General features: G+C 48.2%; 2 protein-coding genes and 1 non-coding gene across 6 annotated transcripts in view; 2 read left to right on the top strand and 1 right to left on the bottom strand.

Moving 5' to 3' along the window:
* Nucleotides 1-23,314: 23,314 nt before the first annotated feature.
* Nucleotides 23,315-32,142, top strand: LOC135576315 (uncharacterized). 4 transcript variants are annotated; one of them, XM_065040713.1, is made up of 6 exons: nt 23,315-23,677; nt 26,343-26,988; nt 28,121-28,292; nt 29,007-29,084; nt 29,221-29,516; nt 30,090-32,142. In XM_065040713.1, the coding sequence occupies exons 3-6, from the start codon at nt 28,174-28,176 to the stop codon at nt 30,443-30,445; spliced, it is 849 nt and encodes a 282-aa protein (XP_064896785.1). In that variant the 5' UTR covers nt 23,315-23,677; nt 26,343-26,988; nt 28,121-28,173; the 3' UTR covers nt 30,446-32,142. The 4 variants fall into 4 exon arrangements, with proteins under 4 accessions (XP_064896785.1, XP_064896787.1, XP_064896786.1 ...); XM_065040715.1 differs by having other exon boundaries at nt 23,317-23,677; nt 28,121-28,244; XM_065040714.1 differs by having other exon boundaries at nt 23,323-23,677; nt 26,460-26,988.
* An 18,099-nt stretch (nt 32,143-50,241) lies between these two features.
* LOC135576397 (small nucleolar RNA SNORD45) lies at nt 50,242-50,326 on the top strand. Its single transcript, XR_010468094.1, has one exon. It is a non-coding gene; the product is annotated as a small nucleolar RNA SNORD45 (small nucleolar RNA).
* An 8,092-nt stretch (nt 50,327-58,418) lies between these two features.
* The window catches only part of LOC102092446 (maltase-glucoamylase), a 23,748-nt gene continuing 11,365 nt past the window's right edge, over nt 58,419-70,801 (bottom strand). The window contains exons 16-22 of the mRNA XM_065041232.1: nt 67,274-67,358; nt 67,086-67,142; nt 66,466-66,590; nt 62,555-62,643; nt 61,811-61,860; nt 59,457-59,627; nt 58,419-58,952 (exon numbers count right to left, since the gene is read on the bottom strand). Coding sequence (XP_064897304.1) covers nt 58,890-58,952; nt 59,457-59,627; nt 61,811-61,860; nt 62,555-62,643; nt 66,466-66,590; nt 67,086-67,142; nt 67,274-67,358 — 640 coding nt within the window. The 3' untranslated portion in view covers nt 58,419-58,889. The remainder of the gene's footprint in view (nt 58,953-59,456; nt 59,628-61,810; nt 61,861-62,554; nt 62,644-66,465; nt 66,591-67,085; nt 67,143-67,273; nt 67,359-70,801) is intronic.

Raw genomic sequence — 70,801 nt, 5'->3', positions numbered from 1 at the left:
AATAAAACAACAACAATAAAGTGCACGTTTCCAGGCAGACATCAGTCATCAGCTGTCTCACCATAAACAGCCAGGGCCATTTTAGGGCCCCAGTGTAGCTGAGGTGCTGGCCTGGGATTGGCATCTGTCACACAGGACCTGGGGAGACCAGAGCACCTTGCAGTGCAGGTGGAGCCTGGGCAGGGGTTCCCGGGGCATCTACACTGGCACCAGGTGTTTGTGTCCCTGGAGTTGAAGACATTTGTGTCCTAAACCCATGCCCAGTTCTGGAAAACTCTTTTATTTTTAAAGAAAAGAAACCCCACTAAAGACTTATTTTAATTTTCATTGACATTAACTGACATCTGATTGGCCTGCAGGAATGAAGCCAAGATCATGTTGTGTCTTGCACAGCGCCCCATGCCCTCTGAACTTTCCCTGCCCAGGACTCCTCACACGTTGCCCAGAGAGAGTCACACTGAGGTGTTGGCTGGTTCACTGGCTGAGATGTTGGTTTAGATGGTCACCTACAGCACAGGTGGATCCTGCCCCATCATCGCCTGCTCTGCTCCAGTCTGAAACAGAGCCCAACATCACAATGGGATCATAAGAGAACTGAGTTTGAAGGGGCCTCATGAGTCTGCAGTCCAACCTGTCACCAACTGGGTCACACCAAGGTGTTCAAGCCTTGATTCAATCAGAGCTTTAGCAGGACTAGAGAAGTGATCATCCCTTTGTACTGGGCACTGGTGAGGCTGCACCTTGAATCCTGGGGTCAGTTTTAGGCCCCTCATGGCAAGGAAGACATTGAGGTGCTGGAGAGAGTTCAGAGGAGGGTGACAAGGCTGGTGAAGGGTCTGGAGCACCAGTCTTATGAGGAGCGGTTGAGGGAGCTGGGGCTGTTCAGCCTTGAGAACAAGAGGCTGAGGAGAGACCTTATTACTCTCCACAGCTGCCTGAAAGGAGATTTTATCATGGAGGGTGTTGTCTCTTCTCCCGAGTAGCAAGTGATAGGACAGGAGGAAATGGCCTCAAGTTGCACATGAGAAGGTTTAGATTGGATATGAGGAAGAAATTCTTCAGGGAAAGGGTTTTGAAGCAATGGAGCACACTGCCCAGTGAGGTTGTGGAGTCACCATCCCTGAAAGGTGTTCAAAAGAAATACAGATGAGGCTCTAGGAACATGGTTTAGTGCCAGAATTAGGTTATGTTTGGACTCAATGATCCTAAGGGTCTCTTCCAGCCACAATTATTCTATGATTCCATTGTTAGCAATCAGGACACATAACCACGGGCGTAGTTATATGCGGTGCTTTATTTCAGCGCTGGGAAACCAGGGGTTCGCACCCAAAGCTGGCTTGCAGGTCAGTTTAAGTTACACAGTATTTATATAGTCCATTCACATACATATTCATATATTCATTAAGATACGTTAACGGTTACTCAGTATTGATTACAACATTGATTGCAACATCTTGGAACTATTTTGATCACGTGCAGTGTCCTCACTCTATGCGTATTTAGGCTAAGATAAAAGCTAGGTTGTTAAGATAAGAGTATGCTCGAACACGATATGCTTGAACATCCTCTCAGGGACAGTTTACAAAACTGATTCATCCTTTCAGGAACATTTTGTAAAATTGGTTCGGTTACTAACATTTCCCCCCTTTGAAAATGCTTTTCTATTCTTAGACAATGCATTTTCACCTCAATCAATTTCTTTGATTATTGATTGGTAATTCCCTTCAGGTGTGATAGTTCTAGTCGTGCCTCTTCATAAGCTGGAGGGTTATCCAATATAGGATTAGCATAATTCCTACTCAGGATACTGAAAATGTGATTATTCCTAGCATTTGTTTGACTAATAATTTGTTTGCGCTTAATACCTACATACAACAAACAAAGAAGAACAATCACAATTGCAAGTACAACTACACTTCCCATCCTCCCAAGTTTAAATCGAATTTATTCAACAGAGCTTCTATCCAGCTCTGTTCTGCATCTTGTCTTTCCTTTTGCAGCTCCACTTGTCTTTGGGTCAGCTCGGAAATGTCTTTCTCAACCTCTGAAGTTACGTCTGGAATATGGATGCAGCAGTGATCGATTCTGTCTTTCAAATATCCACAGACGCCATTTTCTTTTAACAACATTATGTCGAGTGCCATTCTATTCTGCAAGGTCGTTTTAGTCAAAGCTTGTAATTGTATATTGAGATCCCGAAAACCTTTTTTAGTTATTCTAGCCAATCGATCCATTTGCCCGATCAATTTATCAATCATTTCTCTATTCCTATAGGCTGCAATTGGTGCAAAGAAAGATTCTAGTGCCCGGCTAAATTTAACATTGCTTGATGGTTCATGCCACACATCATCCTCGTTTATTTCCCGTTTATGTCTGACCTGTAAAAGTTCTTGCCTATTTTTCAAAGGTGACCTTTTCCAAATGGGACATAGTGTTGGCAACCCCAAAGTAATTTCTCTAATTGGTCCTCGCATTGGCAAATGTGTAGTCCAGGTCCCATCACTTAAGGCCCAAACTAAATGTCCCATACTGCCTATAACTCCTTTACAGTCAATTTTGTCTTTTTCGATGCCAATTTTAAAGGCTGCCTGTGAGTCTAATTGTTTCTGACAAATGCAGCCTGTAATCACTGCTACTTTGACACTGGACAAAGGTATCTCTTTAATGTCTGTTTGACAAGTTATCAGCCGTGAGCAATTCCACCATGGTACTGTCATTCCTTCTGTTACATCGGACCACCATATGCACCACGGAATTGCTTCACTGTATTGGTATTGTTGTACAATACTTAATGTCCACATATTGTTCCATAATTCAGTTATGTTTTTGTTATCCTGATCTTTACATTCCCAGTAGGTCTGTTCAACCTTTTGATTCACTATTTTAGTGGTCCACTTGTCATAGAAGCACCATCCTACATTGTGGAATCGTCCTATTGTAATATACCTTGCTTTAGGTAATTTTAAACAATCTGCCCTGTGTCCTGGCGTTTTCCCTTTTTGTCGTTCTCTTCTCCTTTGTTCAGTTGGGACTTCTTCTATTCTAGTGTGGGATTCACATGCTATTTTACTAGTTCTGTTTATTTCTGGTAAGGTAGTAGCGATTATTCCCCACTGTACTGGGTCCTCAGCTGATTTTGGTATGGGAAGGCAGGCAGTGATGCTACTGATATTTTGTGTTCGCCAAAGTCTCGGATTAATCCTATTGTTAGGTTCTCTGACTGATTTTGTACACTTTGTACTACCTGTGGTATCTGGGTACTTTCATTACTATCTACTGCTCTTCGTGGCCTAATTTGCAATTCCATTCGAATAGTCTCATTTTTGCATTTATAAATTTTCCATGCATCGGGCGAGCTTTCCCACTGTTTATCAGGGGCCTTGTGGAATAGAGTGGCACTTCCCTCTCCAATTTTCAAAAGCACAAAAACTTGGGGTATAACCAAAACCAAAGCTTGGTAATGCAAACCAGGCATTATTGCGATGTAATCTTGAGTGTGGTTGGACCTAGGATATGTGATGACCACGCTCTTGGAACCTTCTTCACATGGGTGTAATGTGTCCAGGAGTCTACTCCGGCAACTTTAACTGCGGTAAACGTGGTCAAGAGTACTTGGTAGGGTCCATCCCAACGTTCTCTCAGAGGCTCTTCATTCCAGTTTTTCACATATACAGTGTCCCCAGGTTCTATATTATGTACTGGATTTTCAAGTGCCAGTGGTCAATTCCACACTAATGCAGATAAGAGTCGATTCAGTGCCCTGCCAAGAGACAGCACATAATTGTACAAGTCCTGATTACCCTTTATGCGGACCTCTGGATTCGGGTTGGGTGCTTCACAGGGTTTGCCATACAGAATTTCGTACGGACTTACTGACATTCTGCTCTTAGGTTTTATCCTGATACACAACAATGCTATTGGTAAGGCCTGCGGCCATTGAATCTTTGCCTCCTGACAGACCTTACTTAGTTGTCTTTTTAAAGTTTGGTTCATTTTCTCTACCCTGGACTGGGGCCTCCAGGGAGTATGCAGATCCCACTGGATCCCTAAACATCTGCTAACCTCCTTTACTAGTTGTGCCACAAAATGGGGCCCCCTATCGGATTATATTCCTATTGGTACCCCAAATCTAGGGATCATTTCTTTTAATAACCATTTCACAGTTTCCTTTGCTTGGTTGGTGCGATAAGGGAAAGCTTCTGGCCATCCAGAAAAGGTATCCACCACAACGAGTAGATATCTATATCCACGAGTTCTGGGGAGTTCCGCGTAATCTATTTGCCAATAATCCCTGGGTTGCGTGCCTGTCTTAATTTTCCCCATTTCTATTTTTCTTTTTACTAGAGGATTATTTTTCAAGCAACTTTCACACTTAGCTGTAATGGACTTTGCCATTGTTAACATCTGGACCGACATAATTTGTTTTCTTAGATAAGTTACCAATGCTTCTGCACCCCAGTGACACTTCTGGTGTTCCGTCTGAAGTATTCCTCTCATAATAGTGGTTGGCACCACAACTTGCCCATTGGTGGTTACGTACCACCCAGAATTATTCTTGCTGGCTCTTACTAGACTTGCCAGTTTTTCATCTTCTATGGAATATTTAGGTGGCTCTGAAGGTAATAAATCAATTGCTCTTACTTTCTGGGAGACAAGACCCACCATTGTTCTCACTTGCCGTGCCACCGACCAAGCTGTTTGATCAGCAAGCCGATTTCCCCCAATAATTTTCGATGTTCCACTTTGATGAGCTTTACAGTGCATTATAGCAACTTGTGATGGTTTCTAAATGGCATTAATCAAGTTCAGTATTTCCTTCTGGTATTTAATGTTTGTTCCTTGTGAAGAGAGCAGTCCCCGCTCTTTCCAAAGGGCTCCATGCACATGAACAACTCTGAAAGCATATTTTGAGTCAGTCCATATGTTAACTTCCTTGTTCTCGCTGAGTTCCAATGCCCTGGTTAAGGCGATTAGTTCCGCTTTTTGTGCTGAGGTGTTTGGTGGTAAGGGTTTGGCCTCAATTACTGTCTTGACAGTAGTGATCGCATATCCTGCACACCGTACTCCACTTTCCACAAAGCTACTTCCATCAGAGTTCCCAGTCAGTTTCTGCCAGCGGGGTGTCTCTCAAATCAGGGCGACTTGCATGGGTGTACTCGATGACTTCCACACAATCATGTTCCAGATATCCTTCTTCAGTACCTGCACCCAAAAACTCAGCAGGATTCATTAGGTTAGTAGTTTTTAGAACAACATCATCTTGTTCTGTCAGAATTATCTGGTATTTCATCATTCTGCTTGGGGAAAGCCAATGGCCCCCCTTTTGTTCCAATACTGTTGTCACCATATGGGATACAAACACTTCTATCCTTTTTCCCATAGTTAATTTTCGGACCTCCTGGATCAGCATTACTGTAGCAGCTACCGCCCGTAAGCATGCCAGCCACCCGGCACTTACTGGATCTAGCTGTTTGGAAAAATAGCCAACAGGTCTTTTCCAGGATCCTAGTCGTTTGGTTAATACTCCCAAGGCAAGTCTTTGTCGGTCGTGTACAAACAACTGGAAGTCTTTGCTCAAGTCCAGCAGGCCCAAAGCAGGTGCCTGCATCAAAGCCTGTTTTAGCTTTTGGAAGGCCTCATGTTGTGGCTTTCCCCACTTGAACGTTTTATTCCCTTGTGCTTCATACAAAGGTTTGGCGATCAACTCATAGTCCATAATCCAGAGTCTGCACCATCCTGTCATTCCTAAAAAAGATCCCAACTCACGTAAGTTTTGTGGTTCTGGAATAGCACAAATAGCATGTATCCTGTTCAGGCTTAGCCTCCGCTGTCCTTGAGAGAGCTCGCATCCTAAATAGATCACAGTCTCGGATGCAATCTGAGCTTTATTTTTCGATACTTTGTACCCATTCATTCCCAATTGGTTCAATATTTCAGTTGTTACCTGGATGCAGAGTTCTCGTGTCTCAGTCGCAATCAGAATATCATCTACATATTGTAGCAACTAACACCATTGTCGAGGGATCATGATACGACCTTTTGTAGTCCATTCCTCGAGTTCCTTGGCTAGTTCCTTGGCTAGTTCCTTGGCTAGTTCCTTGGCTAGAAAGATGGTTGAGCTGTTCTTGAACCCTTGTGGAAGGCGTGTCCAGGTTAATTGAGTTTTCCTCCCATTGTGTGGATTTTCCCATTCGAAGGCAAATAGCTTTTTGCTTTCATGGTCAAGGGGTATGCAGAAGAAGGCATCTTTTAAATCAAGTACAGTGAACCATTTATATTTCTCTTTCACAGATGTTAACAAGGTATATGGATTTGCAACTACCAGATAAATGTCCTTAGTGATCTGGTTTACAGCCCGCAAATCTTGGACTAATCGATAACTACCATCAGGTTTCTTTACTGGAAAAATTGGAGTATTATATTCGGATTCACATTCCTCTAGAATACCATATTTCAAGAACTTTTCAATTAGAGGTACTATTCCTAACCTAGCTTCTAGTTTCAGTGGGTACTGCCTCAACTGTACTGCCTTGGCATCTTCCTTCAGTTCCACTTTTACGGGCTGGGCTGTTTTTGATTTCCCAGGTATGTCAGTCTCCCATACCATAGGAATCACAGCCTCCTCCACTGCTTGCGGTATTTTCACTACCAGGTTTTCTTTTAATAACAGAATTTGTCCTACCTTAGATTCTGGAATTCTCACTACCAGGTTTCCATCCTCAAATATTATTACGGCATCCAATTTGGTCAATAAATCCCGTCCTAAAAGGGAAACTGGACAGTCTGGAACATATAAGAACTTGTGGGTTAGTTCCTTTTCTCCAAAACACAAATCCAAGGGTTGTAGGAATGGCCGTACTTCCTCCTTCCCTGTGGCACCAACAATTGTTGTAGCTCTGTGACCTACCACCTCCTGTAAGGAATTCAGTACAGACTAAGTAGCCCCTGTGTCTACTAAAAAATTTTACATCCCGGTTTTGGCAGCTTCTTTTAATCTTTCTAAAAAGGCCGAGGGAGACTCATTCTTTTCCTGCACCACATTATACAATTTTGACCGATTCATTTGCTTCGGCATAGCAGTTTGAATGCCAATCAATAAACAATCCTGATACCTCCGGAGACGGCATAACCCGCCTCCTGTATTATAATTCCATCGGGGATCTTCTTTTGGAAAGTTCTCATCAACGTTAGCCTCTACTTTCCCATTCCGAATATCTTCTCTCACTTTATCCCTCGCAACCTGTATAACCATATCTTTTTGTGTAGGGTCCATTAATGTATCCAAAATCACTTGTAAATCATCCCAATCAGGATTCTGCATTTTAATTATCATCTTAATTATTGCAACCTTATGTGGATTTTCCCAATAAGGACCAGCCGATTGCTTCCAGATTACTAAATCCCATGGCGAAAACGGAACTTTTACATAGACTGGTTCCCCCACACACCTACTGCCTGCCGAAGGGGTGCTATTACGTTTGATGATCCCCCCCCGCTTCATCCCCCGCGGGCGGCGAGCCTGGAGGAGATGATCTGCAGCTCCAGCTCTAGCAGCTGCCGCTCCCCCCGCCTTTTTCACCGCTTTAGCAGACAGTCAGCTTTTCACCTTTTTTTTTTTTCTCCGCAATTTATCAAGGAGAAGCTGCCGGGCACAGGTTTGGACTCCTTTTGCCCTTTTTCTCTCTTCATTTAATTCCTGAGATTATAAACTTTATATGTAATTCCAGTTAGCTGAACAACAGTTACATCCCTCAGCTCCTACCTTTTGTAACTTCTTACAAATGTCAATAAACAGCATATTAAGCATCAATCCCTGACATTAATTTTAGATCCAAATCAGTCTATCCACAGAACAACACTAACTGCAATACAGCTAACTCAATTTACTTTCATGTGTACAGATGCATCTGAAGGGGGAGCAAGGTGGCACTTTAGTAACGGAACCGGTTCTTATTTTGTAATTATTTCCCCAAACAAATTCTTCTGGTACCAAATATAAACATACAAACTAAAATACTGAGCTCAGACACGCAAACCAAATACCGAGTTCAAATATGCAAACAGATCACAATTGCACTTCTTTTTATGCATAAACTGTCCAAACCCCACCTCTTTCTAATGTTTCAGTAAGCAATTTGACGGCGATACGTTTGAATTGAACATATCAGCACAGAAGGATACAGATAACTAACACGGAAAGATAACACAGGTACCAGAACAACAGTAAACACGGATCAAATCACTGGTTTCAACAGTAAATACAGATTAAATCACCAGAACTACAGACCGGGTGCTCAGCAGCACAAATAACCAGACCAGGTACGCACAAATTACCAAACCAGACCAGGTGCCGAGCCTGCGGCACAAATAACCAGACCAGACCAGATGCCGAGCCCGCAGAGGTTTCCCTCTGTCTAACGGTCGGCTGCCTAGGCAATACCCCGGGAGCTCCCTGCCCAACCGAGCATGGCTTTCGCCGCGTCTGACCGGCAGGCTACCAGATGCCTGACCAGCAGGCTACCAGACTAAAACCAGACCAGGTGGGTACCCAATAATCCAGATAAAGCACCTTCTTACCAGTCAGAGGTCTGTCGTGAACAGCAGAGGGTCGGTCGCGTCCGATGCACTCCCCAAGAATACCTCGGTGCTAGCTGGAGCAGGATCGAGATGCGATCCGCCTCAGCAGCCCACGAAGTCCCACCTGGGTCGCCAAAATGTTAGCAATCAGGACATATAACCATGGGCGTAGTTATATGCGGTGCTTTATTTCAGCGTTGGGAAACCAGGGGTTCGCACCCAAAGCTGGCTTCGCTGGTCAGTTTAAGTTACAGAGTATTTATACAGTCCGTTCACATACATATTCATATATTCATTAAGATACGTAACGGTTACTCAACATTGACTGCAACCTCGACTGCAACATCTTGGAACTATTTTGAAAATGTGCAGTGTCCTCTGGTGGTCTTTCAGGGGGTCTTCAGGATGAAGTAAGTAGTCTTCATCACTTCTGTCCCTTCGACCTTTGGGTACTGCACAGGCGTACTACTTCTATAGCTAGATAACTGCTGACTTGCTCAACCTCCGGAGATACTGCATGTACTTCTCCTCACTCTGTGCGTATTTAGGCTAAGATAAAAGCTAGGTTGTTAAGATAAGAGTATACTTGAACACGATATGCTTGAACATCCTTTCAGGGACAGTTTACAAAACTGATTCATCCTTTCAGGAACATTTTGTAAAACTGGTTCTGTTACTAACAGCAGTAGCTGTCTGTTGGAATGATACCTAGAATGGCACTGCTTAGAAAAATGTCCCTTTTTTCCACATTTGAAGCAAGTTACTGAGGCTGTATCATAGACAGGTGTGTGTACAGCTTTTGAAGCCTGTTTGTTTTTACATGGACTGATGAGTCTTACATGACCATTCTGACCGCGTTCATAGCACTTTTGATATTGTGTTTTAGCTGCTGCCATAGCAGCAGCAAGTGCAGTCATTTTATGTTCCACTGAACCGACCTTGGCACAAGCAGTTGGATCCCCTGGCAAAGTTTCAATCACTTTTTGGCAATCTATATTAGCATTATCACGAGCTAGATGTTTTACTAGCAGTCCCCGGACATTCGCATCGAATACCTGATGTTCAACAGACGCTAGTAATTTTTCAACGGAGGAAAGAAACGGCTCTTTAGGACTCTGCTTGATATCAGTATATCTCTGTTTTGGTTCTGCTAGCTCTGCTGTTATAATTATAGCCTGGATCCCTATGGCCTTCACTTGCTCAAGCACTAGAGGATGCCATTGCGCTTGAAGTTGCGGATCAATAAACTGCCCCGAACCCATCAATACATCCACATCAGTAGAAGAACGGGGATCAGTTTCTGGGAAGCGTGCGTTTACCACTGCTTGTGCCTCAGCCCTTTGCTGCCAAATACTTCGAAACACTGAGAGCTGTACGGGTTGAAAAACAACCTGAGCTAACTGAGAAACATCGTAGGGAGTCATAGCTTCCATAGATAACAAACGTAACAGCTGCATAACCGCAGGGGAGTTAGGCCCGTACTGAGCAGTGGCTTTTTGCAAACCTCGAATTACTTTCCAGGAATAAGAAACGTGCTCATGGGGCCCTCCCCCTGCAGGGTTATGGTATATGACGGGAAACGCCATACAGTCAACAAGTTCAATGAGTGGCGCCTCAATAACAGGGGTAGGAACTGATATACTTTCAGATCAGTCCCAGTCCCCCACCTCCATAGCTTTTTCCTTCACCCTTTTCCAGAAACACACAGGGTCCCGTGGTCTAACTGTAATCGAAGCTGGGGGTAAATCCCAACTTTTTGGTAAGTTCGGTTTACGCTCCGAAACTCTACCCCCACCCTCAGGAATTTGCTCTGCAGCAGCGTGGGAGGGGGGCGGGGGCAGGCTGGGGGGACCCAAATTTACAGGAATTACGTTATTTGGCTCGGTCTGGCTCACCACAGGGGGGTCCTCCCCACCCAAATCTTCAGATAAGGGGGGATAGGAAAAAAAATGTCCATTTTTTTCTTCCGCGACTGATAGCGGAGGGGCAGAGGGTTGGACTGTGATTAATGGCGGTGACACAGACGGCGGAACCGCGGTTGATGATGGTAGAGGAGAGGTTCAAGCCGTGACTGACGACAGCGGAGCAGTTGGTTGAACACACTGCTCTAAGCGGTGCTCCAAGGGCCCCTCCCAAGATCACACATAACCCAACGCTGTTTTTTCATGTGAGTCTTTCACAGCTTTTATCTGATCTTGGGGCCACACACATGTATACGACTCTTTCATAATTTTTTTCAGATCTTGGGGCCACACATACGTATGCTCCTCCTTTACTCCTTTTAACTTTCCAAGAAAGTGCCGCGGATCCTTATCCGTGTCAGATAATATGGATTTGGGTGGTTTTGACGAATCTTTAGTAACAGGGGGGGTCGGAGTAGTACTTAATCTTGCCTTTTCCTCCGAATCTGGCCCAGGAGAGCCAGGAAGACCATCCCCCTCCGCCGCCTCTGCCTGTTGCTGTTTTAACTCTTTCAGAGTATCTAAAAACAAGCGCCACGTCGTTAACAGCTCAGTTGCTTCCTTGGACCCTTAGGTAGCACTATCAAACAGTTTATCTCCCAAGTCCATCCATTGTGACACACTAAATGCTGTCACAGGATTAACCTCTAAACCTTGTGCTTTGCCCCATAGTAACATTTTTGTTAAAGTCAGTTCCAGAAGGCTAACACCCTGCTTCTTCAGAAGCAGCTTCCATGTGGATAATATAGTACCCTCTTCTTTAGATAAGTTTCCCCCCATGTTCCCGGTAGCTCACCTACTCCTTAGCGAGGTCTCTTTTCAACGATACGGATCTTCGGCAGCTCTCCTCGGCTGCTCTTATCAGCTGTACCGGGCTCCGTCTCCACAGCTCTTCTTCGGCTGTTCACAGCTTCACGCTGTCACCTTGTCATGTGAGATCCTCTTCAGGCAGGATCACGTCGGGGTCACCAGATATCACGGTTGAGACAGACAAACGACATGGACCAAATTCTTTCAAGATGAAAGTGATAGGTAATAGGTGCCATTTATTGCTACAAGTGCATTTTTATACAATTCTACCAGTTCATGTGTCTTTTCACTATTGGTTACAAGTTACAGCACTAACATCTCATTGGTTAATTTTTCTGTCATCCATGTTATTCTTCTATCCCCTTCTCTCTCACGGGTACAACTCCATATCTTCGGATACTCCTTTACTCCCATCCTTCTCAAGGGTAAAACTTAATATCTTCAAGGCTGATCTCTACTCCCATATTTTCTGTCAAGGATTCCACGGACCCGCTGCAGTTTCCCACAGCCACCTCCTCCCTCTTACAAAGGCTGATGAAGAGAAGCATGTGCAGAGGCTCACAGAGGGTCTTGAGGTCACCCAACGGACCAGAAAGAGACCCCTGAATGTGAGGCCACGCAGGCACAGATGACTTCTAGCAGGTGAAGCGGAGATACTTCAAGCCTGTGCGGTTAAGCCTGGATTGCGAAACAAAGGTGGAGATTGGCCTCAAACAATGGGAGCGAGGTGGGGTGAAGAAGCATAAAGATGGTTCCTGACTGGACATCACTGAGATCTCCCCACCAAAGGATCACGGATCATGACGGAGGACCGGCAGGATGCAGTTCGGAACCTGGGACCATAGGGACGCCTTTGGACCCGTGGTGGTAACCAACCCTCTTTTTCCCTCTTTTTTTTTCTTTCCCTTTTTCTCTACTCACGCTATCATGTGCTACTTTATGGACAAAATAATAAAGTAACACTCTTTGATTGAATTATAATACCTTGGCATTTTGGTTGTCTTAATTTTGCACTTTGAGATCAAGCTGAATGAACGATCACAAGTCCATCACCAAATGGACCATGACAAGGAGCCAACGAGGAGAGGCGTGCTGCTGGACCTTGTCCTAACAAACCAAGAAGATCTGGTTTGGAGATGTCATAGTTGGGGGCAGTCTCGGCTGCAGCAACCACGAGATGGTGGAGTCCAAGATCCTGTGTGGAAGAAGCAGGACAAGAAGTAGGACTAAAACCATAGACTTCAGCAGGGTGAAATTTGGCCTCTTCAAGGTCCTCCTTGGAAGAATCCCATGGGACAGGGCTCCAGAAGGTAGGAGGGTCCAAGAGAGCTGGCTAATATTCAAACATCACTTCCTCCAAGTGCAACACCAATGCATCCCTATAAGGAAGAAATCAAGTATAGGAGTAAGAGGCCAGTAAAGGTGAGTAAGAAGCTCCTGTCAAAACTCAGGTGGAGGAAGGAGGTTTATGTAATGTGGAAAAAAGGACAGACCACCTGGGAGGAATACAAGCAGGCTGTTAGAGTGTTCAGGGATGCGGTGAGTAAGACCAAGCTCCAACTAGAAGTAAATCTGGCGGGTTACGCTCTTCACACCCACTGCACTGGAAACAAATGGGAAGGCAGAGAATTATCTCCTCCAAGAGTCTGGCTTTGAAAGCCCTGGGCATAATTTTCCTTGATGGGAATACATCAAGGAGTCCAAAGGGCTCCGGAAGGCTGGAAAGACAATTTACTTGTGCTTACTTGCTGTTTCCACTCAGACAAGATCTCTGCATGGCATCCACAGTGCAAAGAACTCATGGGCATCCTCCTGCCTGCCATGCTGGAAATTTCTAAGAAAGAAGAAGTTACTAGTTCTCTCCTACAGGAATGGCAAAAAACATATCACAGTATCACAGTATCACAGTATGTTTGGGATTGGAAGGGACCTCAAAAGATCATCTAGTCCAATCCCCCTGCTGGAGCAGGAACGCCCAGGTGAGGTCGCACAGAAACATGTCCAGGTGGGTTTTGAATGTCTCCAGAGAAGGAGACTCCACAACCTCCCTGGGCAGCCTGTTCCAGTGTCTGTCACCCTCACTGAGAAGAAGTTTTTTCTCAAATTTAAGCGGAACCTCTTGTGTTCCAGCTTGATCCCATTACCCCTTGTCCTATCATTGTTTGCCACCGAGAAGAGCCTGGCTCCATCCTCATGGCACTCACCCTTTAGATATTTATAAACATTAATGAGGTCCCCCCTTAGTCTCCTCTTCTCCAAACTAAAGAGCCCCAGCTCCCTCAGCCTTTCTTCATAAGGGAGATGCTCCACTCCCTTCAGCATCTTCGTTGCCCTACGCTGGACCCTCTCCAGCAGTTCCCTGTCCTTCTTGAACTGAGGGGCCCAGAACTGGACACAATATTCCAGATGTGGTCTCACCACGGCGGAGTAGAGGGGAAGGAGAACCTCTCTCGATCTACTAGCCATCCCCCTTCTAATACACCCCAGGATGCCATTGGCCTTCCTGGCCACAAGGGCACAGTGCTGGCTCATGGTCATCCTGTTGTCCACCAGGACCCCCAGGTCCCTTTCCCCTACACTGCTCTCTAATATGTAATTTCCCACCCTATACTGGAACCTGGGGTTGTTCCTGCCCAGATGCAGGACTCTACACTTTCCCTTGTTAAATTTCATCAGGTTATTCCCCACCCAACTCTCCAGCCTGTCCAGGTCCCGCTGGATGGCAGCACAGCCTTCTGGTGTGTCAGACACACCTCCCAGCTTAGTGTCATCAGCAAACTTGCTGATAGTACACTCTATTCCCTCGTCTAAATTGTTAATGAATATATTGAATAATATTGGCCCCAGCACTGACCCCTGAGGCACTCCACTAGATACTGGCCTCCAACTAGACTCCGCACCACTGACTACCACTCTCTGGCTTCTCTCCTTAAGCCAGTTTGCAACCCACCTCACTCGTCTATTGTCTAGACCACACCTCCTCAACTTAGCTGTGAGGATGCTGTGGGAGACTGTGTCAAAGGCTTTACTGAAGTCAAGGTAGACCACATCCACCGCTCTGCCATCATCCATCCACCTTGTTACATTCTCATAAAAGGCTATGAGGTTGGTCAAGCATGACTTACCCTTGGTAAAGCCATGCTGACTGCCCCTAATAACCCTCTTATCCTTGATATGCCTTGAGATGGCACCAAGGATTAGCTGTTCCATTACTTTCCCAGGGACAGAGGTGAGGCTGACCAGTCTATAATTACCCGGGTCCTCCTTCTTGCCCTTTTTGAAGACCGGAGTGACATTTGCTTTCCTCCAATCCTCTGGCACCTCTCCTGTTTCCCAAGACTTGGCAAAGATGATGGAGAGCGGTCCAGCAATGACTTCAGCCAGCTCCCTCAGCACCCGCGGATGCATCCCATCTGGACCCATGGATTTATGGATGTCCAGACTATTTAATTGCTCCCTAACCCAGTCCTCATCAACTAAAGCAAACTCCTCCATTGACCTGGCTTCATCTGGGATCTCAGGGGTACAGGCCTCCCCAGGACAGCCTCCGGCAGAGTAGACAGAGACAAAGAATGCATTCAGTAATTCTGCCTTCTCTGTATCTTCTGCCACCAGGGCACCCACCCCGTTCATTAGTGGGCCTACATTGCCTCTGGTATTAGTTTTATCAGCTATGTATTTGTAAAAGTTCTTTTTGCTGTCCTTGACCCCTCTCGCCAGCTGTAATTCTAAGGAGGCCTTGGCTATCCTAGCTGCCTTCCTACATCCTCTAACAGCAGCCTTATATTCTTCCCAAGTGGCCAGCCCCTGCTTCCACAACCTGTAAACTCTCCTTTTCTGCTTGAGCATACCCAACAGATCCCTATTCAACCACGCAGGCCTCCTGGCTCCCTTCCTTGACTTCCTTCGTGTGGGGATGCTCTGATCCTGAGCGTGGAAGAAGCAGTCTCTGAATGCAATCCAGCTATCTTGGGCCCCTTTTCCTTCAAGCAGTCTTGCCCATGGGATTTCCCCCAGCAATTGCTTGAAAAGGCCAAAGTTAGCCCTGCTAAAGTCCAGGGTTGCAATTCTACTTGCTATTCTGTTCCTGCCACCCAAGATGCTGAACTCCACCATCTCGTGGTCACTGCAAAGTACCTGAAATGGCTTATGGGTGAGGACTCTGGCAACCGCTCAAGGCTCGATGGCACTGGCTGAGGAATGCAGGACCTCGTTAACACGCGCTTCCATTCTGCACATCACGCAGAAGCCTTCCTGGCTGCCTGAAGAGGGAGAGAGGGAAGCTCCACAGGTCAGCAAAATATCCACAGTGATGGGAAAGCTAATGGAGATCTTGAAGTTCTATGAAGGGTGTCCACTCCTCTTGTCCCAAGGTGCCAGTGTCCCAACAAGCACAGGACATTTTAGTGCACAGAAAACGTTCTTCAGAGGGATGCAGAACTGATGAAAGTTTTCTGTGCAATAAGCAAAGGAGTTTAATTTGCAGGAATGTGGAGTGAGACAGAATGAAGTGTCTTTCTGAAGATGAACACATCCAGATACAACAAGCGGCTTCTACGCTTGCATGTTCAAAGAACAGCCCTGTACAAGGAAGGGCTGCTTTTCTCCTAAATCAGCTCCAGATTCTGGGCAGTGCCCAACAGGTGTACAAGGAAATGTTCCCAAAAGTACTGATAGGCCCGGCTGTGCTCCCCAGAGAGCAGGTGGTTGGCCAGAGGGGGGGTGTAGGTCAAGCACTGCAGGACAGAGTTGAGGAAGCACGTGTTGCCCAGGTTGTGCAGTCCCGCTCCAGCTCTCTGGCTGTGCTGCCAGGCCATGCAAATCTTCTCTGGGGGAAAGAGGATCCTCTGCGGCGGAGCCATTCCCTCAGCAACGACTGCCAAGAAACCACATTGGAAGAGAGATGTGATGACACTGCTTCAGGAAAGCACGTTTTAAAAGTCGAGTTCTCTACAGGAGCACCCAGGACAACCAGGTCAAACCTCCGGCACAGAAACATTGCAGCAAGCCTAACACGGCCATTGAAATTTGCTGCTCAAGAAACCGTTTTGGAAAACAGCATGTTCCCCTGCTCCCTGCTTGGCTGAAAGTCCAACAAACCCCCACTGGTTTCTGTGCTTTCTTTCCCTCTAGAGCCATGAATTGCATTACCAGGTCAAGTTTTCCCTTTTCCTGACTGTAACTTGAAAAAGCAAGTACCTGGCACAGAAAGTAACCCTACTGACATCAGATCTTGCTGCGAACAACGCCTTTCAAACTCCGTACATAGTGGTAGGGAGTGACAAAACACATTTCACTGTGTCTAATTGAGAACACCTTGGTAAGTCTGGCTGCTCTCAAGAAATGCCCCAGAATTCCCTCCAGGCCATCAGCACATCAGCATTCAGGGATGGAGCACCAGCCACATCTATTGCCTTTGGGGATTCACAAAGCCTGAGGCTGCTGGTGACACTGCTACTCACCAGAGTCATTCCCCATTGCGGCCAGCGCTCCTCTCAGGAACAGAGGGCAAAGCTCTGGATGACAAAGGATATCAGGATGTGCTCCAGAAAGAGAAGATGAGCGCCAGTGCCGTCACCTGATTCCAAATAAATAATTGTACCTCAACAAAATGACTAAAAAAGACCCAAAATGAAGCCCACAAACAGCATTTGCCACCAGGAGTGTTTCAGTGACTCTGAACTGCTGCAGAGCTGCAAGTCTGATGGCCTCACCACACTGTCACAGGGCCCCAGTTCACAGCAGTTTCAAAGGCCTTTGGAAAGACTCCAATGCACGTTACCTGCTCTGCAGAGGAGCTGCTGCTGACCTGTTGCCAGCGCTGACAGCAGAGCCCTCTGGCTCTCCAGCCCACCTCTTCCCACCTCGTGTGTGGCAGTGACCGGCTTTCATCTGCTACTTTAATGGCTGCCTTTGCCGAGCTCCTTTTCTGTTTCCCTTCTTACTGCATCAGTCAGGGCGGGCTTCTTGTAATTCTAGGCTGAGCCCAGTGCCTCAGACTGCACTGCCACCCCTGCTTACCTGTCCCAGGATATGGTAAAGAAATAAGATTTAGCAAAAAGGAACTCTACCCACAGCATGTATGTGGCCAGTCTATACTGGTGTAATAGCTCAGCCTACAGCTCAGAAGGTATAGACCAGCCTCGACTTTTATCCCAGGATCTGGACAAATTTGAGAACTGGGCAATCACCAACCACATGAAGTTCAACAAGAGCAAGTGCTGGATTTTGCACTTGGGACATGGCAACCCTGGCTGTACAGACAGATTGGGGGACGAGGTGCTGGAGAGCAGCTCTGCAGAGAGGGACCTGGTGGTTCTGGTCAACAGCAAGTTGAACATGAGCCACCAGTGTGTCCGGCAGCCAAGAGGGACCTGTGTCCTGGTGCATCCAGCACAGCACGGCCAGCTGGGCAGGGATGAGATTGTCCCGCTCTGCTCTGCGCTGGGGCGGCCTCACCGGGGGCATTCACTGTGTGCAGGGCTGAGGACACAGGAGAAAAGGATATAAAGCTACTGCAGAGTGTCCAGAGGAGGCTACGAAGTTAGTGAAGGGTTTGGAGGGGAAGCTCTATCAGGAGCAGCTGAAGTCCCTGGGTTTGTTCAGCCTGGAGAAGAGGAGACTGAGGGCAGAGCTCATGGGGCTGCAGGTTCCTCAGCAGGGGAGCTGAAGGGGCAGGGCTGAGCTCTTTTCTCTGGTGACCAATGAAAGAACCCGAGGGAATGGGAGGACGATGTCCCAGGGGAGGGTCAGTTGGACATGAGGAAAAGGTTCTTCACCCAGAGCTGCTGGACACTGGAACAGGCTCCCCAGGGAGGTGTCATGTCCCCAAGCCTGACAGTGTTCAAGAAGAGACTGGACGACGTCCACTGAGAGGACGTACGTGCTGGATCAGCCCCGTCCTGTTCCCAGCCTCTCCTCGGACTCCAGCACTCGTCTGGCGCTGGTTGGGCTGGAGCTCAGCCTCTGCTTGGAGTTTTGGTGAAGAACCCTGAGGTGCTTTGGCCAGAATAAGTCTTGAGAGGGAGGAAACCTCTGGAGCCCTTGAAGTATCATGCCAGGGCACGGCCGGGCTCAGGAGAAAGCGGGGAACAAACCTCCGAGGATGCACAAAGTCGCTGTCACGGCTTTGCCCCAGGGCCAGATCCCAGGCAGAAGTGCCCAGCAGAGACTTACAAAGACGACAACATCTCTGGGGGCGCTGATGATGGACCCAGAGGGAGAGGCTTCCTTGGAGACGTGCTGCACGGTGACGGTGCTCAGATGGACTCATGCTGGCAACCGGATGACCACCTGGCCCTGACATCCTTGGAAAGGCCAGCAGTTCCCTGGGGAAACACCCAGCTGCAACCAGAACAGCAGAGAAATGAAGCGTGAGAGAGCGCTGGGGCCAACACAACTGCCCCCGGGGCTTGCAGCGCAGGCACCGGGGTGTCTGTGGAGTCTGCTGCAGCTGGGAAATGCTCCTGAGCTCAGTCCCCAAGTTCTCAGGAAGGAAGGAAACCAGCACTGAGGATTTCTGCTGCCATACCTGCAGAACAGCCTCAGGAGGGTTGAACGCATGAAGCAGCCGTAAAGCCCAGCAGATCCAATTCCCTTCGCAGCTGTAGGTCTGGGAAGTTCTCCGCGTGTCGACGGCGGCACCTGGAAGGAAGGGAGGGCAGATGACTGCAAGAGGAGGACTCGGTGCTCAGACATGATTTGTGAGGCCGCTGCCAGCTCTTCATTTTTTAGGCCTGTCTGCCGCGATTGAGGGATGGGATGCAGTTTGATGCAAACAAAATGTCGGCTTTATTAGTGTACTTCACATACATTTATACTTTTCCTCAGCAACGTGTTTCGAGCTGATTGGTGTTCCTGATACTGTGCTACAGGCTGATTGGTCTACACTGTACACTAGACATTCACAGATTGGCTAATGCTAAGACATTTTCTTAAACAGTTACTACCTTAACTCAAGCAGTGTTCCTTGTGCAAGAACAGTAGTTCCTCTTTTACAGAACGATTGTTCTACAACCTTACTAACTCGTGATCCTCGTCTAAACATAGAGTCAGCACTCTCTATTCCTTCTATGTAAGGTTCTTGCCTTTATCCTTCCCATGGCCTGTGACCAACAAGTTCCAACACGTCTCCTTTTACCAGCTGATAAGTGCTGGGAGTTTTGTTGAGGCCAGCCAAATCCTGTCCCACACCTGTCCTCATTGCCGCTTTGGAGAGCAGCGCCGGGAGCACGGCTGGGCTGCTTGTGTCCTGGCCTCCCCACAAGCCCCTGCTGCACACTGGCTTTTGGCCAGGACAGTGAGCCAGCCGTCCAGCCCAGAGCCCTCCCTGCAGACAGGGGGATTCGCAAGCTGTAGAGTCTTCTTCATAGAATCACAGAACCATTTTGCTTGGAAGAGGCCCTCAAGATCGAGTCCATCCGCTATCCCAACACCGTCACTATCCCATGTCCTGAGAACCTCATCGGTGTGTCTGTTCAACCCCTCCAGGGCTGGTGACTCCAGCACTGCCCTGGGCAGCCTGTTCCAATGCCCGACAGCCCTTTGGGGAAGAAATTGTTCCCCAGATTCAACCTCAACCTCCCCTGGTGCAACTTGAGGCCGTTTCCTCTGCTCCTGGCGCTTGTTCCTGGGGAGCAGAGCCCGACCCCCCTGGCTCCAAGCTCCTTTCAGGCAGTTCAGAGATCAGAAGGTCTCCCCTCAGCTCCTGTTCTCCAGCTGAACCCCCCAGGTCCATCAGCTGCTCCCATCACACTTGTGCTCCAGCCACTTCCCCAGCTCCGTTTCTCTCTCCAGAAGCCTCTGTCAGCTTCCCCATGCTGCTCCCCACCCCACAGGCCATGTGTCACTGCATCCCAGCTCCCACCCCAACCCGGGTGGGAGCAGCCAACTTCCTACCCACTCGTCTGGCAGCAGCTTGGCCCCGCTGCCTCCCCTGCCGGCTCTTGGTTGGCCTTGATCTCCAAGGAGCCTCTGGAGGCCTCTCGGCATCTTTGGGGAAGCAAATAACACACCGATCTGTGACAAGATGTAGGTGCACGGAGCCTCGTGCAGACCTTTCCCATCGTCTGCCACTGCGCTACAAAACAGCCACTTTGTTCCATCAATACAGCAGCCTGGGGAGCTGCTGTGAGCTCCCTGCTGAGCAAGCTGCCCGTACAGCCATGGTTGTGCTGCTCACGGATCAGTGGACGAGCCCAATTTAAGTCTCACATCAATCACTTAGCTTAACTAAAGGCCTCCTAGATAGAACGAATCACCCAGAATGACAAGGTTGTGTGATTTTTAATATCGTCTTTGCTTCATGGTACTTAGGGAGCTGAATTTGCTGAAATCTGAAGCTGTAAAATTCTGCTGGTATTCACCAAAACAGCTCCAGACTGCACTGAGCACCTGTGTGATCAGGTCTGGTTCACACTTTGCTGTGAAGAAAGGAGTCAACTGGGGAGTAAATAAATTACTTCAAGGCCAAGGCAAAGACATCACAAACATCTGCACAACGGGGCCTGTTCTGCTCTTTGCTGGGAAGAAAAGGATTTATTTGCACTGAACAGAACCTTCAAGGTGATGGACTAGAAGCAATATTGGCAGTTTAACAAACCAAAGGCCCGTTCAAGGTCAGTGAATCATCCAACAAGGAGCAAGAAGAGCCCAGACTGAAATTTCACTGTTGGACAGAGTCATGGTGTGAATGGGCTGGAAAGATCTAAAAGTTGCTGGTTTCTGTGCTCAGCAACAGCCATGAGAAGAAGCAGAGCTGTCAGGAGGGAAGCTCGAGAAACAGGAAACTCCCGAGGAAGCTCCGCAGGGAAGAGGAAGCATCCGAGAGGTGTGGACGTAAGGGAGGAAAGAAAGACGAATTCAGAAATAGGGCTGGTTTTAGGAAAGCCAGAGCTCTTGTCCAGTTGACACCTGCACAGCAGGATGAGCTGTCGCGGCTTCAGGAGCAGCTCCAGAAACGAAGAGAAGCTGCAGCGGTGTGAGGTGTTTGTGTCCCTCTGGCTGCCGTTTTGAGCCCTGAGGTGATTCTGGTGCCCCAGGGGCCGCCGTGTTGTTTGGAGGCAATTCTGGTGCCCCTGGGGCAACATGGGGCAGTTTCTGGCAGTTGTGGGGTGATGCGTGACAACATATGAGGGGGAATGGGACAGTGACCCCAGCATCTGGGGCTGCCCTTCCCCCCAGTCTCCTTTTATAATGTTGATTTATTGAAATAAAAAAATAAAAGTGACTTTAGGAAAAGTAAGAAGCCCCAATTTTGGGGCAAGATGGGAGGGAACGCTCCACTGTGGGGCCAGGACCAACGTGGGGGTCACAGGCCCCAAGTGAGGGGTGCAGGGTCCAGGTGTGATCACCCCACCCCCCAGTTTTCAGGTGAAACCAGGTGTTTTCAGAGTTCCTTTCCAAAAACAACTTTATTGCCATGACCCAACACCCTTCCTGGACACCTGGGTCCCTCCAATCTGTGGGTCGTGGACTCCTGAGTCCCCCCAGATGTGGGTCCGGGACTTCTGGGTCCCTCCAATGTTGGTCCGGATGCCTGGGTCCCCCCTCAGCCCTGCAGGGCAGCAGCCAGTGCCTCCCGGATGCGCCGTGCAGCCGCCCCCTCCTCTTCATCTTCATCTTCCTCCCCCTCCCCCTCATCCTGCCCCTCCACGTCCCCCTGCCGCTCGCCGTCCCCATCCTCCGCCGCGGGGCTCAGCCAGTGGCGGGGACAGGGCTCCCCACGGGCCTGGCACACGTTGTGCAGCAGCACGCAGGCCACCAGCAGCGTGGGCAGGAACCCCAGGTCCGTGTCGTTGCGCTTTTGCAGGCACCGCCAGCGGCCCCGCAGCCGCCCCACCGCCCCCGCGGCGGCCGCCCGCGCCGCCGCCGCCCCCGCGTTGAACCGCCGCCGCCCCCGCCGCCCCCGCGCCTCCGCCCCGCCGAACGGCCGCAGCAGCCAGGGCAGCAGCGGGTCGCCGGGGCGGCCCAGCAGGTACGCGGGGACTGTCACTGCCCCCAGCTGCGCGGGGGGCGCGGGGCAGAGCCCACCCCGCTGTGCCCGCCGGTACAGCGCCGAGCGCCGGAGGCTGACACCCGGCGGCATCACCTCGACGTCCCAGAAGCAGCCGCGGGCGTCGACGGCGGCCTGCAGCTCCACGGCGTGCCAGCCGCGCCCCGCGCTGTAGCTGGCGGCGTCCTCGGCGGGAGCGCGGATGGGGACGCGCAGCCGCGCCAGCACCCCTGCCAGCTGCGGCAGCGCAAACCCGCCCGCGGCGGCCGGCGGGGCGGCGAAGGCCGGGGCCAGGTTGGCCACGACGGCCTCGCAGACGTCCCGCAGGATCTTGCAGACGGTGGAGCGGGAGACGCCGAACTGCTGCTCCACCGCCCGGTACTCGGTGCAGGCGCCCAAGCGCCAGAGCGTGAGCGCCAGGCGCACCTCGGCCGGCACCGCGCGCCGCATGCACGTGTCGCGCCGCTCGATGGCCGCGCGCAGCCGCCCCGCCAGGAAGTCGAAGGTGGCCGGGCCCAGGCGGAAGTTCTCCCGCCACTCCCCGCGGCTGAACGCCTTGGCCCGCACCGTCTCCCAGAAGGCCGAGCTCCGCGCCTTGCTCCACAGCCGCCGCTCCCGCCCCGGGGCCGCCGCCGGGGCCCGGGCTGCGCCCAAGCGCTCCCTCAGCCACAGCGAAACGAAGAGGCGGCGGCTCCGCGCCTGCGCCCGGCGGTGCCGGGAGCTCCGGAGGCGCCGTGCGGCCTCTCGCAGCCGCCGCCCCCGCTGCAGCCGCAGCAGCGAGAGGCCGCAGAGGGCGACGGCGCCGCGGGAAAGCGCGGCCGCCGCCGCCGCGGCCATCTTGGGGCTGGGAGGGGGGTGGCTGCACTGCGCAGGCGCGGAGCCGTGGCTGCATACACTGCGCGTGCGCGGCGTGTGTGGGTTGGGGGGGATTCCCGCCCTAAGGGGCACAGCCAATGGGCATCAGAGGCCGCCTCCAGGCCAATCGCGGCTCGGGACGGGTCCTGACGGACGGTGACACGCCGGCTGTGCGGCCAATGGCGGTGCCGGGGGAGTGGCTACGCAGCCGGCCCCGGGAGCAGCAGCCCGGCCATGGCGGTTCGTTCCGCCGCTGCTGCCGGAGCGCCGCTGCCACGGGCGGTTCCTGCGGCTGCAGCGGCTGCGCGGGGCGGGGCGGGGGCCCGGGGGTGCGGCCCCGCCGGCCGGTGCCGGGCGGTCGCCGTGTTGCCCTCGGGCAGCAGGGGGGGTGCGTCCCGTTGATCCCCCCCGCGCAGTTCCGCGGTTGAGAATCCTCCTCAGCAACGCGCCGGGACCGCGATCGCCGCCGGTTCCGTCCCGGGTGAGCGGCGGGGGGGCGGGTTTGGTTGTTCCGGAGGGTTGTGGGGGGCACCCGGCGGGTCTGGGGGTGCAGGGGAGCTGTAGGGGGGTTGGGGTGCAGCCGGCAGGAGGGACCAGGTTTGGGGGCCCTGGGTCTCTTTGCCGGGGGGAGGCGCTGCTGACCGGCCTGCCCCCAGCGAATACTCCTCCAGGGACCCCCCGCACATCCCGATCGCTCCCCGCCCCCCGCGACTCCCCCAAATCCCCCTGAACCCCAGTCCCCCTTTTTTACCCCAAAACAGCCCCAAATGTACCCCCCAATGTCCCCTTGACACACACTCCACCCAACCCCCCCGCACCAAGGTCTCCAGTGTATTAATTAACCGTGTAAAATTAAACATGACGTCTGAATGTTAAATAAAAACCAAAAAATTTTGAAGTTTTATTGAAGTTTTTATTGAATTTTTGTTTCATGGAAGGGAATGTTGTGGTAAATTTACTGGGATTAATGTTTTGCTTTAAAAACTTTTTGTATCTCAAAAGTGACCTAAACAGTTTGATGAAGAACGTTTCAAATTAAATTAATTTCCAATTAAATTTCTTGGGATTAGATGTCCATCAGAGGTAGCGGTGATCTGTAGAGCCTTGGGCTTAAAAACCACTGCATTGGTCCCTCTCCACATTAAAAATCCATAATTAAACAGTTAAATATTTTCTGTAATTAAAAATCCTGTAATCTGCATTCTGTAATTTAAAAATTCTGTGATTAAACAGTTGAATAGCCAATATCACTCTGATCACATGACTAAATCTCTTGATTTAGGCCTCAACTCAGTTTGTTCCCACCAATAATTAATATTTCTGTGCAAAATCCTTTCATTTCCCCCCCGTGCCAGCGGGGGGACCCAGAGGACCCGCCCGGGCTCCCCCAGGTTTGGGGAAGCAGCACTGGGGAGGGGCCACTTTTTCCCCCAGGTACAAATATAGAGGCAATTTGTACAAAAACTCTAAAGTGGGGGGGACGGCAACTTGGGAACCCCCCAAAACACCACGGGGGGGTCCACATCACCCCATGTGCCCCATCACTTTTGGGGTGTCAGAGCCCCCGCACACACATGCAGCTGCCCCTTGGGGGTCCTGGGTGGGTTGTGAGGTCCCTGGGGGGCTGGAGGGGAGAAAGGGGTTATTGGGGGGGACCCTGGGTTTGGGGGGCATCCCAGGGGTTCTTGTGAGTGTCCCTGTGGGGCTGGGGGGGTCTCAGTGGTTTCTGGGATCCCTGGGGGAGTCCCTGAGATCCTGGGGTTTCTCTGGGGGAAAAAAGAATTTGGAGGCTGGGAGGGAACTTTGTGAGAGGAGAAGTGAAACATTCCCTCTGTTTTACAAGGCCGAGCTCAGCCCCAGCTCCTTCTCAGAGGTTCCGTTCAGCAGGGCCTAAAGCAACGAACCAAAAATGGTTTGAAGTTTCTTCCTCATGTCCCGCCTGAATCTCCCCTCCTGTAGCTGAAAACCATCACCCCTTGTGTCCTGGTTTTGTTAAAAACAAGTTTCTCTTTCAGTGAATTTTTCCTGTTAGCTAAAGCCTTCATATTAACTGCATTTTCCTGGAGAACCAGATACATGTTTTGGCAAACCTGGCAATGTAATGCAAACTTATTGATAAGCACGGATGGACATCTCGTGAGAGGGGCGACGAGAAGCAAGTGACCAAGAAACTGACCAACTGTGTATAACATTCCATTCACGTGAATACTTCATATAAAAGTGGGAGATCACGAGGATCTCGGCCCTTTTTCCTTTGCTTTTTCCCTTCTGCTTATGGCCGACATTAGGAGAGGACCTTGCTAGTCGTCCCTGCGAACTGAGGCCAATGACAGACTGAATCCAGCTCCGATTGGCTGCAGAGTCCAGTCCAGGACTTTGGGTGTTGGCTTGTGAACTGAGGCCAATGACAGACTGAATCCAGCTCCAGTTGGCTGCAGAGTCCAGTCCAGGACTTTGGGTGCCTGCCCTGCAGTTGCTGAGACTTTCAAGATTGGTTTTGTATATTTTGTATTATTTTCTCTATTCTTATTAGTAGCATTAGTAAAACATTGTTAATTTTTCCAACTCTCTTCTCTCTGTCCTTCTTTCCCTCCCGATCGCCTGTCCTGAGTGGGAAGGGGGGAGAGGGAGGGGCACAAAGGGGGAAGTGGGGGGGGAGAGGGGGTTAACAATACATCTGCCAGGGTTTTATTGTCACCCCGCAATCTTAACCCTCGACACCTTGTCACGTCGCAACAGGCCCTGCTCAAAAGTCTCAGGATTACGTGGGTCATGTCTTTGCTCAACAGGGGTCTCACTTGTGGCCTCTGCTCTGTTTGAGGGAAGAAGGGAGAAAGAAACAATTTCTTTTTTTCGTTCCAAAACAAATGTTTTAACTGGATGTTGGTGCATCTTGAGATGGGCCCTTGAGTCCTCTGCAACTTCTAAATCTTTCCAAAGTGACCCTTAAACAGTATTATTCCCTGAAAATAAAAGCTTCCGAACAAATATGAGGCCTTGGTACTTGTTTTAAAAACGTTCTTTAAGCTTCAGTGACTGTTCGCTGCTGCCCTTATCTACAGTCATACTGAATAAAGCGATACAGAAAGCTCGATGTATTCACGAGGTGTTAATGTCGACATCTCGTTATCTGTATTCTCTCCGAGAAAGCAAAAGTAACTCCAAACACTGATGCCGTCCCAGTTCTGGTGCAAGAGGAAGCCATGGAAACCATCTTCATGCGACTCGTTAGCTGACGTCCCTTCCCGGCCGTTTTGCTGCAGGTCACCAGACTATCGACACCTCTGGATTGGTCACGGACCTGATGGGAGCCGTGGGAAAACGGAAAGGGAAGGTTGGATCCCGTGGGAAATGGGGACAAGAATCAAGGACCGCGCTACTGCTGATCCTCTTCGTCACTCGTTGTGAGGAAGGTGCCTGAGGGAGAAGAGAGAACAGCCACCGATGTCCCCCAGCGCAAGGTGGACGACGGTTCCTGGGGCAAAGAGGTGATCCAGGGCATGTGGAAAGGAAAAGATCCCGAAAACATGACAGCCCCAAGATGCCACATCCAGTGTGCAGCTTCCCCCGAGCTTCCTCCCAGCTGTGGTCAGCGGCTTCTCCTTCATTATCAGCCCTTCCTGCCCCACTGATTGCCCAGCTCGTGTCAGATGGCTGGAGAAGGTGGTTCAGAAACACCGGGCAGGACAAGGCCAGCAGGCAGCTCGCTGCTCTCCTGGACAGGCCGCCACGGAGCCCTGAGAAGCCCCTGGGTCGTGTGCCGTGATGGTCACAGCCTCGTGATGCTTCTGGGTGAGTGTCTCATCCTCCCCTTGCTGCTCCTCCCATACAGCTATCTTTTTTCTCATTTCTTCCCCTCTTCTTTTCCTTTCTTTCATAATTTCCCCTTCTTCTGCCTTATACCCCTCTCAAGTCTCTCTTTTGCTGCTGTCATCTCTTCTTTCTTCCTCTCTCCTTTCTGTTTTTTGATCCCCTCTTCCCTCCTGTCTTCATCATCCTCTCTCCATCTCCCTTTCCATTTCCTCCTCTCCTCCATATGTAATTAATATTCATTTAATTAATGTAATTAATATTCATTAATTTATAATAATTGCATAATTACATAACTACATAATTCATGTAATTAATATTCATATTCACATATTCTATATATTCATATAGAATTCTGTATATTTGTAAAATTCATCTATTTCTTGGCTGAGCTGATGGAGTTAGTTCTGTCCTGTCAACTGCAAATCTAAATTCTCAGGACAGGACCAATTGGACTGAAAACTCGTTGCCATGGTGGTCCTGGAGACATGCCCAACATGTGACACAATAAGGTCTCCCTGGAGGCTTCTCTTCTCACAGAACCCCATTCTGGTTTGGGTTGAAGGGATCTCTGGAGGTCATCCAGTCCAACCGCTCTGCTAACACACGGTCACCAGAGCAGATCACACAGGTGGGTCCAGATGGGTTTGGATGTCTCAGAGAAGGAGACTCCACACCCGCTCTGGGCAGCCTGGGCCAGGCTCTGGCACCTCCCAACAAAGAAGTTTCTCCTCATGTTCAGATGGAACCTCCTGTGTTTCAGTCTGTGGCCGTTGCCCCTCACCCTGGCGTTGGGCACCACTGAACAGAGTCTGGTCCATCCTCTGACACCCACCCTGAGATACTGATCCTATTGATCACATCCCTTTCAGCTTCTCTTCTCCAGCTCAACAGCCCCATCTCTCTCAGTCTCTCCTGATTAGAAAGATGCTCCAGACCCCTCAGCATCTTTGTGTCCCTCCACTGGACTCCCTCCAGTAATTCCTTGCCCTTCTTAAACTGGGGAGTCCAGAACTGGACCCAGAACTCCAGATGCGGCTTCACCAGGGCGGAGCAGAGCGGGAGGATTCACCTCTCTCGACCTGCTGCTCACACTCTTCTTAATATCCCCCAGGTACCCTTGGCCTCTTGGCCACAAGGACACATTGGTGACTTGTGGCCAACCTGATGTCAACCAGAACTCCCAAGTCCTTCTCCACAGAGCTGCTTTCCAGTGGGTCCACCCTCAAACTGTACTGGTACTGGACCCCCGTCTGTCCCAGGAGATATTCCATGCCACTAACATGGTGCTTATCAGTAAAAAGGCAGGGAAGGGAGGCTGGAGGGCAGCCATCGCTCAGGGTCTGCTGGATCTCCCTGTGCTTGTGGGAGCCCATGAGTCTTTGCATCACGTGTTCCGTTTTTTTCTCTCTTCCTCTTTCAATTATTTATCTCACTTTTTTTTTATCTTAGCCCATGAGTTTTCTTACTTTTGCTCATCATATTCTTCATTCCCATCCTGCTGAGGGGTGCATGGAGCTGGTCTGCCAGCCAAGGCTGCCCCACCACAGCTCCCCAGCCCCTCACATCTCCAATCCCAGCAACAGCCCACCTCAAGCTGGCCAGAAACCCCAAAGTTTCCTTTCTCCTACAGCCTCATTTCTTTAAGTTTCAACATACCGTTTCCCACTGCCGATATCAATCAATCGCTTGGCAATCAGCAAATCATTTCTGACAGAAGAAATGATCTCATGCAACACGTGTCACATGTAACTGAAAGATAAGTTCAGGTTTCTAGATTTTTTTTTTCCCGGTGTGGCCTCACTGTCTTGTGAAATTGTTTTTAATTTTTCTTCATGATCCATCTTGGCTTTCCGTGCCACGGTGGCACAAAGAGGAACCACGACCTGTGTTAATCTGTGACGTTGTGGGGGGGCTGCCCCCTGGAACGGTGGTCACGAGGGACAGGACTCCATTGGGCAGTGGCCGCGTCAGTGATTTCTTTTCTCTCCCTTTTGCAGCCTCCTTGCACTCGTTGTCTCAACGCCGATCTCTCCTGGCTTTCCTCCAGCTGCTGCCGTTGGCTGTGTCCTCTGTGGGTAAGTGCAGCTCAACCCCTCCCTAGATGCTCTCTAGTTGGCTGGGGTTTCTAAAACACAGGGAAAACAGGTGTCTCACTTCTCCTTATGCAAAGTTTCCTCCCAACCTCCAAATCCTTTTTTTTTTCTTCACCAGACCCCTTTTACCCCCTGCGCTCTCCACAGACCCCAGTTACCATTTCTGTTATGAAGGGGAACATCTCACTTTTCTGTGCATGGCCAAGACGATGAGGAAAATTGGCAGATTTTGGTTCTTCAATCAAACTGGGGAGCAAATCGACCTGCGATCACTGTACCCCCTCCTGACTGCCTGGCTGCAGCTCACAGCTACAAAAGTGTCTGCTGGCGAGTGCTCATACATGTACTTCATGGAGGACTCTGGACAGGAAATCCCTTCCAAGCGGAGCTTTCCTCTCACCGTTGAGGTTCAGGGTAGGCTGGTCTTGTCTTACGACTCAGCTGCAATTGGAGCTGATACCACGTGCCTCCCTGGAGAGCGTCATCTTGGCTGATGGCCTTGTCCTTGGGTCACCAGTGGACACATGGAGCTGCTCTGGCCTCTCACAAGCTTTTGTGCTCCTGGATTGCTCTGCGAAAGCAGGAATTTGTTGGCCTGACGGCTGTGTCAGCTCCAGGAAAACTTCCAGCAGGGTTTGGGGTATATTACTTGCCTTCTTACTTTGGGCATGTGAAAATACTTATTTTCTGCACTTCAGTGAATGGAAAGAAACTGTGGAAGCTACGCTGAGCTCTGAGATCCAGGGGCTGTTTTTTCTCTGCCCTTAGACAGAGACGCAAATGACCCCCACACCCTGTTTTGTCATTCAGGGCTCCCTATTTGCCTCAATAGTAATCAGAAAAAGAGTAAGCTGATTTTCTAGGCTGAGTCATGACACTGGCTTTGTGCACAGGTCCTTGTGTCAATGCGCAGCCAGTTTTTTGTATTCTGTGTTGCATTATGTTGGTTTGTTGTGTAGTTTTTGTTTTTTTTCATTTTTTTTCCAGCTGCTCCCGTGGCCCCAACTTTTTCCCTGGATCCTCAACAGCAGGTTTATAGAAACAGGAACTCCATCAAGCTCCTCTGCTCCATCCCCGTGTCTCTGGATTATGTCAGAGAAGTCCCAAACTACACTGACTTTGGACTTGCCGTCTCCATCCCAGTGTCAAACCTGAAAAACTGCAACTACGATCTCCGGCTGACGGGAGATAACTCACGGGCTCTTACAGTTGTGCCTATTTTGTGTACAAATCTGCTCGTCCCATTGGCTCAGAGAGAAGCCACTTGTGTGGACAAGCACAGGCACGTCACAAGAAGAGCCGGAGGCCACGAATGCAATTGCAAAGAGCAAGTTTTATTTTAGTTACCTCTCTACTGGGGGATCTCCAAAGCCACACCTAAGCTCCCAGGCAGAGGTGACACCAGCGGGGATGCAGGCGCTGATAAGTTTAGCCCTGCTGGAAGATCGTTAGGCCGTCTGCGCTCGCCTGTGTTTAAAGGCTTAGAGCAGATGCAGCCTCTTGCTGTGCTCTGCTCTTTCTCAAAACAAAGCAGGAATCTCAGACATGATAAGGTACCGTAGGGTTTCCCTCAGGCCTGTGTTATCTCACACAGAGGTTCTACTTGTCAAGCACACAAGGTCAGTAGAACAATTAATGTGATGTATGTGCTTTCTTTATACCCCAGCTGCGGGTCACTCGAGCGTGTTTACCTTTCTCCTCCTCGCCCAATCTTCTGCAATTCCCATGCATTCCACCCCCTCGCCCAAGGGACCATCTCTGCTGGGGCCAGAATGACCAGAGGTGTTCACTTGGGCGTGTAAAGTTCAGAACAGAACAATTTACAGAGATACCCAACAAACACATATACATATATAAAGAGAGAAAAGGAACAAATATATGTGTGCAATGATAGGTTGCATCTGGCATCCCGTCTATCTTCTCAAGGAATGAGATGAGTCTTTCGGCCAGGCACTGTCAGTGGATTGCTTCATTTGATGTGTCAGTCCCACAAGTATTTAGGTGTTATCTTCCATTCTGACTAGTTCATTAGCTGTCTTGAAGCAGCACTTGCCTTAAAAAATCAGGGCAGCATCTTCAGCCACTACCTACCCAAGGCTAAAGAACAATGACAAACATTAATGTGAAAAAAACAACCCAAACAAAACCCCTTGGCATAATACATATCTGTAGCAGAGCTATTGCGTTACTAAATGACAGTAAGAGATCTGCAGCTGTTAGTCTTGTGGAGGTGTGTCCTGCATATTATACTTGTAACATAGGGTTACAAGCCATGACGAGAATCTCTGATAAGTGAGGAAAACAGGGGCATCTTCTCCTTCCAGTAATACATACGCTGTTGCTCCAGCTCCTTCAGCTAGTATTACTCCAGGCTTGACAACCTGGTGTGGGGTAATTACCCACACAGACTGGAAAGCCATGGCCTGTGCTTTCTCAGATTGAACTTCAACATGACGTTGGGTCTGCCACACAAATAACACCGTTCCAATGCTGTCTCCTCTAGACAAAGCACAAGTAGTCATTGAAGATACCTGAAATACAAGAACTCGAGAGTCCGATATTAGCAAAGGATGCAACATAAGAGGAGAAGTCAGAGGACACAACCATACACCATTCTCAGGAATTATTATGTGGACTTTCACATCCAGATTAATAGGTCACAGTCCCACTTCGCAATCCATCGGGGTGAATAATTCCATTTCCCCTGTAGTTAGTATTTTGGAAGAAATGCCATCTGGAAGGATTTCAGTCTGCACCATGTTTTGCACTGGGGGTGTTGCGATGCGATCACAGGGTGTTTGATTATGGATATTCCAACTGTTCAGCAAAAAAACTGCTTTAGTCAGATGTGGGCTCCAATGTTGCAAAGTTTTAGTACTGGTTAGTTTCTTCAGTTGTTCCTTCAACATCCCGTTCATCCTTTCAATTAAACCATTGGCCTGGGGATGATATGCAATGTGGAACAACCAGTCTACCCCTAACCCTTGAGCCCAGTCTTGTGCATTACATCCACTAAAGCATGTCCCTTGGTCACTCTGTATTTGATGGGGAGGTCCATAGTGATGGTTGAGTTGTTCTAGCGCCTCAATCGTATTATGCTGATTAGCATGTTTAGTGGGTTTGGCAAATAATCGCCCTGACACTGTATCCGCAGCAGTGAGTACATATTGCCACCCCCTAGATGGGGGTAAGGGGCCCACATAATCAACTTGCCAGGTGTTCAAAGCCCACTGACCACGCTTCATCTGTCCCCACGGCCTACATGGTGCTCTCAGGTGTAACCGGGTACAAGTAGCGCAGTTATGTGCACATGACGTATAAGCATGTAGTGGCACAGGGGTTTGGTTATGAGCAACGTCCCATGCACGTGCAGTAGAAGCTGAGCGATGACCACAAGCAAAATGCGCATTTAAAGCCTGAGCATGTATGTCGGCAGAGCTCATCTCATCTACCTCTCTCTTGTTCTGTGACTCAAGTGAGTCATCTTTTTGATGAGCTGAAGCATGTCTCCAAGGAGATGTCTGTGCATGCTGCCCAATTTGTTGCCATATATCTGCCCCCTATATAGGATATCTCTGTACATGCCAATCGTCCTGGGCCCAGAGGGGCAACCAGATTGTGAGACTTTTATACACTACCCAACTATCAGTATATAAATAATGTGCCCTCCCTTCAAGGATAGCAAGGAATGCTGCAATCAGTTCAGCCCACTGACTAGAGACCTGCACACTTGTCTGCCATAGTATTATGCCTGGTAAGTGCACTCTCTGCTGGGTTAAGTGCACTCTCTGCTGGGTTAAGAACTGGCTGGAGGGCCGGGCCCAGAGAGTGCTGGTGAATGGGGCTGCATCCAGCTGGCGGCCAGTCACTGGTGGTGTTCCCAGGGGTCAGTGTTGGGTCCTGTCCTGTTTAACATCTTGTTTGATGATTTAGATGAGGGGATTGAGACCATCATCAGCAAATTTGCTGATGACACCAAGTTGGGAGGGAGTGTCGACCTGCTGGAAGGCAGGAGGGCTCTGCAGAGGGATCTGGAGAGACTGGAAAAATGGGCTGATTCCAATGGGATGAAGTTCAATAAGGCCAAGTGCCGGGTCCTGCACTTTGGCCACAACAACCCCCTGCAGCGCTCCAGGCTGGGCGCAGAGTGGCTGAAGAGCAGTCAGGCAGAAAGGGACCTGGGGGGACTAATGGACAGGAAGCTCAACATGAGCCAACAGTGTGCCCAGGTGGCCAAGAAGGCCAATGGGATCCTGTCCTGGATCCAAACTAGCGTGGTCAGCAGGACAAGGGCAGTGACCCTTCCCCTGTACTCTGCATTGGGGAGGCCATACCTGGAGTATTGTGCTCAGTTCTGGGCTCCTCAGGTCAGGAAAGACATTGAAGTGCTGGAGCGGGTTCAGAGAAGAGCAACAAGACTGGGGAAGGGACTTGAACACAAGACCTATGGGGAGCGGCTGAGGGAGCTGGGCTTGTTTAGGCTGGAGAAGAGGAGGCTTAGAGGTGAGCTCAGCACTCTCTAGAACTACCTGAAGGGCAGTTCTAGCCAGGTGGGGATTGGTCTCTTCTCCCAGGCAGTCAGCAATAGGACAAGGGGCCATGGGCTTCAACTCTGCCAGGGGAAATTTAGGCTGGAGATTAGAAAGCAATTCTTTACAGAGAGAGTGGTCAGGCATTGGAATGGCTGCCCAGGGAGGTGCTGGACTCACAGGCCCTGGAGGGCTTTAAACTGGGATTGGACATGGCACTTAGTGCCATGATCTAGGAAACGGACTAGAGTTGGACCAAGGGTTGGACTTGATGATCTCTGAGGTCTTTTCCAACCCAGTCAATTGATTCTGTGATTCTGTAAAGGAGCATACGCAACCGCCCTCCGTTGCCTTTGTCCAGTTGCAGTGCATGCTGCACTGCCATCAGTAAACCAGGCATCCTTCTTGTGCTCTGCTGTTAACTCGTCGTAAGGAGGAGCCTCCTCCACAGGAGAGGTTGGGATGTCTCCTGGGGAAGAGTTTCCTCAAGTGCAGGCACATGATTAAATGATATTGTAGCAAGAAGGGTGGCATGTGGGGCAGTCACGTGAGTTTCCTGGTAAAAATCATTGCTGCAGAGAGTGTTCCACTTCCAGTGCGTAGCTGCCTGACCTACTCCTGCATGGGCCCTAACAGAGTCATCTGGTATGGGGGTGTGGACAGTTACACTATCTTGACCCATGATTTTTTCAGTTTCCTGCAGTGCCCAAACAACAGCCGGAATCTATTTTTCCATTGGGGTATAATGAGTAGCAGACCCTTGCAGTGCTTTAGACCAAAACCCTAGGGGTTCCTTCTGATTTTTTAGTCCAGTTGTCTGCCACAATCGCCAAGAGACTCCATCATCCAAGATTGTTACTTCTAGTTCAAAAGGATATCCTTGCCTGGGAGTATATAATCGGGCATGTTCAATCAAGGCACTTTGACAGGCATCAAAAGCTTCTTGTTGTTGTTGGTCACTGCCAACAGCCTTCTTTCTAGTTAGTTTCTGCAGAGGCCTCATTAAAATTGCCAAATACAAGATAAAAGTCCTCCAGTACCCCAGAAGTCCCACAAAGGCCTGTAACTGCGCTACCGTGGTTGGTACAGGAAATTGCTGAACTGTCTGCTGCACTTTATTTGGTATTTCCTTAATCTGCCCATGCCAGACGACCCCCAAGAACTGTACAGTGGTACTAGGGCCCTGTATTTTCTTTGGATTGATTGTCCAGGCCTGGTTCTGCAAATGTGACTGCAATGACTCAGCAGCTGCTTCAGTTTCTTGTTGTGACTCTGCCGTGAGCAAGACATCATCAGTATCATGTCGTACAGTAAGATACCTGACCATGGTGCTACGTCAGCTGCTACCATTGATGGCATATAGAGGGGCTGTGCTTGTATCCTCGGGGCAGTACCTGAAAGGTGTATTGCTTTTGCTGCCAGGTGAAAGCAAACTGGTCCTGACTCTCTGGGGCAATGGCAATTGAAAAGAAAGCATTAGCAAGGTCTAGCACCATTTTCCATGGCAATAAGTTCTTGCCAGTTTTTTCTATGAGTGTAACCATATCTGGCACCATAACTGCAAGGTGTGAGGGGTGACTTTATTGAATTCTCTGTAGTCTACAGTCATTCTCCAAGTACCATCTGTTTTTCGAACAGGCCAGATAGGATTATTGAAAGCCGTCACAGTTTCTTTAATGATCCCCACTTGTCAGAGTGCCCGAATAGTCTCAGTAATTTCTTCCTCCCCCCTGGGATGCAATATTGTTTTATAGTCACCCCCTTGGCGGGTGCAGGCAGCACAACAGGATCCCATTTTGGGAATCTACACAAGACAGTTACAGACCGGATAGCAAATACTGTGCGCAGAGAGCCGAAAGCAAAATGACCATTTAAGGCTCCAACCGTCTGCCCTGGTAGGACATCAATACCCAGGATATATTCTTTAATTGGGGCAATCAACACTGTTCCAGTAAATGGCTTGGGATTTGCGATTGTGAGGGGAACAGTAGCTTGGAGAGCAGGGCTCAGATGTCCCCCCAAACCACAAATCTGCGATGTAGCATCTTTGTTCTTAATATCACTATGTAAAACTGCGACCTCAGCCCCCATATCCACCAGAGCTAATGCATTCAAAATCCCCCCAGACTGCCACTCTAGAGTTAAAGGAACGTAAGGGCGTCGGTTCTTCCACAGTTCCCATACAGCAGGGGTGGCACTGGATGAGCTTTGAAGGTCCCTTCCAACCCAAACCGTCCTGTGACTCTCTGAACCCGCACTGCCCCGGCTCAGCCCGGCAGTGCCGCTGGGAAAGCGGCTCCAGGACAGGGTGAAAGCGCCGGGCGGCAGCTGCTGGCGAGGAGGGGAGGGCAGCGTGAGAGACGAGGCCGGGCAGCCCGGAGCAGAGGGTCTCGCTGAAACGGCGCTGTGGAAACCCTCGGGGCCTGGCGGGAGCTGAGGGCAAAACAGTGGGAAACAGCTCCTGAGGCGCTGGGACCAGCCCTGCTGTAAACCTGCGTGTCTTTGCTGCCCCCGTGCCTGCCGTGCCCGCACGGCCTTCTGCCTCCCCTGCAGTGCAGAGCCTGGGGGCCAGCGAGCGCCCGCCCGCCGGCACCGTAACTGCGCCTGGAACCAGGCTGTGCTGAGGGACAGACGTCCTGCGGCAGCGGGAGAGCCCAGGAACGACACCGTCTGCTCAGCACGCTCAGGGTGCTGCACATCTGAAGGACACCAGGGCTTTGGCATTCTCCTCCAGCTTTATTAAATCCAGCCCTCCTCCCGAGAAGAGCTGCACCTCCGCCGGGCTTAGCGGGGCCAGCAGCACAGGGCTCGCAGGGTCCATCGCGATCTCGACTGCTCCCTTGGGTTGCCCAGGATGCGGATGGTCTGGGCTGCCAGGGAGCAGATGGAGGGTTCACTATCCTGCTCCAAGGGCTGAAGGGCTGCAAGGGAAAGAAGCAGAACCCAGATGAGCTCCCACGTCTGCAGAGACCCCTGGGCATCCCCTCCCGACCACGCTCCCTACTCACCGCTGCAGATCTCAGCCAGCTCCTCCTCCTCCCTTCGGTCCCTCAGGGGCCGCGCAGCCAGCCCTGGGCACAGAGCTCCATCAGCCCCTGCTCCCTCCCCTCATCAGGGCTGAGCCCAGGGGAGAGCAGGAGCCGAGATGGTGGCACCGGGCAAGGCGGCCACCAAGGCCACCTGCGTGGGCAGGGCTGGGAGGGCAGGCCAAGGCCCTGCCCGGGGCAGCTGGGGCTCTGGCAGCCACAGGGCTGCTCCTTGTGCCAGGGCAGCGGCGGGGACTGGGGCCAGGCTGCTGAAAGAGGGACCCGGGGGCTGTGACTCACCAATGAACCTCACGGCCGCCTCTCGCAAGCTGGCCTGAGCGTCCCTCAGGTACGGCAGGCTCTGACTCAAGAGCTCTTGAGCTCTGCTCCTGTCCCGCTCCAGCTGGAGAGAGCACAAGGGCATGGGCATGTCACTGTCTCTCCCCACTTGGCTGGATCAGTCTCTCCTCCCATGAACCCACGCTCCCATGAACCCTTCCCCTCCGGCCATTCCCGTGTTCCAGCCAGGAGCCCCGTGGGGCTGAGAGAGAGACACAGGCCAAGGGGTCCCAGGGGTGCTGAGAGCCCTCCCTCCCGCTGGCTGCGGGGCAGAGGGAAGAGCCCTGGGGACTCTGTTCTTGAGCACAGGGAACAAGGATGCAGCTCGGGGCTGCAGCAGGACAGGGGAGGCACATCTGCAGAGCCCACAGCACAGACATGTGGGGCAGCCCCGTCCAGCCTGGGCCCTGGGCCTTGGGGGTTGTCCTCACCAAGCACTCTCCAATCCGCCATGTCTGCTGTGTCTGCACCAGGTGTTGGAGCTGTTTCCACCTGAGCAGCTCTGCGGCACCGAGGAGGGCTTCCCCAGCGGCCTGTGGAACAGGAGAAGCTGGGAGATGGCACCACGGTTGGGACAGGAGACCTGGCGTCACCCTCCTCTGGGCTCCATTCCTGGGGTGATTCTGCCCTTAGGGAGTGGTGACATGCCCTGGCCCAAACGCCCAGGGGTCTCTTCCCTGCATCGCTGCTCGGCTTTGAAATCTGTACCTTGGCCACGCTCTGCACTTGGTCACTCATGCGGAAGAAGAGAGGGAGCAGGCCACGTCGCACCGTGTTCTTCATCTCCCTCTTGTCGTTCCGCACCACCATCTTCATCAGGTCTCTGAAGAGGCTGATGGAGATCTCTCTCAGCTGGCTCAGCTCCTGGGAGGGAGCAGCACAGCAGGACCTGAGCACCAGCAGCTCTCTGCCCACGGGGAGCAGAAGCTCCTGCATGGCTGATGGGAGGGGAGACGCTCCAGGGCGGCATTGTGCACACTGCAGTTGTGGCCAGATCTGCGGCCCTGGGTCCATGAAAGGCCACTCGTGAGACTTGCTCAGGCAGTGCCTGTGCCTCAAAGTGCTCTCCCAGCCAGCCAGCACCCCCAGCAGCCTCAGCAGCCATGGTGGGGAGGAGCTGTGGGAGCAGCGGGCAGGGAGAAGCTGGGCTGGGCTGCAGAACACAGAAGCCATCCCACAAGAGCCCCGGGGAGAAAGCAGAGGAGAAGCCCCTGCTTTGAGTGGCTGGGCTGAAGGGCAGCTGTCATTGTCCAGTGCCCACCCGCGGGGCTCAGGCTTATACATCAGCCTTACACATCAGCCTTATACATCAGCCTTACACATCAGCCTTATACATCAGCCTTACGTCATCAAAGAGGGGCAGGAGAAATCCTGCCAGCTGCACAGCGGTGGGACTGGCCTTCTCCCTCTCCAGCTGAGCCATCGCGTTTCTGAAGACCACCAGAGCCTTGATCTTGATAGCCTTATTGCTGTACTGCAGGACCCACATCAGGTCTGGCAGCATGACCTTCATTTTTCTGGCCTATATGAAGAAGAGAGTTTCCGTCTTGGGACCAGGTCGATGCCTGGAGAGCTCTCCAGGCAGCCCCCAGGCTTCATTGCCTCAGAAACCTCATGACTAGGTACATTGGAGCAAACTCCTCATCTTGCAGGTCACTGCTGGCCAGTATCTGAAAGCAAGCCAGCAGTGAGCAGAGCTGCTCAGAGTGGCAGAGCTGCTGGGGCTCCTGGCACCGTGCAGCTCCTGGGGCACCAGGAGCTTTTTCCAGTAACTCACAGCCAAGCGAAGGATGGCGGTGTCCACCCAGTGTGTATATAAGACCCTATAGTGCTGGTCCTGGAGTTGGATGAGCAGCTCCTTCAACACGTTCTGCAGGGTGTGGGGCACGGAGAACATCACCTCCCACAGTGCCAGGGCAGTGCTGCAAGAGAGCGCTCTGTCAGCAGGGCAGCCTGGCCCACAGCAGCGTGTCCGGCTCCGCGCTGCAGGACGCTTGGGATGCCCTGGGCAGCAGCAGAGGCTGAGCTGGTGCTCCCGTGGGGCTGGCAGGAGTGCAGTGGGGGGCTCTGGGCTGGCTTGCTCAGCTGTGGCTGCTGCGGGCCTGGCTGACCCCCAGCGCTGGAAAGCGTGGTGGGATGGAGGGTCCTGCTCCTCGGGGGTGTCCTGCAGGATTCCTTGGCGCTGGCAGCCAGAGCATCTCTGGGCCCCTCTCCCCACAGGGAACAAGCCCTCATGGCTTTTGGAGCCAGTACCTGTCTCCTGGTGGTGCAATTGTCAGCAGCGTAGACACCACCTCCCCAGGGCACTTGTCAGCCATGGGGACAATTAGGGACATCACACTCCGCCGGGCTGGTGCTGTGTTGATGCACCGCAGGGCTTTGTGGATGCAGCTTGTGATCTTTGGCACCTGGAGGAGACACAGGTGAGGATGGTGCTGCCATTGGAGTGCAGCCATTTCCTCAGATGTCCTTCCCATCCCTCTCTGCCGCCTTCAGGTGGCTTCACTTTACTGGGATTTGAGAGGAAGAGATGGATGGAGGGAGGAACAAGGCCTGACAGGGCCGAAGGGCAGGACAATCCAGCCAAAGGCCACTTACATCCACCAGCCAGAAATCACAGTTTCTCTTGACCATGCCCAGCATGTTTCTGGCTGCCTCCTTGTCAAAAGTGCTGGAGTCGCTCATCGCCTCGATGAACACCAGGACCATGTCTGTCCTCTCGGGAGGCTGGAGGTATTCTGCAAAGAGCTAAGGGAGGAACGGAGTCAGCGAAGCAAAGTCACACCGAGTGCCCCGGTGCTGCTGCGTAGCCGGGCAGTGCCAGCAGCCCTGCAGAGACGCCCGGCGGTGCTGCGGCAGTGCCCGCAGCAAAGCTGGCAGCAGGGGCGGCAGTGACTGCATGGGAAGATGAGAAGAGAGGCCCGGGGAGAGGGAGGAGGGTTGGGGTCCTGGGCACAGGCTGCTGGTCCTGCCGTGAACCAGGGCTTGCTGGTGGCCAGCAGGGCTGGGGCTGCTGCTGGGACACTGGAGAGCAGCCCTCGCATCGTCCCTGCTCAGGGACAGCAGGAACCCTCTCAGCAGGGACGTGCCAGCCCCCTGATTGTGGAGGCCTTTGCTCACACAAGTCCCCTGCTGATGCCACCAACAAGAGTGCCAGCAGGAGCTCTTTACCATGATGTCGGGTTTTAGCCAGTCCTCAGAGGAGCTGTCGGGATCTTCCAAGTGGGGCTGTTGTGCTTGATTCCTCCTGTCTAAACAGCGGGGAAACATAGAGAACTCAGCAAAGCACAGCAGCTTTGTCAGCAAGCTTCCCAAAGCACCCCAAGATCTGCCCTCGTGATGGCAGGGCATAAGTGGTCAAGGAGAATTCTGGAGGGAATCAGGAACAGCTTCTTGCTACAAGCACTGGAAGCTCTAGCCAGGAGGACTCAGAGATAGACCTGCTCTTCACTGGCAGGACAACCATGGCTTTGGGTCATGGCAATCAGCCGTATGTTTGGGTCTGGGAACCACAGAACAGCGGGCTTCAGGATCCCGAAAGGAGGGAGGAAGGAGAGCAGCAGAGAACAGATCCCAGACTTTGGGAGAGCGCTCAGCTGCTGCAGCAAAATGGCAGCTGGGATGCTACGGGAAGCAGCTGGGAAGGACAAAGGAGGTGAGGAACAGGAGCAGACCCATCGGGAGATGTCTGTGTGTAGAGGGATCAAGCCCAGCACAATTTCTCTTACTGTTTTGTCCAGCCAAGAAGACAGCGAGGTGCTGCACTGCATCTCGAGCCAGAGTTTTTGCCTCTCCCCAGGAATGTTGGAAAAGGAGGAGATGCCCCAGCAGCTGTCCCAGGTCTGGGATCTGGATGTCTCTATAGCTGACAGGACCGTGTATGTCTGTCCTAGAGCGGCACCAGGCCTGGGCGAGGGAGACAGAACAGCAGGAGGGTTGAGGGCAGGCGGCTGTGCCAAAGCCCTGAACCCAAGCGTGTGTCCAGGGCTCGGTGGGCAGGCAGGACTGTCCAGGGCCGTGCTGGTCACAGCTCCCAAAGCAGCTGGGTGGGCAACAGCCCCGCGTGGGGAGAGCTGCAGGCTGCTCTGGGGTGCAGGGAGGGGCAGACGCTCTGGCCGGAGGGTGCCTGGCTCCTTACCTCCAGTGTGGGATTCTCAGCCAACATGAAGCTCAGCCCCTCAATCCTCCCCACGGCCCTCTGCCGCACATGTTCTCTATCGGAGCTGCTCAGAGTCAAGAGCATCTGGGGAGAGAGAAGCTGCTGGTGAGCCCTGGGAGCAGCCACCGCTCCAGCAGAAGCAGCACCGCTCAACTCCTGGGCTGGACTGGCCCGCTCCATTAAGGGTTCCCCAGGACTCGACCAAAGCCTGTAGCGAGGCTCTTGCCCTGGGGTCCCTGGCAGGCTTGGGGCACATGCCCCAGGCCAGCCCCATGGCCAGGCAGGAAGGCAGATGCCACCCTCTGCGGCCACTGTGCTGCGGAAGAGCCTGGAGGGCAGCCCCTGGTTCCCCGGGGAGGTGGGCACCCTCCCGGCAGCGCTCTCTGCACGGCACGGGGTGGGACTGTCACCTCCAGAGTGGACACCCCGTCCCCAGGGTGAGGAACAGCCCTTGCGAAGCCCAAACTTCGCACACCCAGACCTGGAAGATATTCTGCAGCAGGTCGCTGACTCTGGAGGCACGAGAGTTGAGGAGCAACGCCTGCAGCATGTTGTCCATGGACCGCATGGTCTGCAAGAACACAACAGGTTGTGGTCGTGTTTCCTGCCACCCCTCTCACTCCCAGGGGACTGATGTGAACTCCCAGCACCGAGGGACGACTCCCGCGCTGCTGCACTGTGCCTGGGAGAGACCCAGGGGCAAATAACCTGCTATGGGCAGAGCAGCCTGCGAAACTGGACGTGGCCGGGCTCACAGGCAGGGGACGAAGGGATGAGGGTGGGACAGCAGAGCTGAGACCCTGCCCTGCCTTGGATCTCTGGTTATATCACGGCACGGGGTGGTTGGGGAGCAGACAGAGGGACTGGGGGCTCCTGTAGCTCACGCAGCACTTACTTCTAAGTAGAGGTAACGGTCCATGTCCTCCACTTCTGGTGGAAGCGAGAAGACACTGGAGAAGCAGGCTTGGAGCAGCCTTGTCTCCTTGCCCTCCAGCACCCTCTCCACTGCGCTGCAGAGAGAGAGAGAGCAGCCAGCCACACGCTGGTACCTGGAGCAGCGCCTCGAGGCCTCGTGCAGGCGTCCCCGGGAGGGATGGGCAGGTACCTCAGTTCGGCAATGGCACGCATGGCGATCTGCCGCAGCGCCGTGCGCAGTTGGTCCCTGGGCTCCTCTTCCAGCAGCACCTGCAGAGCACAGCTGGGATGGGACCTGCAGCTGCCAGCACCCAGCGCCGCCAGCCCCCGGCCCTGCCCAGCGCTGTCCTCACATGGTGCCGGTGCCGGAGTCCTCGACCCCTTCCCCAGAGCCGCCGGGTATCCCCTCACCTTGATATTCTCCGCCAGCTCGTATCTCCGGCAGAAGACATCTAGGCCCATTGGGGAGCGCTGGCGCCTGCTGGTGTCGCACAGGTCACGGATGTCCATAAGAAACCCGATCTTGTGGCTCTCCTCCTGGCAGCCAGGGAGCAGAGAGGCCAACAGGGAGCGTGAGATGGGGACACGCGGCCAGCGGCACCGCAGCATGGGGGTGCAGTGCCCATTAGAGACCTGGGAGCAGCAGCTCTGCCCAGCCAGCACCCTCCAGCACCCGCAGCAGAGCCCCTGTCAGCAGACGCCGGCACAGCCGCCTTTAAAGCGGCTGCGGTTACCTTTTGTGGGCTGCCGAGAAAGGACACGATGGAGTCCATGTATCCGCTTAGAAATGCGTTCACAGGTAACGCATCAGCATCTAATAAAGGAGGAGAGCAGGGAGGGCTGCAGAGAGGGTTTGCAGGCAGGACAGAGCAGAAGGAGCTCTGCCCCATGTCCATCCCAGTGCCCGCTGCCCCAGCACAGTCTCCCCGTGCGTGTCAGGGCTGCAGGGTGCCCGGCAGACGGGCTGCGATGCTGGAGCCAGGCAGGACGGGGAAAGCGCCCAGTGCAGCGGGTGAGGAACTCGCTTCAGACGGGCAGGAAGGTCCCCGTCCCACAGCACGGCTGCCTCCTGCCCGCCCAGCTGCCTCTCGCTGCCCGTGCCCTGCAGCAGGAGCTGGGTCCCCTCTGCCCGCAGAGGCTGTGCTGGGGCCGGCTCCCAGCTCGGAGCAGCCCTGGGCTTCAGGCAGCATAATCACCACCCATGGAACCCCCTGCCAGCGTGTGGGGAACCGTGACCCTGGTGTCGAGCAGGGAGCGATCACTGGGCCCCACCCTGCCCAGACAATCAGGGCCCCTCACTCACCAATCTGCGGTGGCTGGGCCACATCCAGCTGGTTGGGCTGCGGTGGAGATGTGACCTCCTGGGGAGCCCCAACCTCCTCCTGCCAGGCCACCCTGGGGCGGCTGGGGGGTCTCTCCTGCCAGGCCAGCCTGCGTCGGATGGGGGGTCTCCCTGCCATTTTGCAATCAAAGGGAAGAACTAGGGATGGGGAAGGCGGGCGCTTCGGCAAAACGCCTCGGTGCTGCAGCTCTGCCAGAGGCAGCGGTGAAGGATGTGGGATGCGCCTGTGTGCTCCTCGTCGGGGAAAGACGTGAGCTCAGGAGCTCCTTGCTCCAAGTCTGCCGGGGGCAGCTAGAGCTAGGCTGTGGTTGGACTCTGTGATCTTAAGGGTCGCTTCCAACCAAGGAGACTCTCTGGTTCTCTGACAGACGTGGGCTACGCTCGGGGCTCTCGCCAGCTCCGTGCTCGCACCCTGTCTCGTCACCGTCCTGTCGGACAGTGTGGGCTGGGGCTGCAGCTGCACTGATCACATGCGGGGCAGTGGGTGTCACAGTGTGAGGTCACAAAGGGCCCCACTGTGACCCTGCGCCTGGGGAGGCACAGGCCAGCTCAGCCCTGGGCACCTGCGCAGGGGTTTCTGTTAGATGGAGATTTGTTACTGAACCAGCCAGGAATTTCAAGGCCAACTCAAATGCTGAAGACAGGACCTTCTGTGGGAGAGAAGCAGTTCTGTAATAACAAGGCCTCAACATGACGTGGATTGATGGACCTGTCATCAGTGAGACTCCAGCGCATGGACAGCTCGTGAGCATTGATGATATCCAATCAGTGAATGCGTGCTTGGAGCGTGGACGCGTGATCAGAGAACAGTTGCACGTATAAGGAGGCTTGTTTCTGTAATAAATGACTTTGCGTGGTTCACATTGAATCGGAATGCTGAGTCCTTTATCGTTCCATCAAACGGTGACCCCGGCGTGATGCTCTGAATGGCGTCTCACTGCGATCGGGGAAAAGCTGGAGCAGCCCAGCCGGAGGCGGTTCAGCCGGACTGAAGACCGGACAGAGGCGTACGGACACCCCGGGGATAAATTCGTCGATGGATCACCGGAAAAGGTGAGCAGCTGGGGCAGGAGGAGGGAAGAGTGAAGCTCCTCCTGATATTGTCTCTGTGAGAGGACTTCAATATGAAGAAAGTAACATATGTAGAGTGTTAGTTTGGTGTAGAATTAATGGCTACCCAGGAGAAACCGAGAAGGCTTTTAAATGTTAACTTTGGGACGATAAAGGGCAGAAATGATGGGATAAGTTCAGCAATAGAGATAAAGAAACTAAACCATTAGTAACTACATGGAAGCTTATAAAAGGTTTAAGGCTGAATGGTCTGCTGCTGCTGGAGTTTTTGTAGCGTTGCAGACTGATAAGGATCCTGAAAGTCGCTGTGGAGTTTACCCGGTTCGTGTCTTTGATACCCTCCCTATTCCATGTGCTGCTGTGCCTTCAGGCCCCCGTTGGCTCAGCAGTCTGGGGCGGGGGGAGGAAAAATGCCGAGCGGTGTCCTCCTACTCAATTACCCAACCCTGATGAGAACAGCAAGTCCAAAGAACTGGAGTCAGACAACTTGCCTAAAGAACCTGCGAAAGCTGAGGATGCTAAAGTCGTAAACAAGTGTACTATCAGTCCTTGTACCAATTTGTATCTGCCTGTACCGCCTTTTAACCCTCCAACTTCCACGAGAGAGCAGAAGGAGTCACTGGATAAGAACTGGACAACAGAACTGTGTGACAGATGAGTTAATAGCGAGTGAATCCAGCAGTCGGCAATGCGGTCATGCTGATCGTGTCGGGAAAGGGGACGCGCCTGGGAACTCAGATTATACAAATAATTACGATGCTAGAAAGTATTGCCGAGAATGTGCACTGTTCCAAACCCCCCTGTTACTAATGATTCTCCAGCGCCGCTCAAGTCCGTGTTATCTAATGATGAGGATGAGGATGAGGATGAGGGTTTGCAGCATTTTCTTGAAAAGTTGAAGGAGTATGTGTACGAGTTGCCCGAGATCAGATAAAAACCACGAAAGACTCAAACAAAATTAGACCTATGCAATGTAACAGCTATAGATCATTTAGAATGGAACGATGGGGATTCATTGAAAGGGGCGGGTATCCCCCAACTCTTGGAAGAGACACTAATTGGCACATCACAATTAGAGGCGCGATTAGCTTCTGAAATCCTGAGGCAGGCAGCAGACCTCGCATATCAAGCTATGATAAAGGTGCCTGAAACCAACACAGCAGCCAAATCATTTACAACTATTAATCGGGGTCCCAATGAGAACTACATGCAATTTATTGACCATCTTCAAGAGGCCATCAATAAGCAGGTTGAAAACTTAGAAGCTAAGGAAGCACTGGTGCTGAGATTAGCAGTAGAATGCTAATGTTTGCTATCAACATGTTACTTGCGAGTTTTACAGTACATATTATGTGCTCCTGTGTATTCCCTCTCTGAAATTCAAGCAGCTTGTCAGTAATGTGAGTTAATTGTTTTAATAGTTGTTTTTAAGTGTGCCATAAAACTTTCTCCCCACTTTTCCCACTCACGCTGCCAGCAGCCCTGTGCTTCCCCCTCCCTCTTCTCAAGGGTTTTACTTGCAAGATGGGGTCAGGAATGATGGATCCTAATTCAGTGTTATAGATGCTCACAGACCTGGTGGTCCAGAAGCCCATTGGCAAGCAGGTGCTGTACCTTCTGTGGAGAATGGCAATTTGAACAAGCAGCAGGAGAGCCAAAAGGGCGATATTACACTTAGATTGAGGCGTGGAATGACCTTACAACCCTTGAGGTTATAAAGAAGGTATGTATTTATTTGCAACGCCGGACACACGGGGAATCATTTCACCTAATGTGTGTGTAAAATTGCAGTAGCTGTGAGCTTGGTTAAATGCAGTAAAGTGTTACATATTCGTGAAAGTTCTAGGAACACCTATACATATCCATAACCTGTCCCCGAGAAGGTGGTTCTTATTACAATGAGTTCAGGAGACCATTTCCATAGTCTCCACCTCTGGCTCCTCCTGGTTGCAGCTGCGCAGTGATCGCGACCCCGGGTCCTCTTTCTCTGTACACGGTCACCTTTGGTCAGTGTGATGAGTTGGTTGGGTCTCAGGCTGCTGAGTTGGTTAGAACTGGCCTATCTCCTTGTCCTGTGCCCAGGTTTCTGTAATCTAGTTCACCCAAGGATACACCAAGGATTATTGTCCTTGCAGGGCGGCAGTGACGTCCTGTTTCTCGTACAATAAGTTACACAGAGCTAAGCAAGGCTGGGCAATAGTGACGTGGGTTAAAGGGCTGGCTCTCTAAGTGTCTTTAGTGATGTGGGGTAGGGCTAGTTCCTTAACTGTTAGTTGTTAAATGTTAATAAATTAGTTGTCAATTCCCTGTATCAAGCCTACCATGTCAATTCTTTTAGATCAGGTTGATCCGTAAATGTCAGCATCCATGTACAGAACCTACAAATGAGCTGGGCATTGAAGCCACAATTGGAGGAAAAGAGACAAGACGTGATGAGCTTCTTAAACCCAGGAATCACTGCACCACGCCTCCTGAGGTTCCTGGGAACACCTAAGCTTTTTTTCCAGAGAAGTGTGATTCCTGTTTAGGTGTCCGGGAGAGAGGGAGAAGAGAGGACACTTCAGTTTCCCAAATCCCATGACAGTGCCCAAAACAGCCTGCTCTTGGCCTCTGGGATCCCATTTCCTGAGATGAAAAGCTGGTGGGTGATAATGCATCAATAATCCCTCAGGTGTTTCTGTGATCTGTCTAAAAGTGGCAGGATCTATGAAAAAGAAAATTTAAAAAATAGCGCCCTGTTTTTGTAGTAGCAACTCAGGGCAATGGCAACAAGGCATGATATCTCATCCTGAATCACACATCCAAAGTGGTTCAGATGAAGGGTGGTCTTGCAGAAGTCACACCAAGTGTCCCCATGTTGCAACAAGGCATGATATCTCATCCTGAATCACACATCCAAAGTGGTTCAGATGAAGGGTGGTCTTGCCAAAGTCACACTAACTGTCCCCATGTTGCGTGGACACGGCTCATGTGCCTCTCCAGAGAGCGGCAGAGGCTCGGTCCCCTTCTCCGGACAGATCCTTGCCAGGAAGCCACAGGCATGCGGGTCGCTCACCTGCATCTTACTGGGACATCACTCGGCATTGATTTAGACATACTTAGTGCTTTTCTGTGACTACTTTTTCTGCACAGAGGGTCATCAAAAGACAACCTTTTCATAAGAGGTGGTTGAAAAGGCCTGTTATGACCAGGAAAGCTTGCCATAAGCTCTGGAGGCAGTGAGGAAGAGCACCTGCAATATCCAAAACACTCAAGGCTGCCTCTGAAGAGCGAGAGAGCCTTAGCAGCAGTGCTTGGCCATGTGTAGGTCTGAAGAGATGTTTGGGGGTGTCAGTGAGAAACAAGGGCATGGCTGACGGCTTCAGTGAAGCCTCAAAACCACGTCTGAAACCAGCAATGGAAAAGAGTTGAGGCCTGTGGGTGGAGGTTGAGGAAGGGGACTGTCCTGGGAAGATGGCAGGAAGGAAGGCACCGGCACCTCCTGTGCAAACCAAGGGTGATAACAGGTGTTTCCATGTTGTGTGCAGGCCTCAGCCTGGCAGATGGGGATTGTCCACTGCTGGGGTGGCTGCACTCAGTCATCCACATGAGCTGACTGTTGTAGGAAAATAGGAAATTAGGATTTTAGGCCTATATCAGTGTTATAAGCTGTGCTGCTAAGGCTGAAAGTCTCAGCTTGTCCCCTGTATAGCCCTTATCCAGAACCACGAGCTTGGTTACCTTATGCTTGCTTTGTACCTTTACTTAAGACATTGATAAATGCTATTCTTAGGGTTGCTGATCTCCATGCTAGACTGATGAACTATGGATAACAAATGAGACAGGTAGAACTTCAGACAAAGCTAGCCCTGCGACCCGATGACCTTTCATTCGGTACTTGTCAAGAAAGAAGAAGTGGAACCCGCAGACCACTGGGACGGAAGGAACCTGAGGACATCGTGAATATTTAGAAAATTGCACTAGACAGTGATAAATTTTGCTTAGTTGCATAATACCTGTTAGAACCCCATATAAAGACCAGTTATACTGCTATATGACGGTTACTCTCTGAGGAGGTGACCCAACGCTGCTGTTCCTGCGAATCTTCTACAATAAATACTGCTCAGAGTAACCCACGAGAGTTCGAGTCTCTCTCCAGCGCCTCTACCAACTACCTTTTTCACTGACCTTGCACTTTCCTTCCTTCACTCCCTGCACTTGGGTGGACCTCAGGAAGCATCCATGAGCCTGGAGGACAGACTCACCTCGTGGGGTGAAGTGCCATCACTGCAGGGGAAGAGGAAGGGTTTGTGAGACACGTGGGCATGCAGGGAGAGAGCAGGGTAAGTGCAGCAGTAAGTGTGTTAAAGGCAGGAAGTAGAAATGAAATATCGGAGGGTCTCATGCTGAAGTGAAATAGGTTTTGGTTTTGAGGCAGCAAAGAAGGAGGATGTGCTTTTAAGTGTGAGGATGTGGAACTGAATTATAGCATGTCTATAGCATGGAAATAGCATGGGAGGAGTGGCTGACACTGTAAGCTGTGCTGCCATCCAGAGACCTGGACAGGCTGGAGAGTAGGGCGGGGAATAACCTGATGAAATTTAACAAGGGAAAGTGTAGAGTCCTGCATCTGGGCAGGAACAACCCCAGGTTCCAGTATAGGTTGGGAAATTACATATTAGAGAGCAGTGTAGGGGAAAGGGACCTGGGGGTCCTGGTGGACAACAGGATGACCATGAGCCAGCACTGTGCCCTTGTGGCCAGGAAGGCCAATGGCATCCTGGGGTGTATTACAAGGGGGGTGGTTAGTAGATCGAGAGAGGTTCTCCTTCCCCTCTACTCCACCCTGGTGAGACCACATCTGGAATATTGTGTCCAGTTGTGGCCCCTCAGTTCAAGAAGGACAGAGAACTACTGGAGAGGGTCCAGCGTAGGGCAACGAAGATGATTAAGGGAGTGGAGCATCTCCCTTATGAAGAAAGGCTGAGGGAGCTGGGTCTCTTTAGTTTGGAGAAGAGGAGACTGAGGGGTGACCTTATTAATGTTTATAAATATATAAAGGGTGAGTGCCACGAGGATGGAGCCAGGCTCTTCTCGGTGGCAAACAATGATAGGACAAGGGGTAATGGGATCAAGCTGGAATACAAGAGGTTCCACTTAAACTTGAGAAAAAACTTCTCTCAGTGAGGGTGACAGAGCACTGGAACAGGCTGCCCAGGGAGGTTGTGGAGTTTCCTTCTCCGGAGACATTCAAAACCTGCCTGGACATTTTTCTGTGTGACCTCACCTGGGCGTTCCTGCTCCAGCAGGGGGATTGGACTGGATGAGCTTTTGAGGTCCCTTCCAATCCCAAACATACTGTGATACTGTGATACTGTGATACTGTGATACTGTGATACTGTGATACTGTGATACTGTGATACTGTGATACTGTGATACTGTGATACTGTGATGTGATATGCGAGTGTGTGATTCCATGTCCAAGTCATCAGTAGGACACCTGCTGGGCTCTGTGAGGGGTAGATGAGGAAGCAACAAGCCCTTGGAGTTGTAAGGACTTGCTGTGCTCTCATGTAACTCGGTGGAAGAGACAGAAGCCACAGTCAAGAGGACAAGGGTCTCAAGGTGGGGACTTGGTTGCTTGTATAATGTATGTCTAGTTCATTTCGAGGAAGACAGAGATGAATGGTGTTAGAAATCAATAAGCTGCATCCTGTTGGAGGGACAAAGTGTGTTGGATTTGAAGCCGCTGGACAGGACGGGAGGAGCTGCCTTCTTGGGTCAGTGATGGGTGTTGGCATGTATTATCTGAGCTGGAGCTGATGTCTGTCACCACTTGAGCTCTAGAATTACTCTGAGACCCAGGAATCTCCAGTTCCTTGTGGAGCTTTTCCAGGCTGTGGAATCCCCTTTCTGTCAAAGGTTGTAACACAGCCCATGGAGAAGGGGGCACTGTTTGAGGTTCCTCAGTGTGTGTGTTAGGGAGGCGTCGTTCTTGGGCTCACGCTGGGCGTTACGAGGAGACGCTTTCACGTGAGCTGAAGGCAGCTCTGGGTACCCAAAGCTGTTAACCGTTGTTAACAAACGCTGCTGCTGAGATTTAGGAGTAAAAGTGCCGCAAATGTGATTTCCCAGGGAAAACAGAGGAATTTGTCAATGCCTGGTTGTTATATGGCACATTGTAATTAAGCCCAGTGGTAATTTTGCATTGATTTTACACAGGACAACTGGCTGTAACAGACTGGTTGCATCAAATAAACGTTGACTTGCTGCACTGGTGGCCTTGGGAACAGCAGATGGCTTCTGGAGGTGGTGACATCTCCTGCGAGCCCAGGAGTGCTGAGCCCATTGTACAGGGAACAACCTCTCCTCCCTGAGCAGGGCAGAGGACCCAGGGGTCCGGGCTGCCTGTCCACGCTCCTCTCCTGCCCCAACACCAAAATATGTTTCTTGGGGGATGGTTCTCACTAGAGCCCTGCGAAGAATTTGTTTCCTGTGGTGACTGTAAAACACAGGGTACCCCAAGGACTGGCACTGTCTGCTCTTCACCTCACAGAATCACAGAATGTCAGGGGTTGGAAGGGCCCTGGAAAGCTCATGCAGTGCAATCCCCCCATGGAGCAGGAACACCCAGATGAGGTTACACAGGAAGGTGTCCAGGCGGGTTGGAATGTCTGCAGAGAAGGAGACTCCACAACCTCCCTGGGCAGCCTGGTCCAGTGTTCTGATACCCTTACTGAGAGGAAGTTTCTTTTCATATTTAAGTGGAACCTCCTGTGTTCCAGTTTGCACCCATTACCCCTTGTCCTGTCACTGGTTGTCACCAAGAAGAGCCTGGCTCCATCCTCCTGACACTCATCCTTTATATATTTATAAACATCAATGAGGTCACCCCTCCATCTCCTCTTGTCCAGCTCCAGAGCCCCAGCTCCCTCAGCCTTTCCTCACACGGGAGATGCTCCACTCCCTTCAGCATCTTGGTGGCTGCGCTGGACTCTCTCCAGCAGTTCCTTGTCCTTCTGGAACTGAGGGGCCACAACTGGACACAATATTCCAGGTGTGGTCTCCCCAGGGCAGAGCAGAGGGGCAGGAGAACCTCTCTGAGATCCATGTGGCACCCAGAGCTCTTTGGCCAGTGTGTCATTAGCCCCGGATGCCCCTACATCTCCCAGAACCCTGCCCAGCCCTCAGGGTGATCCTCAGGGTCTGTATGGCCCCAGAGCCCCTGCCTGGCCTGCGCAGTGACCCTCTGGTTCCGTAGAGCCCCACTGGGTGCAACAAAAGTCATGGGGGCAGCTCTGTCCTGTGTGGCCTGGGACACATGTCGTGGACAGTCCCATCTATTTTCTTTTCCTAGATCCACGTTCTGCCCACCCAGACAGCTCAGGGATGCCACGGGGTCCAGGACCCTTGGTGGGGCTGGAGATGCCCTGATGCTGCTCACTGGGAATAGAGGAGATGGCCGCACTACCACTTCAGCATCTGGAAGATCTGAAACCTGGCGTTTGTGCTGCAAAATATCATCCGCCCTGACAGACAGAGAGAGCTGGGGAGAAAGGTTGGGTGAGGGACACACTTGGGTGCACTGGGAGGCAGGAGAAAGCGATGGGGTCCTTGGAGAAGGTGACTCCAGGGAAAAATGGGGTACGTGAGCTTGTGTGGTGGGGCACAGAAAGCACTGGAGGTCCTGGGGAAGGGGCTGTGTCCTGGGGTATCCTGGGGTGCACTGGGGTGTAGTGGGTTGTGATGGGATGTACAGGAATACAATGGGAGCCCTGGGCAATGGGGCATTCCTGGGAAAACACTGGGGAGCAGGGATGTTCTGGGGGGCTGCAGGGGGTGCATGGGAGCATACTGGGGCACACTGGCATGTTCTGGGTCACACTGGGATGCCCATCTTGCTATTTTATTTCTAAAATCTAGATCTCCTGTGCAGGTCCTTTGACCTTTATTTTATGGCAAAACCAGCTTCCAGAAGAATCTGGGTTATTCTTCTTCCTTTCTCAAACACTTCCTCTGCTGTATTGCCCCACACAATACCATAGAATCATAGAATCACTTTGGTTGGAAGGGAGCTTCAAGATGGGGTTCAAACATTAACCAAACACTGGCACCAAACCGTGTCCCTGAGAACCTCATGTCCGTCTGTCCAACCCTCCAGGGATGGTGACTCCAGCACTGCCCTGGGCAGCCTGTTCCAATGCCCCACAGCCCTTTGGGGAAGAAATTGTTCCCACATCCAACCTCAACCTCCCCTGGCGGAACTTGAGGCCGTGCCCATTGCCTGTCCCTGCCTGCGCTCACAGCACTGACACACAGCAGGACGGTGACCAAGCTGCCAGAGCACTCAGGCCTTGCACCAACACCAGGGATGAGAAGGAGAGTGTGGGAGTGGAACCAGAACAGCTCTGGAAGAACAAGCACTGCTGCTCCCTGGCAGGGCTGCCAGGATGGACTCTTTTACCCTTCACCCATCACAGGAACTGTCCCTGAAGGTGCAGAAAGGCCTTGCAGGAAGGATATAGTGAAAAACAAGTCACTACAGGAATCTTTCTTTTGTTTAGAGACAAGAAGTTTACTGTTCCTCATGTAAACAGCCAGTGGCTCTAAAAGAAAAGCAGACAGTGGATTAGAAAGGGGCTGAAAACATCATCGCAATAAGAAAACAACTAATAACAACAGAAAATCCAGATGGCAGGTTGAGCCTCTAAATAGATACATTAAAACTCCTGTGTAGAAGCAGATGGGCAGTTTATTGCTTCAGAAAACACTAAGATATGAGTTTTCTCAGGGCATCCTTGTGCTCCTGGTTCCTCATGCTGTAGATGAGGGAGTTCACTGCTGGAGGCACCAAAGAGTACAGAACTGACACTACCAGGTCCAGGGAAGGAGAGGAGATGGAGGGGGGCTTCAGGTGGGCAAACACAACAGTGCTGAGGAACAGGGAGACCATGGCCAGGTGAGGGAGGCAGGTGGAAAAGGCTTTGTACCGTCCCTGCTCAGAGGGGATCCTCAGCATGGCCCTGAAGATCTGCACATAGGACACTACAATGAACACAAAACAGCCAAATGCTAAACAGACACTGACCACAATAAGGCCAAGTTCCCTGAGGTAGGAGTGTGAGCAGGAGAGCTTGAGGATCTGGGGGATTTCACAGAAGAACTGGCCCAGGGCATTGCCCTTGCACAGGGGCAGTGAAAATGTATTGGCCGTGTGCAGCAGAGCATTGAGAAACCCAGTGGCCCAGGCAGCTGCTGCCATGTGGACACAAGCTCTGCTGCCCAGGAGGGTCCCGTAGTGCAGGGGTTTGCAGATGGCAACGTAGCGGTCGTAGGACATGATGGTGAGGAGACAATACTCTGCTGTGATCAAGAAGACAAACAAAAAGAGCTGTGTCGCACATCCCAAGTATGAGATGGCCCTGGAATCCCAGAGGGAATTAGCCATGGACTTGGGGGGAATAGTAGAGATGGTGCCCATGTCAAAGAGGACGAGGTGGAGCAGGAAGAAGTACATGGGGGTGTGGAGGTGCTGGTCCCAGGCTATGGTGGTGATGATGAGGCCGTTGCCCAGGAGGGCAGCCAGGTAGATGCCCAGGAAGAGCCAGAAGTGCAAGAGCCGCAGCTCCCGTGTGTCTGTGAACGGCAGGAGGAGGAACTGGGTGATGGAGCTGCTGTTGGACATTGGCTGCCTGTGGGCATGGGAAACCTGTCATAGGAGGAAAAGACAGTAACAAGTTATCAGTGACTTCTCCGAGCAAAATCAAAGCCATTTCTCACACACCCTCCCCTGCTCCACACCCCTTGTCCTTTTCCAGACCTTCCTCCAGCTCGGTGTCTGAGCCCTGGGTGGTGCTGTCTGGAGTTGCCGTGAGGAGCAGGGCCTGTGCCCACTGGCTGCCAAGGAGTCAGCCCTGCTCTGCAGCAGGTGGCATGGGAATGGGGGGCAGGGGCCAGAACTGGGGTTCGGCTGTGTCAGATTGAACCACAACATGTCTCATCCTTTCCTAAGGTTTCAACACCCCACGTTTAGCCCAGGACACACACAGCTTGTTTCACAAACCCAACAGCATTTTACCCGTCACAGCATCTCTGTGCTTCTCCATGGGGCTTTCAGATACACACAGATGCTGTAGGACAGGTTTGCATCCTGGAGGGAAGCTCACAACTTGGAAGGAAATCCCAGGGATGTATCCAAGTGTCCTAATGATGGCATTTGTTTGAGGGAGACTCAGCTCATCCCCCAGCCCCACAGACCGCATTGCCCACAGCCCACAGGTCAGAGCAAAGCTGGGACACGTGTGCCCATGGACACACCTGCAGGAAAGGACCCACAAGATCAGGCTGTGACTCTGCAGCTGAACCTGCCATCCCCAGAGAGCCTGACAGCAAGAACAAGATCCCAGCAGCAGTGACCCAGAGCAGGGGAGCAAGAAGGAAAATGCGGTGAGGGTGGGTGTGAGAGAGGCCAGGGCAGAGGCAGCCGGGCACGCAGACAGCGTCACCCTTCCCCAGCTGTGCAGCCACCTCCCAGACACCAACACTGCCGGGCAGCTGCTCTCAGCCCCTGTGCTCTGCAGAGGAACTGGAGCTCTGGCTGCACAGGAGCTGCTTCATGCCTTGGAGCCCCCGGCCCTGAGGGCAGAGGCTTTGCTGGGTGGGGGAGAAGGTGAGGGGGCTGCTCAGAGGAGGGATCTGCACTGCAGGGTATCATACAGAGATTTCTGTGTTCTCCCTTTCACACCGTTTCTGGGTTTATTTTCCTCTCTTTCCAATATCACATCCCTTCTGTTGGAGATTTTCCCCCTGGGAGGTGTTTCCCTGTCCATGTCTCTTCTCTGTCAGTGCTCACAGACCATCCCACCCTCTGTGCCCTCCCCCTGGCCCTACAGATCCTGCCTGTTCACAGGGCACTGCCTGGGGGCATCTTCCTGTTTGCAGGCTGGAAAACAGGACAGGTCAGACTAAGGCTGATGGGTCCAGCCAAGGTGATGCAGGTGCTGTGCACAGGCAGAGGGGTGGTGAAGGGATGTCATGAGCCTTCTGGCAGATGTACTGATCACTCAGAGTTGCAGTTCAGGAGTCTCAGTGACGTGTTTAAGCATGAGAGCTTGTTTTCATTTTATCCTTTCCTGTACCCCCCACCCCCTGGGAGAGGAAACTGGAAAGACAGGCTCAGGAAAGCTCCTTATCTGTCTGGTAATCCTTGCATTGATTTTTTCATTGGGGCATCCACTTGGAAGAATCCTGCAGGTGATCTGGAGCTGTGAGCAGCACTGACCCACACAGCACCCTCCACAGCAGAAGCACCTTTCCTGCCCTGATAGGGGTCACTCCTTCCACTGACAGCTTCTCCCCTCAGTGTTGCTGGGATCTCCCGGGCAGGCTGAGCGCTGACCCCGGCAGGCGGCAGAGTCCCTGCCCGGCACAGCCCTGGGGTGCAGGGACCCTGCTCTGCAGGACAGCCCTGGGCACCCCTGCCTGCACATTTACATTTACACCCCACAGCCACCCTGGGGAGAACGCAGCATTCACGTCTTGTCACTCTGACAGTGCAGAAGGCAATCCCTGCTCTGCAGCACATCCTCTCCTCTGATCAGAGAATCTCTGAGAGCTGTACTTACATCTCTCACAAGCTCTGCAATGTGACAGCTTTCTGAGATCCTAACATGATTTGCAGATGCAATGCCCTGCAGCCACAGGCTTCATATCTCTGTAGATTTCTCTCCCAAGTGACCTCTCAGCATCCTCCCAGCCCAGACGGCATTTCCCTCTTTCTGCCTGTCTCCTGTGCCCTCGGTGCTGCAGGCAGAGCCCTCAGCCCTGCTGCGTGTGCAGAGGAGCTGCTCCTGGGCAGAGCTGTCTCTCTGCAGCACTGCCACTTGCCATGAGCTCCCTGTGTCCCAGGAGCCCAGCCCAGCTCAGCAGCACAGGAGCAGCCCAAGGCGCTTTAATGACCCCTCTGGTGGGTTTGGTGCTGAGTCCATGGACCTCAGACCCTGGAGGAGGTTGAAGAAACCTCTGAAGAAATCAAAGTCAGATTCAACCTCCAAAGTTTCTTGTAATGTTAATGGGTCACACTGAGGGACACAACTGAGAAACCATCCCAGGGGTCTGGTCAGAGAAGAAAATTGTAGGTAGAGATGACAGGTCAGGAAAAACAAAGTAAAGGTCTCTCTGATGATCAGTAAACCTGGATGTGTTTCATTAACCAAAGGGCCAGGGAAGCAGCCCTGGGAAGTCAGATCCTGTCCCTCCCACGTTGCCCAGGGCCCTTCCTGGGACAGTGTGATGTGGGGCTGTGCAAGGCCAAGGGCAGGACTATGGTCCCACACCTCCCAGGTTCCTGGCTGGGGACAAGGAGGCCATGAGGCCCCTGTGCTGGAAGGACAAGGTGTCTCCTCACAGGCATCAGAGGTGCAGACAACAGCCATAGCCAAGGGCAGAAGGAGCTCATGTCTGGTGGGGCTTTCAGCCTCTTTCCATCCTGTGATCATCTCCATGACAGCCTGTCCTGTGCTGTGGCATCCCCTGCACCTCTGTCCCTGCAGGCTGGAGACATACCCCCTGCTGCCCCACCTTGCTCTTGTCTGAGCATCTTCCTTCGTTTGATGAGATCTCTCCATCCTCCCCAGCTGGTCCTTGAAGCACAAAGCCTTGGGCTGATGCAGACTCCCTCTGCTGACCTGCTCCCCCACAGCACTGCCCTTCCATCACATTCCTTTCTGCCCATGTCCAGCCTGGACCTCCCCAGCTGCACTTTGGGCCATTATTTCTTTCTCAAGCTCTTTCCCACTATGAAGAAACCTTCACCACCTCTGAAACCACCCTTCAAGCACTCTCAGGCTACTCCTGCACTGCTGCAGCCTCCCCAGCGCTGCTGGGCCAAAGCAGCCCAGGTCTCTCAGCACCCCACACCATGTGCACAAGGTCCTGAACCTGCCTTGGCACAGCCCTGTACTCTCCAGTTCCTCCCTGCTGCTCCAAACTGGGAAGCCGCACACTGGCACACACCCGTGTGTGTGGGGTCACACCAGTGCTGAACCGAATGGGATGAGAACTGCAGGTGTCTGGGTCCCCACGCTCCTCCTCATGCAGCCCCATGTGCGGCTGCCTTGTTCATGGTGAGCGTGCACCACGGGCTGGTGTGGGGACCTTGTAGTGCCCAGGCCCTTCTCCTCAGGGTCACTGAGAACTCGTCATTTCATCTTGTCACAATTCAGAGAATTCAGATGGGCGAACACCAGATATTCACAAGGTCTGGACTCTCCCTGGACTGAAGCTCCATTTGCTCAGCTGTTAATGTTTGCACACAGACGGTTTATCCTGATGAGGGTGTCTCTCCCAGCATAACAGCATGAGGCGTTACAGGACACTATAAATATCATCTCCTGGATAAAAAGTGGGGCCTTGGGTGTCTAATACTCATGCCAGAGGTCTGGAGTTTCTGATGTTTCCCTTCATATGGTAGAGCAGTAGGATTACATGGAGCTCTGCCTGGGGACACACAGTGTCAGCTGAACGTTGAGGAGTCAGCGTGAGAGGGCAGAACAACTTGGGTAGAGTTGTGGTGGGTGGACATCAGCTACTGATGAGGAAGAGGAATGAGATGAGGCCTCCTTCAGACACATGAAAGAAGTCTCATGTTTCCAGGGCCGTGTCCTCATGGCAGACCTGAGATATCAGAATATCTGCAAGGTACCGGCCATCCAGGAGGGTTTGGAGCTCAATGACAACATCTTCCTGACACGGGTGACTGAGGAGTCAGTGGGGTGAGGTGCCCTGTGGGACTGTCTGCAGTGCATTTCTGTCCCATTTCCTCCCTCCTTTCTCCCACCTGCTGTTGTGTGAAACACTAATTCCAGTAAATTTACAACATTACCTTCCATGAAATAAAAATTCAATAAAAACCTCAATAAAACTTCATTATTTTTTTTTTGTTTTTAGTTAATGTTCAAATGTCATGTTTAATTTTACATAACTTTGGATCAACAACTGCAGAATCTTTTAAATCAATCCATGTGATTGCCCTTAAATAATTATCTGTAATCTCAACTCATAAACAAGCAGGGAAGAAAAATGTGGGCAGATTTATTGCCCCATATGCCCTCAGTTCATGCCAATATTTTTATAAAATAAAATGAAATAAAATAAAATAAAATAAAATAAAATAAAATAAAATAAAATAAAATAAAATAAAACAAAATTTGAGTTAGGGAAATCACCTCATTTCACGTTCATCTCTTCATTTGGAAAGGCCAAGTTTGTCCAATTCATTTAAAAATGAGGCCAACACAAAACCACAACTCTGTTCTGCACAAAAGAACTTAAAACAACCCCCCCGTACATGTTTTTTACCACAAAATATCTGAAGAATTCAAAAAGAATTTGTGAACATGAGGAAGTTCCACGGGATTCGCGGGCGTTTTAACTCCACTGCAACGTGTAGCCTTGGCCTAATCGAAGTTCCAGGCCCGTGATTTCCAGGACCTTGGGAAAACATATTTAAAAAAGAGCCGTATTATAAAAAATTGACAGTTCTTATTTCAGATTGCTTCTCGTTACCTTCTTAATTTATCTTTTTTGATATTATATCCTATTCTATTATATCATGTTATGTTACATCCTACTATATTCTATCCCATTATACTATATTAATTGTAATAATTATATATTATATTACATTATAGCATATTATATTATCACATTATATTATAGTACATTATGTTATGCTCCTGTTGATTTTACATATTATGTTTCTATTATCAATATTCCTTTCCCATAATAATTCTACATTTTAATATATTAACACATTGTCTTTTGGCTGAAAGGCAGACGGAAACACAACTGAACACTGAGTCATAAATTGATAACTGAATAATAGTTAATTGAATTAAACATCAATGGATTTTAGCTCTGGGGGTCTCACTGAACAGCACGACCATGATTTGTGACTAGAATCATTAATTCTGGAGGAAAACTAAATGAATATACCTGTTTTTCACTGTTGTACGACACGACGTGAGGAGATGGAATTTCTTGCCCGTCCTGCGATACCATCACCCTCCGGACAGTTGAGCTCAGCCCCAAAATTTTAATTTGGGTGAACCTCAGATTATTTGGATCAGCGTAACCTTGGTGCAAAACCTTTATCTCTAAAACATCCTGAAGGAAAAGAAATACAAATATATCAGTGATTTTTTGCTTGGGCAGTTATTTGTCAGAAAACGCTTTTTCACTTCACTTCACTTCACTTCACTTCACTTCACTTCACTTCACTTTATTTTCCGAATGTTGGCAGCTTTGATTTTCTCCCTTCCTTTGCATCCCCTGCTGCTGAATATTAAACAGATTTGTCCCAATGTGAATTTTGCAGCATAGGAAAGGGTTAAAACAATTTGTTTTCATCATTCAAACCTTTTCTTTTTTTTTTTTCCCCTGATTTTCCAGTATTTCTCTGGAGTTTCCCAAACTACTGAATTCAGTGGAAAGATTTTGTGCAACCACCGGTTACTGCTGAAGTCCTGCGGGCATTTTGCCGATTTATTTTTAATTTGCCTTTTACAAATGCAAAAAAGAAAATACGCTTAAAATAGATTATGAAGCTTTTCATTCCCAAACTTAATTAATAATAATACAGTTATTTTATTGCATTCTTCATTCCTGATCGATTTACAACTGGTTTAATTAAGCTTTGCCTTAACAGCTTTCTGTAAAAGCAGGAAAAGGTGTATTTATAATGTCATTTTACAACTGAAAAGAGCAAAAAAAACCCCTTTTCTCCCTTAGCAGTTAATGTCCAATGACTTGACAAAGTCAAAATGAATGGGAAATAAGAGCGTCACTGATAAAATATTAAAATTAAAATGCAAATTAAAATTACTATTAAGAATAACAAATTCTGGCCACAAGGAAAATGAAACAACACGAATTTTTGTACAAAGCATTTCTTTTAAATTGATAGTCTGTATAATTCCCATGTAATTTAATTCCAGCTATTCAACTGCTTAAAACAAAAATGTAAAGCTAACATGCAGGAAATTGCAACAATTGTAATAAGCAGCACCAATCACTGACTTTATTACACAATATTTGCTCTGTGGTCTATTTTCTGTGCTCAAGAAAAAACTATAATAATTAAGAATAGCAATGAAAATTAATAATAGTTATAAAAAAATAAGAATAATTATTAAAATTAAGAATAAAATTGAAAATTAAGAACAGTGACTCCACACCGGCCTCTGTTCAAAGGTCCTGCTGGGACCTTTAAGCAATTAACAATTGTTAATAAAAATTAAACAAAACTAACGAATTTTTGCCCAACTGGCTCTTTTCCATCAGGACATCGGATGGTGGGAGCAGAAAATCTTGTCCAATAAATAAATAAATAAATAATAATAATAAATAATAATAAAAATAATAATAAAAATTAAGATATTTTGATAATATTATCTATTGTATCTTTATCCTCTTTTAATTTCTGGGTTTGTGTATGGTTTCTAATTTACATAATAGTACAGTATCCAGAACTGATAAATAAATATGTGTTTGTTGAGGAAGCTTCTAGTCTATCCAATGAATTTGTGTCTATGTAGACTTATGCTAAATTGAGGCTATAAAATGTGCACAAGCTGATTGGCTAAAATGTCTCAGTTTACAAGAATGGTTGAAAACCGATGTGCAGGTGACACAGCTGAATCGCTCTCGAGCTTGGCGGCCTCAGGCTGGGCCAGCTGCTTTATAAATATCAATACAAATGTGTGGAACAGCCTCATTGACATAAATGAAGTTTCCCCAACTTTTTGCAAAATTAGTTTATCCATGTAGGATACGCTATTGCATATATTGTCTCTTTGAAAAAAAAAAAATAAAATAAAATAAAATAATAAAATAAAATAAATAAAATAAATAAAATAATATAAAATAAAATAATAAAATAAAATAAAATATTAAATAAAGTAAAAAGAAAATTACAAAAAGAAAATTAAATAAAAAACCAAAACCAACCAAACAAGAACAAAATAAAAAAAGAAACTAAATCAAAGTAAAATAAAACAAGAAATAAAGCTAAATAAAATAAACCTTTAAAAGGAAACAAACCCAAACAAAAGAAAGGAAACCAAAATAAAATAGAGTCAAATATAACAAATTAAATTAAAGAAATTAAACAAAACAAAATAATAAAACCAAAATAAATGCTACCATTTCCAGGACACTGGTAATAGCCTGTCCGTCCCACAGAATCAGCAGCACGTTGGGATGTTGACACATTTTTAAAATGCCCAATTAAAATACTTTAATTAAACATAGCAAGGTAGTCACCCTGGGTGTTTGTTGCCATGACGTACCTGACGAGCCGTAAATGAGGTCAGCAGGTACTGCCCGGCTTCATGCGCCTCTGGGAAAAGCACACAGCAAAACTAAATGGATTTGCTGGTCACCTTTATGTTTTCAATTAAATAGAATTCTTAATTAAATAGAAGAAGATATATATGCAAATATATGTGTTTTGCAGAGCCTTCAACATTTTGTATGTTAATAAAAATCACAATGCTGTGTATTACTTGTGATAATCTCAGGAAATAATTTGTAGTTCTTACGAGACTTCTAGGTAGGTGCTATCTGAAGATAATTTGAATTTATTAATAGAAAGGAAATTAGTTAAATTCATCTATAGATACATTCCTCACAAGTCTGAAAATAAATTCTTATTATAAACATTATAAACATTTATGTCCAGGGCACAATTTAATTTATGGAAAATACATGTTCTATAAATAACAACATAGTTATTATTTTGCCATCACTGCATTCATTTTGCATTTTATCTTATTTTTATTTTACATTTTACTGTACATCTAGAATAATTAAAATTATTACACCTAAATTTTTTTTTTTAGTTTCATTAACTAAGTTAAATCATTGTACTGTAATATTTTTCTGATTTGTGCTCATGCTTCTTACGCCATGTTTTTACAATCACACAATAATCCCAAAACAAAAGTTACCTGCTCATGTTGGAAAAATGGCAAAGTTTATATACCCTTGATGCTGAATTTATTGAGCATGTGAAAACTAGATGATGTACTTACCGATGCTCACCCCATCGTCCCAATAAAGCTGCCCTTCTGCAGCTGAGCTGTCATTCAGTGCAACAATAAGTGCCAACGGGTTTTTTCGGCTATGAAATAAAAGAAAATAATCAGAAATAGAAATAGAAATAGAAATAGAAATAGAAATAGAAATAGAAATAGAAATAGAAATAGAAATAGAAATAGAAATAGAAATAGAAATAGAAGTAGAAGTAGAAATAGAAACAGAAATAGAAATAGAAATAGAAATAGAAATAGAAATAGAAATAATAGAAATAGAAATAGAAATAGAAATAGAAATAGAAATAGAAATAGAAATAGAAATAGAAATAGAAATAATAGAAATAATAGAAATAATAGAAATAATAGAAATAATAAAAATAATAGAAATAATAGAAATAATAAAATAATAGAAATAATAGAAATAATAAAATAATAGAAATAGAAATAGAAATAATAGAAATAGACATAGAAATAGAAATAGAAATAATAGAAATAGAAATAGAAATAGAAATAGAAATAGAAATAGAAATAGAAATAGAAATAGAAATAGAAATAGAAATAGAAATAGAAATAGAAATAGAAATAGAAATGAAATAGAAATAAATAGAAATAGAAATAGAAATAGAAATAGAAATAGAAATAGAAATAGAAATAGAAATAGAAATAGAAATAGAAATAGAAATAGAAGTAGAAGTAGAAATAGAAACGGAAATAGAAATAGAAATAGAAATAGAAATAGAAATAATAGAAATAGAAATAGAAATAGAAATAGAAATAGAAATAGAAATAGAAATAGAAATAGAAATAGAAATAGAAATAGAAATAGAAATAGAAATAGAAATAATAGAAATAATAGAAATAATAGAAATAATAAAAATAATAGAAATGATAGAAATAATAGAAATAATAGAAATAATAGAAATAATAAAATAATAGAAATAGAAATAGAAATAATAGAAATAGACATAGAAATAGAAATAGAAATAATAGAAATAGAAATAGAAATAGAAATAGAAATAGAAATAGAAATAGAAATAGAAATAGAAATAGAAATAGAAATAGAAATAGAAATAGAAATAGAAATAGAAATAGAAATAGAAATAGAAATAGAAATAGAAATGAAATAGAAATAAATAGAAATAGAAATAGAAATAGAAATAGAAATAGAAATAGAAATAGAAATAGAAATAGAAATAGAAATAGAAATAGAAATAGAAGTAGAAGTAGAAATAGAAACAGAAATAGAAATAGAAATAGAAATAGAAATAGAAATAGAAATAGAAATAGAAATAGAAATAATAGAAATAATAGAAATAATAGAAATAATAGAAATAATAAAAATAATAGAAATGATAGAAATAATAGAAATAATAGAAATAATAGAAATAATAAAATAATAGAAATAGAAATAGAAATAATAGAAATAGACATAGAAATAGAAATAGAAATAATAGAAATAGAAATAGAAATAGAAATAGAAATAGAAATAGAAATAGAAATAGAAATAGAAATAGAAATAGAAATAGAAATAGAAATAGAAATAGAAATAGAAATAGAAATAGAAATAGAAATAGAAATAGAAATGAAATAGAAATAAATAGAAATAGAAATAGAAATAGAAATAGAAATAGAAATAGAAATAGAAATAGAAATAGAAATAGAAATAGAAATAGAAATAGAAATAGAAATAGAAATAGAAATAGAAATAATAGAAATAGAAATAGAAATAGAAATAGAAATAGAAATAGAAATAGAAATAGAAATAGAAATAGAAATAGAAATAATAGAAATAATAGAAATAATAGAAATAATAGAAATAATAAAAATAATAGAAATGATAGAAATAATAGAAATAATAGAAATAATAGAAATAATAAAATAATAGAAATAGAAATAGAAATAATAGAAATAGACATAGAAATAGAAATAGAAATAATAGAAATAGAAATAGAAATAGAAATAGAAATAGAAATAGAAATAGAAATAGAAATAGAAATAGAAATAGAAATAGAAATAGAAATAGAAATAGAAATAGAAATAGAAATAGAAATAGAAATAGAAATAATAGAAATAGAAATAGAAATAGAAATAGAAATAGAAATAGAAATAGAAATAGAAATAATAGAAATAATAGAAATAATAGAAATAATAGAAATAATAAAAATAATAGAAATGATAGAAATAATAGAAATAATAGAAATAATAGAAATAATAAAATAATAGAAATAGAAATAGAAATAATAGAAATAGACATAGAAATAGAAATAGAAATAATAGAAATAGAAATAGAAATAGAAATAGAAATAGAAATAGAAATAGAAATAGAAATAGAAATAGAAATAGAAATAGAAATAGAAATAGAAATAGAAATAGAAATAGAAATAGAAATAGAAATAGAAATGAAATAGAAATAAATAGAAATAGAAATAGAAATAGAAATAGAAATAGAAATAGAAATAGAAATAGAAATAGAAATAGAAATAGAAATAGAAATAGAAATAGAAATAGAAATAGAAATAGAAATAGAAGTAGAAGTAGAAATAGAAACAGAAATAGAAATAGAAATAGAAATAGAAATAGAAATAATAGAAATAGAAATAGAAATAGAAATAGAAATAGAAATAGAAATAGAAATAGAAATAGAAATAGAAATAGAAATAGAAATAGAAATAATAGAAATAATAGAAATAATAGAAATAATAAAAATAATAGAAATGATAGAAATAATAGAAATAATAGAAATAATAGAAATAATAAAATAATAGAAATAGAAATAGAAATAATAGAAATAGACATAGAAATAGAAATAGAAATAATAGAAATAGAAATAGAAATAGAAATAGAAATAGAAATAGAAATAGAAATAGAAATAGAAATAGAAATAGAAATAGAAATAGAAATAGAAATAGAAATAGAAATAGAAATAGAAATAGAAATAGAAATAGAAATGAAATAGAAATAAATAGAAATAGAAATAGAAATAGAAATAGAAATAGAAATAGAAATAGAAATAGAAATAGAAATAGAAATAGAAGTAGAAGTAGAAATAGAAACAGAAATAGAAATAGAAATAGAAATAGAAATAGAAATAGAAATAGAAATAATAGAAATAATAGAAATAATAGAAATAATAGAAATAATAAAAATAATAGAAATGATAGAAATAATAGAAATAATAGAAATAATAGAAATAATAAAATAATAGAAATAGAAATAGAAATAATAGAAATAGACATAGAAATAGAAATAGAAATAATAGAAATAGAAATAGAAATAGAAATAGAAATAGAAATAGAAATAGAAATAGAAATAGAAATAGAAATAGAAATAGAAATAGAAATAGAAATAGAAATAGAAATGAAATAGAAATAAATAGAAATAGAAATAGAAATAGAAATAGAAATAGAAATAGAAATAGAAATAGAAATAGAAATAGAAATAGAAATAGAAATAGAAATAGAAATAGAAATAGAAATAGAAATAGAAATGATAATGATAATAATAATAATCATATTATTGGGAAATCACATTTCATGGTTGTCAGGTGTTATATATTCTAGACATTCTTTTTCTAGACATTTTACACAATCGCTGGTACCAGTCTTCCCCAATCCAGAGCATTTAAATGTGACCACAGCAAGGAAACGAAAAAGAGGAAAAAAAGCTATCATATAATTAAGGTTTATTATCTCAGGACTGCAAATGTTCACGTGAAATGGGAGATATGAAAGCAGAAAATTTGATTTTTCCCACGTTGAAATTAAGCAGAAAATGTGATTTTTCCCAGGTTGAAATTAAGGAGGGCAAAAAAATGCTCAAGCTGTGTAATTAAGACACAAATTATTTGCCAGGCCACTAATTAAATATCTCCTTTGGAAAAGGAAAAGGATAATAATAATAATAGCCACCTGTAAAATGTGGTATTAGCAGGACTTTGCTGAGCAAGGATGTAGCCACCTCGGATGTGCAGGTTGATATGTCCCAAAGGAGCCGATAAATCTCTAAATTGTCCCCTAAAGCCAATATATTCATCCTATTTATGATTAATAAGTTAAGAATAATTTTTAAAAATATAGTCTCTTTGTTGAATTACCCATTAAAACTTTTTTGAATGAAAGCTTGTAAATACAGACTAAAAATATATATATATATATATTATATGTTATTTATATTATACATATGATATAAATATATAATATAGCAATAAATAAATATATAAATGCATAAAAATGTAGAAAATAAAGACGTAATGCATATGTAATAAATACGAAAGAAACATAAATACATCCTAAATAAGTTGTTACTGCAAATCCTTTTTAATGCAGAACTACGTCTTTCCAATATAAAATCTGAAATTCTACATATATAAACCAATTTCACACCACCTGATGATCAGAGTGATGCGTGAAGCCTGAGGCCATACAAACCGTTTACATTTTTTGTTTTCTTCCCCTCCATTTTTTGAAAATAAATTGTGATTTCCGTTGAAGGGTTTAAGAAATATAATACATTTTTTAAAATTACTTACTGTGTGATAATCATACCAGCGGGCATTGGGCAGGTAAGCGTTCACCACCACAGCACCCTGGAATAAAACATTTTTGGTGTAAATCTATTAAAGCCCAAAAGTAACATTTAGATCACTTCTAATATTTTCATCAATTTCTAATATTGTCTAAATTTTACACCATGTTTTTTCTATTTTTGATAACTCACCTGTTCCAGGACGGGGCTGATGAGCAGTGCTGGTCCCCACAGAAATTGTTTGTAGATTTCCCATGTCAGTTTGTCATCCACAAACCTGTAAAACAAGAAGAAGTGATGGAACCCTCAGTGTCAGCATTTCCCCAAATATTTCCTCCTTGAAGCATTTTTTCTCAAAAAACCTACCATTTCCTCAACAGTAAGCATGCTCCCAGTAATAATACTTAATATTTATTTACGATTATTAATTTATAATAATCTATAAATAATAATAATATATATAAAAACAATCTATAGTTATTGCTGTTATTGCTTATATATATCATTTTACCATATAGTAATTATTATATGCACAGTGTATAATATATAAAATAATACATTATATGTCATATTATATAATAATATAATGATGTCATAATTATAATAGAATAATAGGTGATGATTATAAATAAATATTACATAGTAGGATACATAATAGAATATAAATAAAATATAGCAAACAATAAGTAGTACATATGTAATAAATATTATATATTATAAGTATATATTATATGCCTGTATATTCTCTCTATATTATATACTCTTATATAGTATACATTTTATATAGTATAAAATGTTATTGTTATACAGGTTATTTTAAAAAGATGGACACAATGTGAAATCGCAGAGCTTTGAAATTGGGTTCATCTTAATGTGAAAATGTGTATTGAGATCTTCATGTGAAAATCATTAGGGAAATACCACTTATTAATTTTCATTTCTGCTATTTCTTTAGGCTTGCTGACCTATCTACATATATATTAAATTATTTACTTAGGATATTTAAAGCACAAAACTTCACAAAAAAAAAAAATCAATCTCACTTGCTATTAGCAAGAGAAAAAATAAGTATCTGCCTAGTTACTTTCTGATTTGAACCATCGTTTTCTTTTTTTTGACAGGTACTTTGTCAGCCTTAGATCTTAAATTAGGGAAAATTAGGTTGGGATTCCACATTGCCAATTCAGTGTTTTTTAGGGGAACATAAGAATTTGTAAATATTACACTTCACCATTCAGGCATTAAACAGTTTTTGGCACATATTGCCCCCTCTGAACAGGTACAAAAAAAGTCTTATTACTCTAAAAATATGCTTAAAACAAACAAACAAAAAACAACCAAACAACAAAACACCTGTATCAGTAATATCACTTTGGATGAGGAGAATGAGCATTAAAAATAATATATTAAGTTTCTATGTAGTGAAGAAAACAAAAGTGGTCTCCATTTTGAGCCCTGAGGTGACCCTGCCACCTGTGGTGCCGCCATTCTGAGCCCTGAGCTGGTTCTGGTGCCACCATTCTGAGCCTTGAGGTGGTTCTGGTGCTGCCATTCTGAGCCTTGAGCTGGTTCTGGTGCCGCCATTCTGAGCCCTGAGCTGGTTCTGGTGCCGCCATTCTGAGCCTTGAGCTGGTTCCGGTGCCACCATTCTGAGCCCTGAGCTGATTCTGGTGCTGCCATTCTGAGCCCTGAACTGGTTCCGGTGCTGCCATTCTGAGCCCTGAGCTGATTCTGGTGCTGCCATTCTGAGCCCTGAGCTGGTTCTGGTGCTGCCATTCTGAGCCTTGAGCTGGTTCCGGTGCAGCCATTCTGAGCCCTGAGCTGGTTCTGGTGCCACCATGCTAAGCCCTGAGCTGGTTCTGGTGCCGTCATTCTGAGCCTTGAGCTGATTCTGGTGCCACCATTCTGAGCCCTGAGCTGGTTCTGGTGCTGCCATTCTGAGCCCTGAGCTGGTTCTGGTGCCACCATTCTGAGCCTTGAGCTGGTTCCGGTGCAGCCATTCTGAGCCCTGAGCTGGTTCTGGTGCCACCATTCTAAGCCCTGAGCTCGTTCTGGTGCCGTCATTCTGAGCCTTGAGCTGATTCTGGTGCCACCATTCTGAGCCCTGAGCTGGTTCTGGTGCCGCCATTCTGAGCCCTGAGCTGGTTCTGGTACTGCCATTCTGAGCTGAATCTGGTGCCGCCTTTCTGAGCCCTGAGCTGGTTCTGGTGCTGCCATTCTGAGCCTTGAGCTGGTTCCGGTGCCACCATTCTGAGCCCTGAGCTGGTTCTGGTGCTGCCATTCTGAGCCTTGAGCTGGTTCCGGTGCCACCATTCTAAGCCCTGAGCTGGTTCTGGTGCTGCCATTCTGAGCCTTGAGCTGGTTCCGGTGCAGCCATTCTGAGCCCTGAGCTGGTTCTGGTGCCACCATGCTAAGCCCTGAGCTGGTTCTGGTGCCGTCATTCTGAGCCTTGAGCTGATTCTGGTGCCACCATTCTGAGCCCTGAGCTGGTTCTGGTGCTGCCATTCTGAGCCCTGAGCTGGTTCTGGTACTGCCATTCTGAGCTGAATCTGGTGCCGCCTTTCTGAGCCCTGAGCTGGTTCTGGTGCTGCCATTCTGAGCCTTGAGCTGGTTCCGGTGCCACCATTCTAAGCCCTGAGCTGGTTCTGGTGCTGCCATTCTGAGCCTTGAGCTGGTTCTGGTGCCACCATTCTGAGCACTGAGCTGGTTCTGGTGCCGCCATTCTGAGCACTGAGCTGGTTCTGGTGCCACCATTCTGAGCCCTGAGCTGGTTCTGGTACTGCCATTCTGAGCTGAATCTGGTGCCGCCTTTCTGAGCCCTGAGCTGGTTCTGGTGCTGCCATTCTGAGCCTTGAGCTGGTTCCGGTGCCACCATTCTAAGCCCTGAGCTGGTTCTGGTGCTGCCATTCTGAGCCTTGAGCTGGTTCTGGTGCCACCATTCTGAGCACTGAGCTGGTTCTGGTGCCGCCATTCTGAGCACTGAGCTGGTTCCGGTGCTGCCATTCTGAGCCTTGAGCTGATTCTGGTGCCACCATTCTGAGCACTGAGCTGGTTCTGGTGCCGCCATTCTGAGCACTGAGCTGGTTCCGGTGCCGCCATTCTGAGCCCTGAGCTGGTTCTGGTGCTGCCATTCTGAGCCCTGAGCTGGTTCTGGTGCTGCCATTCTGACCTGGTTCTGGTGCTGCCATTCTGAGCCCTGAGCTGGTTCTGGTGCTGCCATTCTGAGCTGGTTCTGGTGCCGCCATTCTGAGCCCTGAGCTGGTTCTGGTGCCGCCATTCTGAGCCCTGAGCTGGTTTTGGTGCTGCTATTCTGAGCTGGTTCTGGTGCGGCCATTCTGAGCTGGTTCTGGTGCTGCCATTCTGAGCTGGTTCTGGTGCCACCATTCTGAGCCCTGAGCTGGTTCTGGTGCTGCCATTCTGACCTGGTTCTGGTGCCACCATTCTGAGCCCTGAGCTGGTTCTGGTGCTGCCATTCTGAGCCCTGAGCTGGTTCTGGTGCCGCCATTCTGAGCTGGTTCTGGTGCCGCCATTCTGAGCCCTGAGCTGGTTCTGGTGCTGCCATTCTGAGCTGGTTCTGGTGCCGCCATTCTGAGCCCTGAGCTGGTTCTGGTGCCGCCATTCTGAGACCTGAGCTCGTTCTGATGCCGCCATTCTGAGCACTGAGCTGGTTCTCCTGCTGTCATTCTGAGCTGATTCTGGTGCCGCCATTCTGAGCCCTGA

The sequence above is a fragment of the Columba livia genome, chromosome 25 (genome assembly GCF_036013475.1).
Source record: "Columba livia isolate bColLiv1 breed racing homer chromosome 25, bColLiv1.pat.W.v2, whole genome shotgun sequence".
In the NCBI taxonomy this organism is placed as follows: Eukaryota; Metazoa; Chordata; class Aves; order Columbiformes; family Columbidae; genus Columba; species Columba livia.
This window is presented reverse-complemented; position numbering and strand designations above follow the sequence as displayed.

What these genes read in the sequence shown, in the direction of transcription:
- LOC135576315 (XM_065040713.1), top strand. Translation starts at nt 28,174, where the DNA reads ATGTCAACCAGAACTCCCAAGTCCTTCTCCACAGAGCTGCTTTCCAGT. An exon ending in TATTCCATGCCACTAACATG is followed by an intron (nt 28,293 to 29,006) that starts GTGCTTATCAGT and finishes TCCCTTTTGCAG; the next exon opens with CCTCCTTGCACTCGTTGTCT. An exon ending in GTTGGCTGTGTCCTCTGTGG is followed by an intron (nt 29,085 to 29,220) that starts GTAAGTGCAGCT and finishes TTTCTTCACCAG; the next exon opens with ACCCCTTTTACCCCCTGCGC.